Source organism: Podarcis tiliguerta, assembly GCF_965153285.1.
Source record: "Podarcis tiliguerta genome assembly, chromosome: 13".
NCBI lineage: Eukaryota > Metazoa > Chordata > Lepidosauria > Squamata > Lacertidae > Podarcis > Podarcis tiliguerta.
In genome coordinates, this window is record NC_139546.1 from 11,906,768 (window position 1) to 11,978,223 (window position 71,456).

The 71,456-nt window shown below is 47.2% G+C and overlaps 2 protein-coding genes across 2 annotated transcripts in view; both read right to left on the minus strand.

Moving 5' to 3' along the window:
* Positions 1–14,597: 14,597 nt before the first annotated feature.
* On the minus strand, positions 14,598–31,925 carry LOC310661625 (uncharacterized protein). Its single transcript, XM_083408031.1, has 6 exons — positions 31,636–31,925; positions 28,997–29,176; positions 23,723–23,900; positions 21,063–21,212; positions 19,171–19,270; positions 14,598–16,962 (listed from the first exon to the last, which is right to left on the minus strand). The coding sequence occupies exons 1-5, from the start codon at positions 31,679–31,681 to the stop codon at positions 19,183–19,185; spliced, it is 642 nt and encodes a 213-aa protein (XP_083264157.1). The 5' UTR covers positions 31,682–31,925; the 3' UTR covers positions 14,598–16,962; positions 19,171–19,182.
* Positions 31,926–55,934: 24,009 nt separating this feature from the next.
* Positions 55,935–71,456, minus strand: part of LOC310661612 (proepiregulin-like) — a 21,698-nt gene continuing 6,176 nt past the window's right edge. The window contains exons 2-5 of the mRNA XM_083408011.1: positions 62,897–62,983; positions 61,843–61,966; positions 60,585–60,734; positions 55,935–56,413 (exon numbers count right to left, since the gene is read on the minus strand). Of these exons, the coding sequence (XP_083264137.1) occupies positions 56,320–56,413; positions 60,585–60,734; positions 61,843–61,966; positions 62,897–62,983 (455 nt within the window). The 3' untranslated portion in view covers positions 55,935–56,319. The remainder of the gene's footprint in view (positions 56,414–60,584; positions 60,735–61,842; positions 61,967–62,896; positions 62,984–71,456) is intronic.

The window sequence follows — 71,456 nt, forward strand, 5'->3', positions numbered from 1 at the left end:
CTGTTATGGGATGCAGGGTGGAGAGGCAGGCAACCCCAATGTTCTCACCAGAAAGTGAAGTTGAACCCAGCAGGACTGAATCCTCTGATCACCAGATGATGATCAGAGCAGGAGCCAAACTTGGAGGAGCCAATCATTTTTTTAAAAAAATATATTTTTATTAATTTTTACAAAACAAAATTATAAAGAAGACATCCACTTTATCACCAATACAAACTTTTTGGACTTCCATCAGCTCCTCTGAGTGGAGGAGCCAATCTTGCAGGCTGGCAAACACTGCTTAATTTTTTTCTATTTGGAGTTCAGTATTTTGGAGAAGATGATAGGGTTTTTGTTTTGTTTTTTAAAGTGAAGGATTAATATTCTACAGGGAGAGAGAGAGAGAGAGAGAGAGAGAGAGAGAGAGAGAGAAGTTACTGGGCAGGTTCCTCAGGAATTCCTTATGGGACCCGACTTATAAATATTTTAATTAATAGCCTTGGCATCAAAGCCATGAGTGTGTTAATGAAATTTCCTGATGCCACAAAGTTGGCAGCTATCATCAAAACAGATGAAGATCCCAATACAGGAGGAACTGGATAACCTTGTTGCCTTGCCCGCAGGAAAGGAAGTGAAACTGAAGAAACATGAGATGACGATGCATTTCAGGACTAAAACTTCGAAAATTGCTACTAGTTGAAGGATCGTGGGAATGATGGAGGAGAGGGGAGAGGGAAGAAGACTGGAAGCAGGTTCGATTGGAGAGACTTAGTGTATGTAAAGGTAAAGGGACCCCTGACCATTAGGTCCAGTCGTGGCCGACTCTGGGGTTGCGGCGCTCATCTCGCTTTATTGGCCGAGGGAGCAGGCGTACAGCTTCTGGGTTATGTGGCCAGCATGACTAAGCCGCTTCTGGCGAACCAGAGCAGCGCACGGAAACGCTGTTTACCTTCCCGCCAGAGCGGTACCTATTTATCTACTTGCACTTTGACGTGCTTTTGAACTGCTAGGTTGGCAGGAGCAGGGACCGAACAACGGGAGCTCACCCCGTTGCGGGGATTCGAACCGCCAACCTTCTGATCGGCAAGTCCTAGGCTCTGTGGTTTAACCCACAGCGCCACCCGCGTCACTTAGTGTATGTACGCATTGCCAATTACTCTGTGCCAGGGCACTCCCACTGTTTGTTTTTGGAGCCCCCCACACATTTTGGGGAAATGGGATGGGAAGAAAAGATTGTTGTGTTCATCATTGCTCCTATTGATCTTCTGTAAGATATTCTGGAAGTCCTTTTGGCTGGAGGGTGGGGTAAAAAAATTACGCACACAAAGAGCTAGCTCCCTACAATGGAACAACAGGATTGTAAAATTCCAGCCTGCGTAAGCACCAAACATTTAAAGCAACCCCCTCCCCAAGAATATTGGGAACTGTTGTTTAACCCTCACAGAGCTGCAATTCCCAGTACCCTTAGCAAACTACAGTTCCCGTTGATGGGAAAATGTGCTGTACGCAACTATTTTCTCAATACAAAGAAAGCTGAGAAAACACACGCACACACACATTAGCAGGAGGAGAGAAAGGAAAGATGCATCAAATAGGAAAACAAACAAACCTGATGGCTGGTACCTTATCGAAAGAAGAGGCAGAGGGATCTTTTATTTTGTAACTTAGTGTAAAGCCCCACAGTCCTGAGATTAAAGATAAAGTTTCTTCCCTTTCCATAAGAGTTGTTGGCATCTGTCTGTCTCAAGAGACAATGGAGTGCACTTCCAAGGGTGAAGTGAAACGTTACAGAATCATAGCGACTGCTGTGGCTTCCAGGGCCTTGCAGAGCCAGGCAGAGGCCCGGGCCAGGTAGATAATTTGCCCCCCCTTTTTTTACCCTGGGGGATAACTGAAGTCTTATAAATAAGAACATTGGTACCTCTGGATGCGAATGGGATCCGTTCTGGAGCCCCATTCGCATCCTGAAGCGAAAGCAACCCGGGTCTGCGCGTGCACGGGTCACGATTTGCTGCTTCCACGCATGCGTGTGACGTCATTTTGAGCGTCTGCGCATGCATGAGCAGCAAAACCAGGAAGTAACGCGCTCTGTTACTTCTGGGTCGCCGCAGAGCACAACCCAAAAATATTCACCCGAAGCATATTTAACCCGAGGTATGTCTGCAAGTTCCTGCCAACCTAGCAGTTCGAAAGCACATCAAAGTGCAAGTAGATAAATAGGTACCGCTCCGGCGGGAAGGTAAATGGCATTTCCGTGTGCTGCTCTGATTCGCCAGAAGTGGCTTAGTCCTGCTGGCCACATGACCCGGAAGCTGTACGCCGGCTCCCTGGCCAATAAAGCGAGATGAGCGCCGCAACCCCAGAGTCGGCCACGACTGGACCTAATGGTCAGGGGTCCCTTTACCTTTACCTATGACTGTAAGTATATAAATATGCTGACTGAGGCCCCCTTTGGAATCGGAGGCCCTGGCCAAGTGGCCCATATGGCACCCCCTCTGTCTGGGCCTGGTGGCTTCAGAGACCCGTAACTCATAACTGCTGTATTCCCACATTGGTTTTGCTGCACTAGCAGTGCTGAAATGATCTTCCCAGAGTGTAAGCCTGGGCGGTGTGTATGGAGGTCCTGGGCTACCCAGACGACAAGACCCCACCTCTTGGCTTTGCCGGTGTGGTCCAAAGGAAAGCAGAGCAATACGTTTACCACCAGTAAGAGTAAGAGACCCCTTTAACTCTCCTATGCCTGACATCATATGATGCCATGGGATATCAAGGTGATTGGCCTGTGGGCATTTGCTGTTGTTTAGTCGTTTAGTCATGTCCGACTCTTCGTGACCCCCTGGACCAGAGCACGCCAGGCCCTCCTGTCTTCCACTGCCTCCTGCAGTCTGGTCAAACTCATGCTGGTAGCCCTGAGAACACTGTCCAACCACCTCGTCCTCTGTCGTCCCCTTCTCCTTGTGCCCTCCATCTTTCCCAACATCAGGGTCTTTTCCAGGGAGGGACGTGGGTGGCGCTGTGGGTAAAACCTCAGCGCCTAGGACTTGCCGATCGCATGGTCGGCGGTTCGAATCCCCGTGGCGGGGTGCGCTCCCGTCGTTCGGTCCCAGCGCCTGCCAACCTAGCAGTTTGAAAGCACCCCCGGGTGCAAGTAGATAAAAAGGGACCGCTTACCAGCGGGAAGGTAAAAGGCATTCCGTGTGCTGCGCTGGCTCGCCAGATGCAGCTTGTCACACTGGTCACGTGACCCGGAAGTGTCTGCGGACAGCGCTGGCTCCCCGGCCTATAGAGTGACATGAGCGCACAACCCTAGAGTCTGGCAAGACTGGCCCGTACGGGCAGGGGTACCTTTACCTTTACCTTTACCTTCTCTTCTCATGAGGTGGCCAAAGTATTGGAGCCTCAGCTTCACGATCTGTCCTGCCCGTGAGCACTCAGGGCTGATTTCCTTAAGAATGGATAGGTTTGATCTTCTTGCAGTCCATGGGACTCTCAAGAGTCTCCTCCAGCATGGTTTGCACCAAATGGCTTCCTGGGTCCAGCTGTGTAGCAAGTAGATCGGGTGCCTGGGGCAGTCCGCAGGCCCTGTGCCCAGGGCCAGGGCCAGCCGCCTGTGGGGCGGGGTGAGCCAGGGCAGGATTCTCCATGGGGCCTCTGAGGAGCCTGCCTGCCTCCTCCCACTCAGCTGCCCTACAGCAGTGGGCGGACTGTTTGGGTTGCCCAAGCCACCACGTCACTCCCAGGAGAGGCTCGTGGCTCGGGCGCGCTGCAGGCCCCGTGGTGAGTGCCACCCGGCATTTTGTCACCCCCCTCAGTGGTGAAATCCGGGGCTGACCGCCCCCCTGCCCCCTCTTCCTCTGCCCCTGCCTGGGTCAAATGGAGAGGCCTTAGGCCCCCAATTAGGGTCACAGGTTCCCCACCACTGCTGTAGGTTTTGTTGGGCTCCAGTTCCCATCAGCTCCATCCAGAGGTCTGTGATGATAGGATTTTGAGTCCATCAACATATGGCAGCTACAGGATCTACCTGAGGTTTAAATGCTCTATGGGAACACGGCCATACACAAAAAAGGTGGTTTTGGGTATTACAGTGGTACCTCGGGTTACATACGCTTCAGGTTACACTCCCCTAACCCAGAAATATTACCTCGGGTTAAGAACTTTGCTTCAGGATGAGAACAGAAATCATGCTCTGGCAGTGTGGCAGCAACAGGAGGCCCCATTAGCTAAAGTAGTGCTTCAAGTTAAGAACAGTTTCAGATTAAGAACGGACCTCCGGAACGAATTAAGTACTTAACCCGAGGTACCACTGTACTAGGAAGCAGCGTAAAAGTTTATGTAAGAAATGGACATGGTTTATTTGGGCTAGATGTTCACTTATACTAAGTCCCTAAATGAACTCACTCAGGCAATAAATATTGCACATGTAATCCAATACAATCTTTGTTCTTCTAGTTCTTTACATCAAGAGTTTATGAGCTATGATCTCACATATGTACAGTCTGTATACTCCAACTCAGGGCTTAAAGACAGCTGTGCTCACGAAGGTTCTTGCTGCTTGCAGACTGACCTGAGTTGAACTCAAATTATGAGTGGAGAAATCTTCTCTCACCTGCCTCAGGGAATGTGACCTCAGGACAGAGCAGCGAGTCCCACAGTAAAGCACATATGTACACACAGAGAGACACACACACAACACACACAAAAAGCATAGGACAAAATAGCCTCTGAAGAAAAAACACACTCTGGCATGACTTTTGTGAAAACAAAGGTTATTCAGAATGCTGTCTGATGAACTACCACCAACTAGGTTTAACATTCTCTAGAATGTAATTTTTTCAGCAATTCAATGCAAATTTCTTCTAATAAACACAGTTTCCATGCAGTTTTTATGTTGGGGGGGGGATAGAATTGCTGTGAGGTGAATAACAAAGGAATCGGTTTGTTGTCTGGATTAAAAAATGGGGCTAAAAACTCACTTTCCCGCAAGAGAGAGTCTCTGGTAGCAGAGTTTAAACTCATGAAGTCAAGCGTTAGGAATCCAGGCTGTTAAACCTTCTGTATATCCCGTTTAGTCAGCTTGCCAAACTCTCACCTCTTTCTACCCCTCTTGCAATGAACAGACCACACACAGTTAAGGCAGTTTAAAATGATTTACTTACAAAATGTTCCAAAGGTTAGGTTCATGCATTTATCCAAGCAGCAGCAAGGCAAACACAGTCAGAATATTCTTGGGTAGAAAATACAGAAAGATAGCTTCAAACATGGGCTGTCAGCTTACTTAGGCATCCCTTCCTTGGACAGTTACATGGCACAGAGAGAAAGAGAGAGAGAGGGAGAGGGAAAGTGAAAAGCTTCCCTTCCCGTCTCTCTGGAGCAGAGTGGGGTGACCTAGCTGAGTCTACAAACACAGCTCTATTGTTTTAACCCCTTCACGCACTGACTATGCCTGCTGGTTGTGTTTGATTGCAATCTCCCACAGTTTTGACTACGGTACCCTTTTTTGCAATTTATTCTAATATTTGTTGTTGTTGTTTAGTCATTTAGTCGTGTCCGACTCTTCGTGACCCCATGGACCAGAGCACGCCAGGCCCTCCTGTCTTCCACTGCCTCCTGCAGTTTGGTCAAACTCATGCTGGTAGCTTCGAGAATACTGTCCAACCATCTCGTCCTCTGTCGTCCCCTTCTCCTTGTGCCCTCCATCTTTCCCAACATGAGGGTCTTTTCCAGGGAGTCTTCTCTTCTCATGAGGTGGCCAAAGTACTGGAGTCTCAGCTTCAGGATCTGTCTTTCCAGTGAGCACTCAGGGCTGATTTCCTTCAGAATGGAGAGGTTTGATCTTCTTGCAGTCCATGGGACTCTCAAGAGTCTCCTCCAGCACCATAATTCAAAAGCATCAATTCTTTGGCGATCAGCCTTCTTTATGGTCCAGCTCTCACTTCCATACATCACTACTGCGAAAACCAGAGCTTTAACTATACGAACCTTATTCTAATATAAAGGTAAAGGTACCCCTGCCCGTACGGGCCAGTCTTGACAGACTCTAGGGTTGTGCGCCCATCTCACTCAAGAGGCCGGGGGCCAGCGCTGTCCGCAGACACTTCCGGGTCACGTGGCCAGTGTGACATCGCTGCTCTGGCGAGCCAGAGCCGCACACGGAAACGCCGTTTACCTTCCCACTAGTAAGCGGTCCCTATTTATCTACTTGCACCCGGGAGTGCTTTCGAACTGCTAGGTTGGCAGGCGCTGGGACCGAACAACGTGAGTGCACCCCGCCGCGGGGATTCGAACCTCCGACCTTTCGATCGGCAAGCCCTAGGCGCTGAGGCTTTTACCCACAGCGCCACCCGCGTCCCTATTCTAATATACTTCATATTTATTTATTTATCTTTGCATACATACATACTAATTATTACGCAGAATTTGCCTGAATTTTTGATTTTTTTTGTGGGAGAACTGCATCACAAAATTTGGCTAAGTGTGAATCAAAAGATGGCTGTGTTTCGGTTCTTGTGTTTCAGAATGCGTGGATTTGATCGATTCACCATCAAATGAGAACTGAATTGAATTCCCTCCCCCCTCCCCCACAACCATAGGCACAAGTATCCCATTGCTCACCTGGTAAGCTGAGCCTTTGCAACGTTCCATGCCAACACCTGTAAAGGCTCCAGCATTTATTCATTGCAAATGCTTGAGGGTGCTTGCGAGCAACTCTCACCACTTGCTCCTTCTTTTCCTGTACCAAGGCTCTAAAATATTAAATTTTGGGTAGAACAAGAAGGTGATGGAGACCTGGCAGAGTGTCTTTTCCTGCTATGGAGTCTGGGTTTTGCAATACAGTGATGGGGAACTTGTGGTACTCTAGATATGGACTGGACACCCAACTCCCATCAGTCCCAGCCAGCAGGGCCAAAGGCCAGTGATGACAGGAATAATTGTCTGGCAACATCTGGGCATCCTCCAGGTTTCCACCCAGAAATAGATCAAGGGTTTGAGTCTCCAGCCGTGCACAGGGATTAATAAGAAAAGAGGAATGACAGGATAAATTGTTTGGATATCTTGAATTAGCAAAGATGACAGAGACAATTAGGAAACAGCCAACTCAAAGGTATAAGAGAGCCAGTGTGGTGTAGTGGTTAAGAGCGGTAGTCTCATAATCTGGGGAACCGGGTTCGATTCCCCGCTCCTCCACATGCAGCTGCTGGGTGACCTTGGGCCAGTCACACTTCTCTGAAGTCTCTCAGCCCCACTCACCTCACAGAGTGTTTGTTGTGGGGGAAGAAGGGAAAGGAGAATGTTAGCCGCTTTGAGACTCCTTAAAGGGAGTGAAAGGCGGGATATCAAATCCAAACTTTTCTTATAAAAAAAGAAGGGGGAATTTATAAAGAATATTTAATTAAACATTGTCCACAAGAAAACCTGGACATGCTTTGACTAAACTCTGCAATCTGTAAGTTAGATAATGAATACATGAGATAGAATAAAGAAAGAAATGGAGATAAGGAAGATTGAAGCAGTGATAATAATAATAATAATAATAATAATAATAATAATAATAATAGAAAAAAAGAGATGATGTCTCCATGAGGAGGTTGGGTTATATGGAGAAATTAAGTACAGTGGTACCTTGGGTTAAGTACTTTGTTCCGGAGGCCTGTTCTTAACCTGAAACTGTTCTTAACCTGAAGCACCACTTTAGCTAATGGGGCCTCCCACTGCCGCCGCGCTGCTGCTACACGATTTCTGTTCTCATCCTGAAGCAAAGTTCTTAACCCAAGGTAATATTTCTGGGTTAGCGGAGTCTGTAACCTGAAGCGTCTGTAACCTGAAGCATCAGTAACCTGAGGTACTACTGTACTCCTGATGTCTCTGCGGGAATCTTCTGTTGGTTTGGCCTGCAGACCTCTGGAAGCCTTGGTCAACCTCTGGGATGTAGAAAATGGTCTATGGAGTGAGGAAACATGTGTCCATCTAGATGTTGCTGGACTCCAACATCCATCATCTCTCATGGCTATGCTACCTGGGGGCTAGTGAGAGTTGCCGTCCGACAACACCTAGAGGACCACAGACACTCTACCCAAAGCCTAGAGTCTGTTGACACAACAGAATGATTTCTCCTAGACATTCTCACCTGCTATTAAGAGTCTAACTAGAGTCCTTGGTTTATCAAAGGATTGGCATCGATGAAACAGCCCAGAAAGAAGGGCAGAGGCAGATTTAGGGTAGGGCAACTGGTTCAGCCACGCTGGGCAATGTGCTGCAGGGGGCGCCACAACAATGCTGTCGATTGGAGCGTGAGAAGCCAGGGTTGCCAAATGTTAGCATCGCACAGGGTGCTGCTGAAATTTGAGAGCCCAAAGTCCACCATTGTTAAGGGTGCTGCTGATGAAAGCTTCATGTTGAAATTGAATAAACGTTGCGTACACGAATAGTTTGTAATCTTCCTTTTTGAATTCATCCCCTGTTATCCCTAGCAAAAATGCTTCTGGTTTCTTTGGGAAAGTGTATTTAAATAGTTTTTTCATTTCGTTATATATCATGTCCCAATTTCTTTTCATTTTTTCACACGTCCACCACATGGAAGATTACAGGAAGATTACAAACTATTCATGTACGCAATGACCGCCGCTAGATTCTTAGTGGCTCAGAAATGGAAATCCCAAGAAATCCCAACTTTAATAGAGTGGCAGACAAAAATGTTTGAATACCTAGAACTGGCGAAATTGACTTATAAGATTCGGAACCAAAAAGAAGCAAAGTTCGAAAAGGATTGGAGTAAATTTGTTGAATATATACGGAGTAATTTAAAAACTGTAGCAGGATGAATGTAAATCTTGTGATGTGGATGGAGTGTAAATAAGAAACTGTAAGAAAAGATTTGAGATATGAAAACCGTTGAAGAGATTGAAGGAAGTCCGGGCGCAATAAGGCGCAGGGTAAATAAGAAGACATACAATTTTTTGAATGTAAGAGTATTTCTTTATTTGTTGTTGTTGCAAAAAAGCAATTAAAAGTATTTGAAAAAAAGAAGAAATTGAATAAACGTGGGCTACAAGCTCGTTTTGCTGCATGTGTAAACCTTGCCTCTCTTCCTGTAGTCGTCCCCCTTCTCAACCGGGTCTTAAACTTGAACATTACTGGCCTCCACAGTCATTTGCGGACTCACCGTTAAGACTGTGTTCATGAAAGACAATCTTTCTCGGCCATGGGTGCTCGCCAAAGAAGTAGAAAACCGTTGCCCATTTCCAACCAGGGATCTCCTCTTTTCTTCCCCCAATCTAATTTTATGCTCAAAAAACCAGAAGGATAGAGTGATAATATTGAGTTTACCTTGGGGGGCATTTCAGCAAAGTTGTCCCAGATTTGCTAGAAAGCATGTGAGCTTGTGGTACGTTGCACCTGTGCGGTCAAAATTATAGGCTTTAGCCAGAAAGACATTTCCGAGACCCTAATTTTTTTATTATTATTTTTCCAAATTTTTTTATTGGTTTTCCAAATTTATAGCAAACAAAACAAGAACATCAAAAACAAACTAACATACAAACAAATAAACATTTATCTTAACTATAATAATTCCACTTTTGTTAACATTGTTCAGTGACTTCCTCAAACCCCCCCTGGCTGAGTTTTCATAGAAATTATTGTAGCAGTTTTCCAAAACTATTTTCACACAAAATTTACTTAGTCAATTAACATCTTTCTTTCTTTTCATTTTAACTTTAAACTTAATATTCTACAACATCACATATTTAAATCCTAGGCCTATCTGTTATTCGCAAGTAATTCTATTTAGATTATCTTAACATATTTAACTACCGTATTTTTCTCTCTATAGGACGCACCAGAACATAAGACGTACCTAGTTTTTGGAGGAGGAAAACAAGAAAAAAAATATTCTGAATCTCAGAAGCCAGAACAGCAAGAGGGATCGCTGCGCAGCGAAAGCAGTGATCCCTCTTGCTGTACTGGCTTCTGGGATAGCTGCGCAGCCTGCATTCGCTCCATAAGACGCAAACACATTTCCCCTTATAGGAGGGGAAAAGTGAGTCTTATAGAGCAAAAAATACGGTAGATAGTCTTTGAATTTCTTCCAATCCTCTTGATACACCTCTTCCTTCTGGTCGCGGACTCTTCCGGTCAGGTTGGCTAATGTCAGGGAACTGCCATCGGCAGGACAGGAGGTGAAAAGGCTCTCTGAGGTAGAGAGAGACGTAACAGCTGAAGAGGGAACCAGTTGGGGGCGAACAGGAACGTCAAGGGAAGGAGAGTCGGAGGAATGGCTCAGAGACGCTTCCAGCGAAAACAGTGGGGAGGTCTCAGGACCTCCTATAGGGACACCCGTTCCTCGCCGGAAACTGTCACGCCGAGAGTCCAGAAGACGTGTTTCCGTTAAGGAGCTTTTATGTTGGAAACGTTTCCGAAAGCAACCACTTTCGGATTCTGCTAGCGATTGACGCAGCCATGCTGGAGGGGCTCCGTCACAGGCAGAGGTTTGAGAACTTGTTCAAACTCTGAGGGACTTGCAGTTTACGCACAAGCAGCTCTTCATCCCATCACAGCTAACTCCCAAAAATCCATCATCTTCATCTGCCATTCCTCCACTATTGAGACCCTAATTGTTTTTTAACTGACAAATTGAAACAGGTTTCCTGAACCATGAAACGAGAAACCTGCGTGTAAGGGTGTGTGTATTAAGATTCACCTCCCCCCACCCCAAGGCACATTAATTACAAAAGCAATTTGGGGTGCGACTGTTCAAAAACACAAAACAAGGCTGTGTGCACATTAACGTTTACCTCAAAGGCCATGCGCTCCCACGGATGGTGTTTGAAGCAACATGGCATTAGCCACAATCCACCTGTTTCCTTGGTTTCTTGAGAAATGCCTCAGCTTGATGGACTTTCCCTCAAACTGGTTTCTATCCAATTAGAAAACCGGAAGCCGCGGTTAAGCTGGGTGTATATTTGAAGAAAGGTGCCACAGAGTTTTGGTGCATTGGAGTTAGGCACAGGGAAACAAATAAGGCCGTGGGCATTGAGTGAAGACATCCCTGCCCTCTCTCTGGTGTGTGTAAGAAAGGGACTTGAAACACAGCGTTTGTGTAGGGGTATGTAACCTCGTTGCATTTCAAGCTGCTAATTTTTAGATTGCTGAAAAATCCCACCGCAGTATTAGTTACTGAATTTATATCCCACCTTTTTTTCCTTCAAGAAACTCAAGTTGGCATACATTTCTGTCCCCATTTTACCTCACAACCTGTGAGATAGTACAGTGGTAAAGGTAAAGGTAAAGGGACCCCTGACCATTAGGTCCAGTCGTGGCCGACTCTGGGGTTGCTGCACTCATCTCGCTTTATTGGCCGAGGGAGCCGGTGTACAGCTTCCGGGTCATGTGGCCAACATGACGAAGCCACTTCTGGCGAACCAGAGCAGCGCACGGAAACACCGTTTACCTTCCCGCCGGAGCGTTACTTATTTATTTACTTGCACTCTGACGTGCTTTCAAACTGCTAGGTTGGCAGGAGCAGGGACTGAGCAACAGGAGCTCACCCCGTCGTGGGGATTTGAACAGCTGACCTTTTGATCAGCAAGTCCTAGGCTCTGTGGTTTAACCCACAGCACCACCCGTGTCCTTTAGTACAGTGGTACCTCGGGTTAATTACTTAATTCATTCTGGAGGTCCGTTCTTAACCTGAAACTGTTCTTAACCTGAAGCACCACTTTAGCTAATGGGGCCTCCTGTTGCTGCTACACCGCCGGAGCATGATTTCTGTTCTCATCCTGAACCAAAATTCTTAACCCAAGGTACTATTTCTGGGTTAGCGGAGTCTGTAACCTGAAGCGTATGTAACCCGAGGTACCACTGTACTGCTTTTTTTCTTATGCTGCATACACACTGTACATTTAAAGCACCCTCCCTCATGAGGAATCCTGGGAATTGTAGTTCTGTGAGGGTTAAATCACAATGCCCACAATGCGTGGGGGGAGGGAAATAAGGTGCTTTAAATGTAGGTCTGTATGCCGTGTTACAAGAGCCCTATCGACCTGACTTTATGCTTGGACCCTGGTCAATATTTCTCTATGGTTCTTGCCTGTAGACTGTCATTAATGTGGAATGCTACCATTCCCCCCCCCCCCTTACAGAAAACTGTCATTTAGGGGCAGCTGAATAGTAAAATGCACACCACACAGAATTGTAGTTCAGTAGTGGGGTTGGTTTAGGAGGCAAACACACTGCCCCCCTCACCCTGCAATAAAGGTCAATGCAAACAACCCATTTTCCTCCCTAGGATAAGCTCTGGGAAACAGCAACAACACACACACCTGGTTCTACAAGTTTGCAATGTGGTTTAGTTTCGACCAGCAGAAAGGCAGCCTTGGAGGCTGAATGATGACTGGCTAGCGCCTAAAAGCATCACCAACAACCTTCTTCCCGCCCCCTTCCTAGGGGAGTTTTGATTTTTTTTTTATAACCTTTTTAAGAAAATAAGGTGAAGGGGAATATATGTGTCATAAAAACCGAACCACCAGGCAAACAGGCTGGAGAGGTGGAAGAATGATGGCTGATCTTGTGTTGGCTATACAGCAAAATGTACTGTATTTTTTTGCTCTATAAGATGCACCAGACCACAAGACGCACCTAGTTTTTGGAGGAGGAAAACAAGGAAAAAAAATATTCTGAATCTCAGAAGCCAGAACAGCAAGAGGGATCGCTGTGCAGTGAAAGCAGCAATCCCTCTTGCTGTTCTGGCTTCTGGGGTAGCTGCACAGCCTGCATTCGCTCCATAAGACACACACACATTTCCCCTTACTTTTTAGGAGGGAAAAAGTGAGTCTTATAGAGCAAAAAATACGGTATATTGCAAAGTGCATCTGTCAAGCGAGAGGTGAGAGCAGGTGGGCTTACACCATGGGAGAAGCAGTTGCTGTAATTGATCTTGAAAGGTTATGTCTACCTGGTTATCAAAACTGCATTGCTGGCTCAGACCAAGGTCCGTCAGGTGCTGTGTGCTTTATTGGACACTCGCTGCCTCTACCCCTGTGGCCTTTGAGATGTTGCTGGACTACAACTCCCATCAGCCTCAGCAGAAATAGCTAACAGTTGGGGGTGTTGGGAGTTGCAGTCCAGCAACATCTTGAAGACCACACATCCCCTTTGATGCTTTAGAAACAAAATGGCAGTGGGAACTTTGGTGCAATCCACTGTGGGTCAACTGACCAGTTTGGAAGATGCAACCAATGATGAATTTAAGAAAAAGCAAACACACATCTTCAGAGGGTCGCCATGAAGAATTCAGGCCACAATCCACAAGTATGAATCCATTCTATTAGAATAACTGAGTGTCATGGAGAGCAGCAACCTTAAAAGGTCGACTTCCCCACGAAGGCTACCACCCTCTATAAACAGGAGACGACCTCAAGCCAGTATGACCAAAACAGGCATAAGGATGACAACCATTAATTCTAGATGCTATTTGTGGCTTCCTTGAGACAACCCTGTTGACACACTATAATAGGCAGCCCACATTCTGCTTTTCCTGTTCTACTTGCTCTTTCAAGAGAGGGAGGGCTGGTGTACCATTGTACAGTGTCATTCTCATGAGATGCAGGGCGGGACTAGAAGCAGTGTCAGAATAATGGCTCTGGGGAAGTTTCGCTCCGCAACGATAAAACTCAAAATCGAGAGATGGGTTAGGTGCGATTCCTCCTCCCTAAATTGCTTCGCAACGGCGGACTGGCTGCCAGTCATGTTCTTGAGTTTATAGTGGACGTTCTCTCTCTTGCACAAAATGAACCTGGGCTTTGCAAGGGCACCAACAATGCTTCTGAAGACCCCCCACTCATTTCCTCTGGGGCTTGGAAATCAGAACCTCTCGGGTGAATTCTCCTTTGAGGCATCTTTACATGATTTGCAAACCTACAGCTCCTCCTCCTCCGGAGTGGATTCAGCCTGCTGATCAGGAAAGGCAATCAAATTGAACAGAAATTGGCAAACCGGTGGGATCTTTAAGGAAGCGGAAAGGTTATGGTGATTTGCTTGCGTCTGTTCAATAGCTTTAGTAAAAGGTAAAGGGACCCCTGGGGACACGGGTGGCGCTGTGGGTTAAACCACAGAGCCTAGGACTTGCCAATCAGAAGGTCGGCAGTTCGAATCCCCGTGACGGGTGAGCTCCCGTTGCTCGGTCCCTGCTCCTGCCAACCTAGCAGTTCGAAAGCACATCAAAGTGCAAGTAGATAAATAGGTACCGCTCCGGCAGGAAGGTAAATGGCGTTTCCGTGTGCTGCCCTGGTTTGCCAGAAGCAGCTTAGTCATGCTGGCCACATGACCCGGAAGATGTACGCCGGCTCCCTCGGCCAGTAAAGCGAGATGAGCGCCGCAACCCCAGAGTCGTCTGCGGTCAGGGGTCCCTTTCCCTTTAGGCATCTAGCACACTCACCAAATCAGAGTCTCTAAAATTCTCTGGGAAAAGCCATGAAGAAATGAACCGATATGAAACCAATGAAGATTTGTAGAGCATTATAATAACCTGATTGTTATTGTGCCAGCCAGTAATTTAGGCAATCGTAATCATTCAGAATCTAGTGCCAAGTAGTATGCAAATTTGTTATGACTCAACTCGCTTATTTTCCATTTATGTAAAAAAGTTTAATAAAATAAATAGGTCATGTCAAGTTGTGCGAACATATTAAATACAGGAACACATTATTTACAATATTAAAAAACAAAACTTCTCCACGTATACATATTTACACTAATGTAAAATCAAACTGTGTCGCTCAAGTTCTCCTTTTCGGTCACAACAATCTTATACACACAACCCAGTGTAACGTAAGGGTTCAGTCCCTTGTAGAAGCAAATCCCAGAATGTTCGGTGGGGCTTACAGGAAATAATATATAGGACTGTAGCTTGAGTTAATTAAGATGCAGCTTTGCAGGAAGTCCTACATAACTTTACAGGAAGCAAAAAGTAATAGCATGTGGTTGCAAGTTTACACACAATTAGACTGCTTAAGATATGCCATGCCACTGTTCGGTGCAGGAAGATTTACATTTCAAAAAGCAAAACAAAAAACTCCACTGAAGGTGGTGAGCGTCGATAAGTCTGTGTGCCAAAGCAATCCATTTCCCCCACGATTGTTGCATCAAAATATTGCAAGTTGTCTTATATGATTGCTCATCATTCACCTTTGCCATAAATGGCATATTCTAGCATGCATTTGCCCCCGTATTCCAAAGGGTACTGAGAAGGGGCCGCTGCTACTACATTGGCACAAGTATTTATTCTTTACTTGAGGTGGGAGAAGGATCTAGGTGGGGAACCTGTTTTCCTCCAGATGTTGAATATAACTCGCATCATTCCTGACCTTGGGACAAGTTGGCTAGAACTGATAAAGAGCTCCAGAAACATCGGGAGAGGCACAGGAACCCCAGACCTGATCCAGACTTCAAGGGAGAAGCAGAAAGACAACAGGACTGGCAAAACAGACTCATTTTATGACCTCTCTTATGGCAAGCTCTCCAAGGATTACGGGAACCACCAGACTGCTGATTTAGAATTCACTTCCCAACCTACTTAAATCCAGAACAATCTGTGCTTTGAGAAGAACTGCAGTAGGTGGCCTTTAGTGTTATTTCCACATCTCAGCCGTCTCGATTGTTACACAGCACAGGTTGCGAAAACAGCAGCCCTGGGCTTCTGAACGCTAAAGGGACAGTTCAGCGATACTCTAGTTTTGTCACACTGCAGTTGACTGGGATTTAGTGGCATAGCATGCGTTGCCAGAGCCCGGGGCAAAGCAAGTATCCTCAGTACCGCCCACCAATAGGCTGGAATGAAGGGGCAACTTACCCAAGTGGCAACAGTGGTGCCCTGCGAGTGTCAAGCATGGCAGAGGGTGGGACAGGGGATTGGTTAGGAATGGGTCTCTTTCTAAAGCCCGTGCAGAGGGCACCCTAGCGATTGGCCGTCGCCCAAATCCACCCTTTAGTCTGCCCACACAAACATTGGGAGATCTTCTGTGTGAGGGGGAGGGCACCCTCTTTTTTATTTATGATGACTACTTCATTTCCCCCCCTTTTGAAATTTTGTGCCCCAAAGAATTTTGACCCCCAGTTGCCCCGCCCATGCTATGCCACTGCTGGGATTAGACAAACCCCGAGACAGCAGCAACAAGCAACTCTTAGGTGAGAGTTTTGACGTGAGATGTCGGTCTTTAAAAACGTGCATTTATCAAAGAAAGAAAGAAAGAAAGAAAGAAAGAAAGAAAGAAAGAAAGAAAGAACCAAAGCAGCAGCAAACTTGGAAACAGCTCGTGCACCTCCACGGCAAGACTTCCAGAACAGAAAGCAGACAGCAGTGACATTTCTGGTCTGCCACCTTTTTAGGCAGCAAGCAGGAGCCCTCAAGATGACAACAGGTGGAGGTGGAGGAGAAGAAGAGAGGCACACCCTGTGCAGTTTATCCCAGGCTGGGAGTCACAGAGCTCTTTAAGCAACGTGAGATTTATTTCAAAGCCTGCTCTGTTTCCCCTCCTTTCACCTCGAGGGGTGTGTGTGTGGAAGTCAGCAACAACACAAAGAAGAAGAAGAAGAAACCCATCTCTTTATGCAGGCATGAACACCTCCCTAAATTCTCCCCCTTGCACACAGACGTCTCTGTAAACTACCTGCCGATAGTTCTCCGGTGACAGATTAACGCACACAGGGTCTTTGGGTCGTCTTCCGGTACTAAGCAGGGTGGGGCAGCTCTCCAGCGGCTGTGGAAATGACAGATGTTGACTCCTGCAAGTGTGGCGGCCTGTTTGACATCCTCTGGCAGCTGCAGAGAGGCCAAGGGCGTGCAAAACCCCTCCTTGCGGCATCTTCCATGTTGGGCAGACAAGGTCTCAGGCTCTCAACGTGCTCCTCTGAGGTTCTGAGTTTGACCTTCTCCGACGTGCCTCCACGGAAGGGCGTGTGCTTCAGCGACAGCCTTTCCAGCTGCATCTCCTAGAAGAGGCAAGAATTGGGTAACAACTTCAACAGGGAACATCATCGTGCCAAGCTGGGAGCTACCAGAAGTGTTTCCAAAAAGTTAAAAAGCAGGATTCAGTGGGCCATCTGGACATAAGAAGAGCCTGCTGAATCATGCCAACGGCCCATTTAGTCTAGCACACTGTTCTCACAGTGTTGGAAATAATAATAATAATAATAATAATAATAATAATAATAATAATAATTTATATTTATACCCCGCCCTCCCCAGCCAAGACCGGGCTCAGGGCAGCTAACACCAAATATAAAAACAATGGATTGAAATACAGTTTGAAAAACAAGATTAAAATACAGCATTAAAACATTAAAAGGCAGCCTCATTTCGGTGGAAACTCAATCAAAAACTTTTTTGGGGATAAAAACGTCAAGTCTTCACCAAGGCTTCATCCAGACTGGTCCTACACGTGCCAGAAAAAAGCCGGGGAAGTCCCCAGATAGGAGTTCCAACACAGAAGGAGAAAGGAAAAAAGAAAGAGAAAGAGGGGGAGGGAATCAAATTGGCTCCAAGCCAAAGGCCAGGTGGAACAACTCTGTCTTACAGGCCCTGCGGAAAGAAATCAGATCCTGCAGGGCCCTGGTCTCATGAGACAGAGCGTTCCACCAGGCCGGAGCCAGTGTTGAAAAGGCCCTGGCCCTGGTTGAGGCTAATCTGACTTCCTTAGGGCCCGGGACCACTAGGGTGTTGCTATTTATGGACCTTAAGGTCTTCTGTGGGGCATACCGGGAGAGGCGGTCCCGTAGGTACGAGGGACCTAGGCCATGAAGGAAGCCTGCAAACGACATGAGCACAACCACACCCTGCCCCAGAAACTGGTATTCAGAGGGGTGCTGCGGCTCAGTGATGGAGCCCGTGCTTTGGGTTGAAAAAGGTCCCAGAATCAATCTCCAATCAAGAGAGGACTATGTCCAATGCCAGCCAGTGTAAGACAAGAAAAAAGCACACCAAGAATTCAGGCCAATGTAAGTTTCAGTAGTGGGAGTGGTCCCTACTCACAAGTCAATAGTCAATAATAACAAAAACTAATCCATTCAAAAGTATGTATTCTGACAAGAATTACAAACTCAAATAGAGATTACAAATTCTAACAGAGATTACAAACTCTAACTCATAAAGATATGTATAACACAATAATTCGTTACAAAGATTTTCAGTAGTGGACCACTCCCACTACTGAAACTTACATTAGCCTGAGTTCTTGGTATATTTAATAACAAGAACTCCAACTTATTTAAAGCCAGTGTAAGACAGCTCCTGGATGGATTGTGTAATTAGACAGAGCCTTCATATTGACCTGACCATAACAGCTCTGCATCTGATGGTTCCCTAGAGAATGCCTGCAACTGTAGAGCCCGATTCTGATCTCTTGCAGGGTCCATACTTTCAAGGAAACGCTACCCACTGCATTTAACTCTGGAATGACAGACAGTGGAACTGGAAAATAGTCTGTCTCTACTCACTTCCCCCAAACCAAACAGGGCAACCTCATACATTTTGCATTGGAAGAGAGTCCCACTGTGTTTACTGTGGGCTACTCCCCGGTAGATGTGAACAGGATGGCAGCCAAAGAGGGGGAACAAGATGGCTCGAAATGGAAGCACCATCGGTTCACACCTACAGAGCCAATTAATGCACCATGCACAATTTAGCACTTGCCCGAAGCTTGAAAACAGACAAAACGCTACCCCTGTGATCATTTCGGAAATACAGAATTTCAGAATTTTCTTGGCATACTATACTTTGTTGTTATTCTTATAACAGCCGCCCTGTGAGGTTGGTAATAGGGTATGGGTGGAAATGGGCGAAGATGTAGTGTTTTCCTTTAATCCACCTAGTGAACATATAGATGCAGCAAGATGGTGCTTCGTCACTACGCCGTAGAAGTTCTGATACAGATGATAGGGATATATAGAAAGCCATTGGCCCACCTGGTTCAGGGGACATACTGGGCAAATGCTCTACTACCAAGCTAGGGCCCTTTTCCAAATATGATGCATAGCCAGATTTCCAATATATTTGGGGTGTGGTCCTCTTCTCCTGAAAGGCACTATTATCTCAAAGCGATGCTATCCCTAGTCAGTTCTACGAAGAGGGATTTTTCTCTGTTTGTTTCTTGGAGAATTAAAACCTTTGGAGAAGAATGCATATTGAGAGGCAATGCTTACCTTCAGTTCCCTTTAAACATCATTGCTGGAACTTCCGTTTTCTTGCCGGAGCCTCCTCCTTTCTTCCTTTTCATCGCACACAGAACACTTTTTCCTTACCCTGTGAAGCAACAACATTGGAATCCGTCATGAAAACCGAGATTGCCCCCTCCAAAAGTATACAAAACACCCCTTTCACAAACTCTGGTGATCTGAAATCCAAGCGTAGCATTGCCTATTATATCTGGAGACAAAGCAACTTGCCTCGTGCATGGTCTAATTTTGAGAAGGCCATCAGGAAACAGAGTGTGTACTTTCAGTTTACTGTGCATTAAAATACAGTGGTACCTTGGTTTGCGAACAGTCTGGTTTGCATACGTTTTGGATTACAAACACGTCAAACCCGGAAGTGCGTGTCACGGTTTGCGAACTTTTTTTGAATTACAACCCATTTTTTTTTTATTACAAACAGTATTTTTATTTTTGGGAGGGCCCATTGGTGAAAGTGCGCCTTGGGTTACAACCTGTTTTGGTTTATGAACGGACCTCCGGGATGGATTATGGTTGTAAACTAAGGTACCACTGTATACAAACCCTTTTAAGGAACTCAGGGTAGGGGGTAGAGAAGGGACTAACAGAGTCCAAGCATTAATTCCTGCGAAATGTCCTACTGCGTTGGCCAAATCTGCTGCAAGGGGTGGGAAAAGAATGAGAAGGCCCTTCATAGTAGGTGTACTGAGGTTTGTGCAACTCTCCCCATTGGGATAGGGTAAGGAAGGATTCTTCTAGAAGCCTCCATCTAGATAACATCATGTTCTATATGAGCACCAAGGATCCTCAATCATGGAATCAGCAGAAGGTGGACTGGGCCTCTGAGGTTTCACTTCGTGTCAACGATGAGTTCCTGATCCATTTAACTCAGCTAACCACCATCCAGGCTGACACTTCAAGGCCCCTCCACAAACAGGTGTAGCTTCCGGCAGCCCGACCAGCTGTTCTCAGTTTACCCTCACGAGGCCCTCGTGAAGGTAAAATGGGGGGCAGAGAATCATGTCGGCCATCTTGAGTCCTTTGGAGAAATGTGATATATACAGAAGCGAGACTTCGGGAGGCAGTGAATTGGCTTTGCATTTCTGTTCTTAGTTCAAGAACATTCGGCTAGTTTGCAACATCGCTGCCAGCAACAGATACCATGGACAGATCCCTTTGTGCATGCTTTGTTTGCCTAGTAAAAAAGCATTGACGGGTACCTGCAAATGGTATCATTTGCTGGCCTCTATGGAAACTAGCTATAAACTGTTGATTTAGCACTGAGCTGTGCATTTTTAGGGTTTAGAATGAGCCGGAATGCCCTGCCTTACTATTTGTAGATTAAACTGGGTGAGGCAGCATCTAAGGTGAATTCTTACTATGAACGATACAAAAGGCAGCAGCGCGATTGCCACTAAACCCTTTCCTCCCCATGAGTGGGACATTGCTTTATGCTATCGCATGCAGTAAACCTATGCAGATGGCACACTTAGCTAGGCATTGGCTGGCATGGTGTGATTGAGTGATATTGCCTGAATACCATCTGTCCTCCTACCGGGGGCCCCTCAGATTGTGTGGCACAGGAGTGTGGGCCGCTCCTCATGATATCACCAAAACACAAGGGAGACCTGAAGGAATTCAAAAGTTTCTGAAATGTTGAACTTACAAGAGTGTTCACCAGGTGGTTTGCTTAGGCAGTTGATTCGGATTCATATGGGATACTTTAGGACAAACTTGTAGTGCAAACCAACACCCTATTCCTATAACACACTCAAAAAAGGACTACAGGAGAATGTGTACGTAGGTGAAATATTGTGTGTGCTTCTGCCGCCAATTTACTAGGTTTCTTCAACAAACCGGAGGACCGAAATTGTACTACTTACAGCAATGTTACAACGATCGCAATGGCAGCTAAGGTGAGCAAACCAGCCGTCGACGCAAGTATTGTGGATGTGAAACTTTCGTTGCCAGCGGTAATGTGCGTCTTCAAAAACTGCTCAACGCAACGTTCGCCAAAGTAATCCGAGTGGCACCTGAAAATTGACCACACACAAAAGTTAGCCGCACAGTTTTTCAAGCGCTCGCTTCAAAGTTTACACCAAGGCAAGCCATTCGGATAAGACCTCCTGCAGCTCATCAGCACCACATTGTAAGATGCTGGTGCCCGGAGACCAGGATCTCACCATGTAATGTTGTCCGATCCAACAGCGCCAGTGAGGAGTTTGCCAGCTGTAGGCTAAGCTGCAATCACCATATTTTTCACTCTATAGGACGCACCTGACCATAGGACGCACTTTATTTTAGAGGGGGAGAACAAGGGAAAAAAATGCTCCCCCCCTCTGCTCAGCGCCCGTTCAGCGAAGTGGCAGGAGAAATGGAGCCCCTTCCATTTCTCCTCCCACTTCACTGAAGGGGCGCTGCGCAGCTCTCCCTCTCTGCTGAAGCCAGGAGAGTCTTGCTCTCCTGGCTTCAGCAAAAGGAACCCGAAGCCTTTGGAACACAGCGCGAGGTCCCGCTACACTCCAAAGGCTTCAGGCAGCTATCCCTGAAGCCTGGAGAGCAAGAGGGGTCGGTGCGCACCCACCCCTCTCACTCTCTAGGCTTCAGCGAAAGCAACGCGTAGCCTCTGGAGCGCAGAGGGAGCGCTCCCTCTGCGCTTTGAAGGCTTTGCGTTGCTTTCACTGAAGCCAAGGAGCCTGCATTTGCTCCATAGGATGCACAAACATTTCCCCTTCATTTTTGGAGCGGAAAAAGTGTGTCCTATAGAGCGAAAAATACAGTAGTTTGGCTGGGACATTCCAGGAAAAGCGTACTTCATTCTTTCTTTTAACACACGAGCAAATTAAAATGTACATGGCAAGGAGGACTTGCGGGCGACACAGTGAATCAATCAGAAGTGCTAACAAGACAGTCAGCAAAACCCACCAACGTTTGGGTACCTTTGTCCCCGGGAACCCTCTCCTGCCATTGGGCAGCTTACATAACTCATTATTGTTCTAGATGTTCTGGAATTTTCCCAAGGACACACCCCTCAACGGCCTGACTCTGCACCCCAGACGTATTTGCTTCGGCTAGTTATGTGCTCTCAAATTCCAGCAATACCTTTCATCTGCCTGAATGGAAGATACGAGAGGCAGCTGTTACCGTATGCAGAAACTAGACTTCTGTACAATTTTTGCCCCACCCATTTTGGCTATTGGTCCTGCCTCTCCCCCCCCCCCAACCTTTGGCCCACAAAAGGTTGCTCAGAAAGAAACCCATCCGTTACTATTCTTCTTTAGAATACATGTATAAAAACCACAGTTATTCTAACAATGGCCTTGGGCTCGTTCCAATCAATGCAGAGACCAGGCAGCAGCACCCATATCCAGGTTTCTGTGACACCTTTGTCCAGGAAGGTAAGGTCGGATTAAGACCTTTCAAAGCCCCGAGCACTTAAATTATTTCGGTGCCCACATATCTATCCAATTCAAAATATAAACAATGATAAACCGTGAAATACCATTTTATTTTTTGAAACGAAACAAAACCTGCAGTAAGATGGGAAATAATGTTTATTTTTGTATAAAGGTAAAGGGACCCCTGACCATTAGGACCAGTCATGACAGACTCTGGGGTTGCGGAGCTCATCTCGTTTTACAGGCCGAGGGAGCCGGTGTACAGCTTCCAGGTCATGTGGCCAGCATGACTAAGCCACTTCTGGCGAACCAGAGCAGTGCACAGAAACGCCGTTTACCTTCCCACTGGAGCGGTACCTATTTATCTACTTGCACTTTGATGTGCTTTTGAACTGCTAGGTTGGCAGGGGCAGGGACTGAGCAACGGGAGCTCACTCCATTGCAGGGATTCGAACCGCCGACCTTCTGATTGGCAAGTCCTAGGCTCTGTGGTTTAACCCACAGCGCCACCCACATCACTATTTTCTCCTGCTTTCTTCTAATTGCAAAGCCTCTGATCAGATCCTCAAAACTCACCTTAACGCAACACATCTGCTTCTATGCTTAGCAGAGATAAGGCATCCAGCCTGCCTTGTGGCATGGTTTTCTGTTGGGATTTTTAATATACTTCAGCTGAGAAAACAAATGCTCAGCTGAGAAATTTGTGACCATTAATGTTAAAAAAACCAACAATGGGAAATTTATGTGATGCACCCCCTTCCCTTGATGGGCTTATTTTGCTTCATGGTTAATCCAGCCTGGCAGGTTGACTGTGGGTTGATAAGAGCTTTGTTCCCAAAATTTCTCAATAATTCTCCCACCCACTTAAAAAAAACAAAAAACAAAAAAACGTGGTAAACTATTTATCAACAGATCTGTGTTTTCTATGTTTTGCTGCCCATATAATAGCTCTGTGCTCAGGGCTGTGGCTTTAAACACCTTTTGTTTTTGTTTTGATCCTGTATTTTATTCTGCAAACCGCCCTGAGATCTTATGATGGTGGGCAGTATATAAATCAATCAATCAATCAATCAATCAATCAATCAATTCTGTGCAAAAGTCCAGGATTCAGAAGGACAGCCCTCCAAGGCAGTAGGTCAACTTACTTGCATGTGGCTTTTCGAAGGTGTTCATAATATTTGCAGTCCCCATGTACACAGAAGTTTTTAAACTCTGCTTCACACGGAGTTTTCTTCTTGTTTTTCTTCCCCTTGTTGTTTCCCTTTCTTTTGGGCTTCTTTTTCCCGCTCTCTGGTTTTGCTGGCTTTTTAAGTTCAAATGGAACTGGAAAGGGGAAAGGGGAAAAAAAAGTGTTCATTTGCATTGACGAGTTATCTGCCCTTGCTTCAATGAGCTCAGGGTGGTATTTTAACTGCAGATTAGATCATACTGAGAGGGAAATGGGGGAAGAGGGAGGGAGATGTAGCCAAGGACAGTAGCATTTCAATCTCAGTTTCCCATTCAAACTAGTACACCACTTTGGCTGCAAGTCCAAAGATCAACAAAGGGCCTTCATGCTAGAGACCTGCCTAGAATACACATTATTCTAACAAGATAGCAATTGGGCATCCTGCTTTAAATTGAAGATGGCCCTGAAAATATTCTTGTGTGGAAGAGGTTTTAGGTGCATTTTTTAAAAACAGCAGCAGCAGCAACAACAACAACAACAGAAGATGAACAAAAGATGCTTATGTCTTCAGAGGAGACAACTTTGTGCCAGCAGAAACTCAAGGAACAGAGTCTAGGAAACCAGGATTTATTTATTTTTGTACACTAAGGCCAAGGTGCCTGATCCAGATATTTAACTCTTGGTGTTCAGGAAGTGCTTCCCTTTCTATTTTTAGACCTAGTACATACCTCACACTCCAGAAGTAACATATGACCAGGAAAGAAGCTGACACAGATGTGAAACAATTTTCCCCTCTGCTTTTTATGTTGATGTGACACACATTTTAGAAAGTCAATGTGCAAAAGCCCTTTTAATATAGCTTCGAGTTTGATTCCCAAATGCAATAAAGTCCCAGCTAGTAATAACTGTTGTTGACTAATTTTATCATAAACATTTACTGCTCAGCATGAAGGGCAAATTAAGTAGTGTCGACTAATTATGCTTAGCAAGTCTAATGAAGTGTGGTAATATGGTTAACCCCAAAGATATTTGCATTTCAGAGGGGTTCAAAGGCCTGAGCAGACAGCCCAGGAGGAATTGTTAAAGAGGATTTCACAGCCATCTCCCAGTTTAAAAATGCATGCTTGTGGGATTCTGCTGCGGTGTGCTAATGAACATGTGCCATTAATGGACGGAAAGACATTCTTAAATCATTCCCACCCAACCCTCCGATACATGCCTGTGCAAAAACATCAACTGAGTTTCAGGATCACCTCCTGAATTTTCCATTTTGCTGGTACAGTGGTACCTCGGGTTAAGGACTTAATTCGTTCTTGAGGTCCATTCTTAACCTGAAACTGTTCTTAACCTGAGGTACCACTTTAGCTAATGGGGCCTCCCACTGCCGTCGCGCAATTTCTGTTCTCATCCTGAAGCAAAGTTCTTAACCTGAGGTACTATTTCTGGGCTAGCAGAGTCTGTAACCTGAAGCGTCTGTAACCCGAGGTACCACTGTACTAAGAACACAAAACATAACTAGATGGCCTTTTTTGTTTTTTTAGGTCATGATCAGCAAGACTTGCTAGACTTCATGTTGTAGGTGTGTTTATTGCATTTTAATCATGCTGTTCCTCCAAGAAACTTAAGCAATGCGCATAGCTCTCCCCTCCCCCCCCACAGCAACTCTGAAGTACGTTGGGTCAGTCATTTTCTCTCAGCCTGAGGTAAAAAAAACACACAACCACCTAGGTGTACCTCTAAAAACCTACCATACGAATGACAAACTTGTTTAGAAGACATCATACAGAGACACTCATCAGAGAAACAGGACGGAGTACAACTCCCTGTCAGGCACACAAACTGACACCGTAGCATCCTTTCGGCGCACATTGCTCAGCACATGACGGCTACATTGCAATTAGCATTACGAATGACACTTTGAGCCATGGCAGGTGGCTGTCAAAAGACTTCTGCCAGCTAGGCTCCATGATCACCAAACCTTGTATGTTCTACCTTGGTGGTTCTTCACCCCCCAACCTGGATTACTGTATTTTTTGCTGTATAAGACTCACTTTCCCCCTCCTAAAAAGTAAGGGGAAATGTGTGTGCGTCTTATGGAGCGAATGCAGGCTGCGCAGCTATCCCAGAAGCCAGAACAGCAAGAGGGATTGCTGCTTTCACTGCGCAGCGATCCCTCTTGCTGTTCTGGCTTCTGAGATTCAGAATATATTTTTTCTTGTTTTCCTCCTCCAAAAACTAGGTGCGTCTTGTGGTCTGGTGCGTCTTATAGAGCGAAAAATACGGATACTTGAGAATTGCTGAGAGCGTTGATGGCCCACTTTATGGTTTCCTTTGGAGACTGTGGAAATTTGTAGTCTGTATCCTCCTCAAGCTGCTATTCATGGACACATCCCAGAGTAAGTACTTAGTTTGTTGACTGTACCTTTCAGGGGTGCCAACTTCAATAAGGTATTTTTTGTAGGGGGAGGTAAGCCCCACCCCACATAATCGATCATGTGATGCTGTGTGTGCACACCATTCGGGCTTGGCCCCCTCAAATATTTTTGAGGGATGGCCAAGAGACTGAGCCCTGAGGACTGGCTCCTATGGTACCTTTATTCTGCCACGAAGAGGCCAAAGGCTTTCAGGTTGGTCAACAAACTAAGCTAGATGGGCCAATGGACTGATTCAGTACTAGGCAGCTTCAGATGTTCCTACGATGGCTTGGAAAATGCTCAACAGCCCTCCAAGTGTCTCTTGCTTAAATGGTTTTATCCTGCCCCTTGACTCTACAATGGAGCCAGCAATTCCCAGGATTCTTTGGAGGCAGCCAAGACTTGTGCAACCACTATAAGTTTGCAGCGTAGCTATGCTCCTTTATTTTCTGGAACCAACAACAGTCCATTTCGAAAAAGTGCCAACAGAGTTACCTCAAGAGTCTTAGAAATGTCATGAGTGTTAGGAAGGCAAAATATTTCTCCTAAACCAACGTTTCCTTAAAACTCAAACGCGACAACGCTGTCAGCTCTCAGGGTTAAAGGCTCAACTGTGAACCAAAAAATGAGACTGCTTCTGAACCAAAGGCTGAAGGGTTTAAATCAGGCACCCCCAAACTCGGCCTTCCAGCTGTTTTGGGACTACAACTCCCATCATCCCTAGCTAACAGGACCAGTGGTCAGGGATGATGGGAATTGTAGTCCTAAAACCTCTGGAGGGCTGAGTTTGGGGGTGCCTGGTTTAAATGTATTGGCTCAGCAGCAGAATGCGAACACGTTGGGGGCAGTGTACTGCAGAAAAATTCACTCTTGGTGAATTCCAGTTCAACCATCTACAGAATAATGTACAGATGGGAATTTTGTTATCTACTATCTGCTGAAGTTATTGAGTGTTACAGCCCAGATCTTGGCTCAAAAAGGAATAAAAATACATTTGAAGAGTATGTACTTGGCTAGGAAATGTGTTTTGAAATGTATATTTAAATACAAGTTTCAGAGATTATTATTTTAATGGACTTAGGGCCAAGCAGATGCAAAAGGAGTATGAACCAGAAGCAGCCCAGATCACCTACTATATAGCAGAATAAATAGCTTATGCTTTAGGTTTTCCAGAAATTTAAAGCTCTATTTACAAACAACACATTCTGCTGCCATCCCAAAACTTAATTGCAACTATGCACTGGGAAAGCTTATCAGATTGATACCAAGGTTTCACTAATTAAATAATATTCCAAATAACTCTCACCCACAGCGGTTGCAGGAGAACTGCAACCCAAGATATGATCACATTGTTCAGATTTTGAAAACCCCAAATTTAAAAGGTTTAGTAATGTTAAAGGAACGAAATCCTACTGGGCTGCGGGAGTGCAGGGCAAGTTTCTACTTAGCCTCATACTCACTTGGTGTGACTTATGGGAAGATATGTCTAAGGCCCATTGCTGCTACGTTATAGGGTAATTAACTCACAGCAGTGAAAATTAATGCCAACTGGTGAGTGAAAAGCAGAATTATTGAGTTTGACAGTGCTTTTTTTCTGGGGGGGTGCAGGGGTACGGATACCCCTAAACGTTTTGTGAATATTTGTACTTTTGTCCGTTTACTTTATTTTCCCCGATTTGAACTATAAAATGGTGATTTTCTTGAGTCAAAATGAAGTACCCCTAAACACTTTTTTTAAAAAAAGCACTGGAATTTGAGTATTATATGATTCCGTGGACACAATGAAAAACGTGAATTTGAAGGAGGGAGAAATTGAAATCCATTCATTTCTTCCTGTCCTGGAACTTTGGGTTAATAATAAAAATATTTCTCTCTTTTCTTTTACACGATGGGATACCTGACAAAATGTAGGAACCCCTTGCAATTAAGGTAAAGGACCCCTGGATGGTTAGGTCCAGTCAAAGGCAACTATGGGGTTGCAGCGCTCATCTTGCTTTCAGGCCGAAGGAGCCGGCGTTTGTCCACAGACAGTTTTCCAGGTCATGTGGCCAGCAGGACTAAATCTATTTTGGCTCAACAGGACACCGTGATGGAAACCACAATGCACGGAAACGCTGTTTACCTTCCCACCAGAGTGGTACCTATTTATCTACTTGCACTTTGATGTGCTTTTGAACTGCTAGGTTGGCAGGAGCAGGGACCGAGCAACAGGAGCCCACCCCGTCACGGGGATTCGAACCGCCGACCTTCTGATTGGCAAGCCCAAGAGGTTCAGTGGTTTAGACCCCAGCACCACCTGCGTCCCTAGGACCTCTCCTAACATCTTGCTAATATATAGTTGAGCCCAGCTGCAAGTGCTTGGATCATAGGAAGAAGAACCAACAAAGCTGCAGAGCATTTGTGGGACCCTAAAGCTTGCATGCAGGGATGCGGGTGGCGCTGTGGGTGATACCGCAACGGTGGAAAGGTAAACAGCGTTTCCGTGTGCTGCTCTGGTTCGCCAGAAGCGGCTTAGTCATGCTGGCCACATAATCCGGAAGCTGTCTGCGGACAAACGCTGGCTCCCTCGGCCTATAGAGCGAGATGAGCGCGCAATCCCAGAGTCGGTCATGACTGGACCTAATGGTCAGGGGTCCCCTTTACCCTTTAAAGCTTGCATGCTGTTGTAATCAAAGCTGGCCAACTAAAAACTCTCTCCTATATTTCCTTGCAGAAGACACACGGCAGCAACCTTTTTGCACAAAACCCACCACATCCCGGCAGCAGGCTCGTCTCCACGTGGCCCACAGCCAAGGACGAAAGAGCTCTCCACAGGCAAAAGCTCAACTTTGACATACCTGTAGCTGAATCACCTACAAGGAATTGAGGTGCCATCGCCACCTCTTCCTCTTCAGTCTCTTCGTAGTCAACTCCCGAGGAAAACACCCCAGTTGCAGGTGTATTAAGCGTCCTCAGGACGGGCATGTTTTGCTCTTGTTCCGTCACATTTAGCCCTGATCCAGCGGCATGCTGGCACACTGCAAGAGAGAAATGAGACAAATCAGGATGCCATTCCTACTAGTCAGCCAAAACCAGCAGAGAGGTGTTTACCTGAAAGTTACATTAGGCAGCTATTACTTATGTAGTCTTATGCAGCAGTGAGTCACCCGAGAAGCAGCTCTCGGCTTTTCTAATGAGCAAATGCGTTTATACTTCCCCGGTATTTTAAAAATGCCTCTCAAGTTTTGGGTTGCTATGCTCTGTTTGACAAAATCAGTGCGCCGCTTAAGAGAAACAGATTCTCCACTATAGGCTACAATGACTCTGAATTGGGAGGGAAAACCCACTCCTATTAAAAGGACTTACTCAATTCAAAACGACTTACTTCTGAGAATATCTGGTTCGGGGGATGGAGCAGAAACATGATTGCGGATGTATCTAAGCCATAGATTTCCCCCATCATTCTAAGGATGGCACATTGGGTGTTAATGTCCAAGAATCATGGAGTTGGAAAGGATCCTGAGGAGTCCCACCCCCTGCAATGCAGGAATTTGCAGGTGTCCCATATAGGGAATCAAACCTGCAACCTCAGCCCTATCAGTACCATGCTCTAAGCAACTGAGCTATCCAGTGCGTCCCGAGATGAAGATTCTCGGGGATCCGGCGACCAAGACAAACAAGCCGCCATTGCGCAGAGCAGTGAGAGTTGCTGACATTAGCCACATCTTAGAGTAACACAGTGGGTTTGGACCAAAACGCCTGCGCAGGCAATTACTATAGGAGGAACTCCCAATCAGCCTAATCCCATATTGCCTACTCATTATCCCTTTCAGTGATAACCAACACGGGACCCTCCATATTTTGCTGGACTGCAACCCCATCATTCCTGACTTCGTCATTGGGGCTGATGGAAGCTGTAGTCCACAACATCTGGAGTATACAAAGTTGGCTGCCCCTTGCTTCCAGGTCAGACAGAAATTACAGTTGAGAGGGAATGCACCTTTCTAGAAGAGGGGTAACTGTGCATTGTGGCTGCAAGCCTATAAGTACTTTCCTCAAAGGAAGCCCAGCCTAACATAGCGGTACATACTCAGTTGTAAGTATGTTATAAAGACCATAAGCCACACAATTCTTTAACCTCTTTGTTATTTGAACCACCCCCATCTACAATGCAGAAACAGGAATACTGGTCTATCTTGCAGAGTTGTTGATATAAGAGGTGCTATATGAATTCTAAGCTCAAGGTGCAATGGTTAGCCCCTGACTCGGACTGGAAAGAGCTGGGTTCAAATTCCCCACTCAGAGCTTCTTCAGACAACCGGTTCAATTCAGCATTCATCCTGATCTGCTTGCACAGAGTTCACACAGGTGTTACGACTATGCCCAATCTTTTCGGAGCATTCATTCCAAATTGTTTATGGGGTGCTTATATGACAATAAGCGTTCGCCCAGATTCACTTGCGGGGAGATACACGTCTTTCCATTAATTGTTCCTTCATTCCACACTTTTTAGTGTACCTCCCCATCACTTTCCTAAGAGGGCTTTTACAAAGTGCATTGTAGCACTAGGGCAACAGAGCACCTCAATCCACCTGAATTACAGAAACCTAAATTTCCGGTGAATGTGTTCCAGTTTCTGCCGACAAAACAGTGGCAGTCTGGAGGCAGCTTCTGCCAAGAAGGTCAGTAGACTGGGTGACCTTTGGACCAACTGTCCCACTTGTGGGTTAGGTGGGCAACCTGCGGTCTTCCAGACATTGTCAGGCCCCAACCCCTGCCATCCCTGACCACCAAACCACCCTGGTTGGGCCTGATGGGAGCTGGCGTCCAACAACATTTGGAGACCAACAGGTGAGCTCATCCTAGTCATCCTCCGAATGGTGCAACAATAAAACTGCCATCACATTTGCAAAGCTAAGCAGGGTCTGGTCTGGTTTCAAATTGGATGGGGGACCTTGTGTGTTGAGAGGTTGGACTTAAATGACCCTGGGTGGTACCTTCTTCCAGCATTACCTTTCTATGATCTATGAAGCACAGAAGGAAGGACACAGAAATGCACGAGAGATGCATGGAGGGAACAGCAGTTTAAAAATAAAATTAAAAATAAAGGAAGCTTTAATTAAGATGTCACAAACACAGGGAAGAACAAGTATCTAGTAGGGTTAGCGAGGCCAGATCAAAAGTGTAGGGCGTGGGAAAAGGAGAGGAACCCCCCCCCCCCTTGCAGCCTTTCAGGTGCCTCCTATTTCAAAACAATGGTGCTGTTCCAACCCAACCTCCTGGAATCAGGAAGCCGTCGGGTATTGGAGCCAAGCCGTGAGAAGCGAGAGAAAATGTAGCAAGTTCCCATCGCTGTACCAGAAACGCCTCTCTCTGTGCGTCTCTCTCCAAAGCGCACCGTCTTGGGTCTGTCACCCGAAGTTAACCCCGACACCCCCCAGCCCAGGGTCTCATTGCCCGCCCACCCACCTGCCCCTCTTCCCGCCCCGCCGCTCACCTAAGCTCCAGAGCAGCAGCCGGAGGAGGGCGAGCGTGGCGCGCATGGAGGGCACGGGCGCGTCGTCGGGGGGCGGACGGCTAGGCAGGCGCGCAAAGGCGGCTCCGGCTCAGAGGGACTCGACGGGCGCCTGGCGAGCTGCGAGCGCCGTACGGCAACCCTTCTCCATCCCTGCCGAGAGATATATATGCGGTGGAGGCAGGCAGGCAGGCCGGTCGGACGCAGCTCGACGTCAGCCGGGTGGGGAAAAGGTACAGGAGCGCCTCCGGAGACGCCACCCAGGTGCGCGCGGCGCAAAGAGCGAGCAGGGCGCGGAGGCGGAGCGGGCGCGGAGAGGCGGCGAGGCGGGCCAAGAGGTGATTCAGCCGCGGCTCACGAGCTGCTACCGGCTTCCCCACGAGCCCGGAGAGAGGGAGCTCCGGCCGGATCCCCGGGGGGGCAGAATGAAGGGCGCGGGGTTCCCCCGGGGACACTCTCCTGCGCGCCTGCTCTGGCATTCAGAAACTCCATGTTGCGCTCAGGCCCAGGCGCCACCGAAAGTGCTATACACCTGCTCAGCTTCTCCTCAGTCCTTCCCAAGACTTTGGGGGCATGTCGAGGGTGTGTAAGCCACACTTAAATAATGCACGGGGTGGGCCGCTTACACATTGCCAAAGGAAAAAAGTGAGAATCTCCCAGCGCTTCCCCAAAATGAGATGCATCCCCAAACTGTTCAATATTTCGACGTCCCAAAGTGGCATACGAAAATATTAGGTACCATCGCTAATTTTGAAAAATAATAATAACAGAAAATATATTCTGTTGTTGGCAGATGCAGTTGCCACAGGGTGTTGCAACTATGACGTAGTGCACAGGCAGGACAGAAGGTAGCAAATTTTGGCAAGGGTGCTAAATTTTGGCCTTGCATGGGGTGCCACTGGAATTTGAAAGACCCAAGTCTGTCCCTGGTTGTTGGCGTCTGTCTGTCTTGAGACGTAATGGAAGAGTGTGCCATTGGAGACGTCAGACTGCTGGAGAGTTACAGCGCCTGCTGCGGCTGTAGAGACCGATACGGGAGAGATATGTTTTATTGCAGGTGGGGCATCTGGTTGTGCTGCTGCAAGTGCGCAGTTGTGTTCCTTCTCTCTGCTTTTGTCCCAGCGGCCATTCCCCCACTGGTCACTACTGTGGACACACGACCTGACAGTCTCCAGGCACTGTGGTCATCCACTAGGGAGTTCCACAGGGTGTGGTTAATGTTGCCAGCCTTCATGTCCCGTCCGCAGGCATCTTTGCAATGCGGAGTTGGTCTGCCAACTGGCCTGGTGCCTGAAGCCAGCTCCATTGGGGATGCTACCACCTTCCATTCTGTGGAGACGACCAAGGAAGCGTAGACCGTCACTGAGACAGGAGTGCAAGCATGCTGAGAATGTAGGCTTGGGAGAGCACGTCTTTGGAATTGTGTCCTGCCATGTGATGCCCAAAATCTTTCTGACACAGCACATATGGCGTTGCTCCTGGTGGGTGTAAATTGCCCATGACTTGCTACCATAAGGCAGCATCCTCGACACGCAAGCATGGTAGACCTTCGTCTTGATAATGGTTGTTTGTTGTTGTTGTTTAGTCATCTAGTCGTGTCCGCCTCTTCGTGACCCCATGGACCAGAGCACGCCAGGCACTCCTGTCTTCCACTGCCTCCCGCAGTTTGGTCAAACTCAAGCTGGTAGCTTCGAGAACACTGTCCAACCATCTCGTCCTCTGTCGTCCCCTTCTCCTTGTGCCCTCCATCTTTCCCAACATCAGGGTCTTTTCCAGGGAGTCTTCTCTTCTCATGAGGTGGCCAAAGTATTAGAGCCTCAGCTTCATGATCTGTCCTTCCAGGGAGCACTCAGGGCTGATTTCCTTCAGAATGGAGACTTAAATTTACATTTGTTTACTTACATTTGTTTATGAATGTGCTAGAAACCTGAAAAATACATATTAAGCTCACAAAACAATACATATTAAGCTCACAAAAAAGAATGATGATACCAAAGGCTTGATTATCCATAGGAAGGTTCAAGGAAATCTCCCGTGTAACCAATTAACCAGTGCCTGTGAAAATTGTGTACAACTTAAGGAGTTTGTTGGTTGGCCAGATAGAGGAAAATATGTCCTGAAATATTTTTCTTCACAGCTAAAGGGGTTGTATATAATAATGTGCATGATTTTGGATTTGTTGCCTCAAGGTGGATCCAAAACTTTTCAGTGCACGCATTAGCTCTCAAAGGGTCATGCTTGGGTAAGTGACATAAAGCACCACATTATGTAAAGTAAACATGTAGTTTACTTCATTTTAGTATCTCCAGCACGGAGTCCTTTGATGACAGCGTTATTTCCAGGCGCTATCGTCAAAGGCAGTTGCCAGGGCAAACAAGAAGAATGGACTGGCAGCACGCTGGAACATGACTTGGGATAGGGGGCAGTGGTTTGTGGGGACCTATGGCAGCCAGGAGGCAAGAATCGGAGGCAGGGTAAGCTTCAGAGCTGGAGGGTGGAGCACAGGATGGGTCGGAAGAGGAGGAGGAAGAGGCAGGTCAGGCAGGGGAAGGGCCAGGGGTTTCCACTCTCTCCTGCATCACTTTCTTGTAGTACCAGGAGGGGAGTGAAAAGGGAGGAGCAGAAGACATTGCCACGCAGGCAGGACACAGGTGGCACTGTGGTCTAAACCACTGAGCCCCTTGGACTTGCCGATCGGAAGGTTGGCAGTTCGAATCCCCGCGACAGGGTGAAATCCTGTTTCTCTGTCCCAGCTCCTGCCAACCTAGCAGTTCGAAAACACACTAGTGCAAGTAGATAAATAGGTACCGCTCTGGTGGGAAGGTAAACAGCATTTCTGTGCAGTCTGGTTTTCATCACAGTGTTCTGTTGCCCCAGAAGTGGTTTAGTCCTGCTGGCCACATGAACCGGAAAGCTGTCTGTGGACAAACGGCGGCTCCCTCAGACTGAAAGCGAGATGAGCGCTGCACCCCATAGTCGCCTTTGACTGGACTTAACCGTCCTGGGGTCCTTTACCTTTACCTTTACCTTTACCTTTTACCTAGTCTTTGGCTGCATGCACGCAGCCCGGCATAAGAAGGTACATAAACTGGTGGAAGGGGAGTGGTTCCCTGTTGCTTCAACTGCTCCATAGAGTGCAGACTTGGGAACAGCTGCCTAGGTGTTATATTGGTGTGGAGAAGCAATTGTAAGCATTATCTTTGACAATAAAGCATTAACTCTCTGCCATGTTCATTCCTTTGGCTGAGAAGTGACTCCCTGCCTCATTCCCCTTTAGAAATTGAACAGTAGAAACTGCTGATTATTAACCATCACCATAAAGCATAGAGCAGGGGTCAGCAAACTTTTTCTTTTTTTTAAAAAAAATAAAATTTTATTGTTTTCTTTAGGTGATCTTTTCCCAACAATCCGTACAATCACAGTATATCCCCTTTGACTCTGCCGAGTCCTGATTTCCCTCCCTCCTTTCAGTTGGTATATTTATCACATTTTTATCGCATATTTTACTCTCATATCTCTACTATTTTACATTGAAGGTGTGTTATTCTAGTCCTGCTTGTGTCTTTAAGCTTTTACAGTTCTCCTTTAAATATTCAATAAATTTACTACAATTATTCTTGTATCTCTGGTCCTCTTGGTCAGCAAACTTTTTCAGCAGGGGGCCGGTCCACTGTCCCTCAGACCTTGTGGGGGACCGGATTATATTTTTTTTGGGAAACGAATTCCTATGTCCCACAAATAACTGAGAGGTGCATTTTAAATAAAAGCACACATTCTACTCATGTAAAAACACGCTGATTCCCGGACCGTCCGCGGGCCGGATTTAGAAGGTGATTGGGTCAGATCCAGCCCTAGGCCTTAGTTTGCCTACTTAGTTTGCCATGGCATAGAGTAACTTGCTCCGAAGTGAGGGGAAATGGCCCAAGCTCATCTTTAGCAATAGCACCATTCCATATTGTTAACCTACATCCTTGTTCACACAAGCTCCCATACATGGAAGTGTACCATCAACAGAAATGAGAATTCCAAGATTATGGCCCTAGAGTGTGTGCTACAGGGATATCACCTAGCTCATTGACTCCGGGGGGAAAATGGAGATGGAATGCTGGCTCCGGTTTAGATGTAAAATAAAGATTTGTATTTTTACATAACCTAGGCATTTATTATGGGACACTGGTGGTGCTGTGGATTAAACCACAGAGCCTAGGGGTTGCCGATCAGAAGGTTGGCGGTTCGAATCCCCGTGACGGGTTGAGCTTCCGTTGTTCAGTCCCTGCTCCCGCCAACCTAGCAGTTCGAAAGCACGTCAAAGTGCAAGTAGATAAATAGGTACCGCTCCAGCGGGAAGGTAAATGGCGTTTCCGTGCGCTGTTCTGGTTCGCCACAAGTGGCTTAGTCATGCTGGCCACATGACCCGGAAGCTGTACGCCGACTCCCTCGGCCAATAAAGCGAGATAAGCACCACAACCCCAGAGTCGGTCACGACTGGACCTAATGGTCAGGGGTCCCTTTACCTTTACCTTTACTAGGCATTTATTATTGTTGTTTCAATTCATTGCCCACCCTTCACTATAAGGACCCCAAGGCAGGCTGCAACAATTTAAAACACAATTTTAAAAGCAGCTTAGAACAAATTATTCACAAGAATAAGGTTGGTCATAAAAACGAGGCTGCTTAGTGCAATGTGCAGGCAAGGGCTTGGATTCACAAACCTGCTTGGATTAGGTTGCAGCTGAACCAACCACAGCACCTCCAGACTGTCGCTATTTTGCAGCAGGGATCCAGATGGACACCATAACTTTAGGCTCGTGCAGTTAAGGTGCATTAAAGCAGTCTTGGCAACCTTAGTGCCACAAATCCGGACGAAATGCGGAAGCACGAAGCAAGCACAAAGATGTATGAAAAGACTTTTGCAACAGAGAGTAGCAAGTCAGGCAAACTGATTGTCACAGCTTACAGAGACGTCCACAAGAGGCAACAGGAAGAATGGATGAAAGATGCTCAGGTGAACTCAGACCAGTGGACAGCAGGGATGACAGACATGAAGGCTGGAGACATGAAAACGATTGTCGAAAATACAGTTAATTTTTAAGGATGGGGGAATGGAATCGGTGAGGTTTGTGTTAGCTACGGGTGCTCAGGATTTGTTGTTGTTGTTTAGTCGTTTAGTCGTGTCCGACTCTTCATGACCCCATGGACCAGAGCACGCCAGGCACTCCTGTCTTCCACTGCCTCCCGCAGTTTGGTCAAACTCATGCTGGTAGCTTCGAGAACACTGTCCAACCATCTCGCCCTCTGTCGTCCCCTTCTCCTTCTGCCCTCCATCTTTCCCAACATCAAGGTCTTTTCCAGGGAGTCTTCTCTTCTCATGAGGTGGCCAGAGTATTGGAGCCTCAGCTTCACAATCTGTCCTTCCAGTGAGCACTCAGGGCTGATTTCCTTAAGAATGGATGCGTTTGATCTTCTTGCAGTCCATGGGACTCTCAAGAGTCTCCTCCAACACCATAATTCAAAAGCATCCATTCTTCGGCGATCAGCCTTTATGGTCCAGCTCTCACTTCCATACATCACTACTGGGAAAGCCATAGCTTTAACTGTATGGACCTTTGTTGGCAAGGTGATGTCTCTGCTTTTTACGATGCTGTCTAGGTTTGTCGTTGCTTTTCTCCCAAGAAGCAGGCGACTTTTAATTTTGTGGCTGCTGTCACCACCTGCAGTGATCATGGAGCCCAAGAAAGTAAAATCTTTCACTGTCACCATTTCTTCCCCTTCTATCTGCCAGGAGGTGATGGGCCCAGTGGCCATGATCTTAGTTTTTTTGATGTTGAGCTTCAGACCATTTTTTGCGCTCTCCCCTTTCATTTTTCAGGAGCAGAAATGATTATATATGTATGCGGCGACAGCAGTGTGGATACTACTGGACCAGAGATGGGCAGAAGATAAAGTCCCAACCAGAGACAAATGCTTGATGAAGATGACGGACTACGCCAAAATGGCGAAAATGACTGGGGAAATCAGAAACCAGGAAGATAGAAACTTTAATAAGGTATGGATAAAATTACAATTTACTTAAGAGAACACTGTAAACAACTAAAAACTTTTTGCAGGATTTGAATAACGCTTGTAATAAAAACTAAGGTAAAAATGGATTATTTTAAGAAAATAGAGAAAATATATGTCGCGGTAGAAAAAGTTTGATAATGGAAACCATGGAGGGGGGAGTCTAAGGATTCAGGAAATCCTAAATATTGATGATTGTGATTAATGTTTGAATTCAAATATATGGTGTAAAACTGATTAAAAAAGATTGTAAAAAATACATTTCATTTTTCTGTTTTTATAGATAATCTGTGCTATGATATTAGCGTTTTCAGGCTGGTATAGCTTTGCTGTCAAAGCTTTCTAATGTTCTGCATCGAAAATTAAAATCTTGTTAATCACTCAGTTTCCTCTTGGAATGCAAAAAATGTACGAGCTGAAAGGAGGTGAAACAAGGGCATACGGATAAATTACTCTAGCCGTAGAAATGAAAGCTGGAGTTCCTGAGGGTGTGTCTGCCACACACCACACCACTGACCTGGGTATTCAAACATGAGTTATCCTTCCTCTCTATTCCAGTTACGGGCACATGACACAGAAGAAACCAGCTAGAATGGGTGACTCAGAGTTACAGCTTGTCTGGGTGTCTCTGAAACTTTCACTTCATTTTCCAGTGCTTTCATCACAACTTAGGGAAAAGCAGCTGGTGCTCCTGGTTTTCACCTACACAGAATTTCAGACAGGGGAGGTCATGACTTCCTGAACCTAAAACGCATCCTTCATCGTGAAGACTCGATTGTGGAAGCCCCACCTCCTACACTTGTTGCGGTTGCAATTCTTAGCAGCGTGCAAATTGTCACTGTGCTAAGTTTTAGGCACTATGCTATACACGCTCATAATATTGATGGTAAATACGATGTTGTGCGTCTCCTAATTTCTAAAGCTAGTTTATTTAGCAGTACAGTGGTACCTCGGGTTAAGAACTTAATTCGTTCTGGAACTCCATTCTTAACCTGAAACTGTTCTTAACCTGAAGCATCACTTTAGCTAATGGGGCCTCCCGCTGCCGCCGTGCCGCCGGAGCACGATTTCTGTTCTCATCCTGAAGCAAAGTTCTTAGCCTGAAGCACTATTTCTGGGTTAGCGGAGTCTGTAACCTGAAGCGTCTGTAACCTGAAGTACCACTGTACTCATACAGGTGAAACTTGGAAAATTAGAATATTGTGGAAAAGTTCATTTATTTCAGTAATTCAACTTAAAAAGTGAAACTAATATATGAGATAGACTCATGACCTGCAAAGCGAGATATGGCAAGCCTTTATTTGTTATAATTGTGGTGAACATGGCGTACAGCCGATGAAAACCCCAAATTAACAATCTCAGAAAATTAGAATATTAAATGAAATCAGCAAAACAAGGACTGCAAATAGAGCAATATTGGACCTCTGAGAAGTAGAAGCATGCACATGTACTCAGTACTTGGTTTGGGCCCCTTTGGCATCAATTACTGCCTCAATGCGGCGTGGCATGGATGCTATCAGCCTGTGGCACTGATGAGGTGTTATGGAAGACCAGGAAGCTTCAATAGCAGCCTTCAGCTCTTCTGCATTGCTCGGTCTCATGTCTCTCATCTTTGTCTTGGCAATGCCCCATAGATTCTCTATGGGGTTCAGGTCAGGCAATTTTGCTGGCCAATCAAGCACAGTAATCCCATGGGCATTGAACCAGGTTTTGATACTTTGGGCAGTGTGGGCAGGTGCCAAAGTCCTGCTGGAAAATGAAGTCAGCATCCCCATAAAGCTCGTCTGCGGAAGGAAGCATGAAGTGCTCTAAAATGTCCTGGTATACGGCTACGTTGACCCTGGACTTAATGAAGCACAGTGGACCAACACCAGCTGATGACATGGCTCCCCAAATCTCTTTTCTGATGAGAGCAGCTTTTGCATCTCATTTGGAAACCAAGGACCCAGAGTCTGGGGGAAGAATGGGGAGGCACACAATGCCAGATGCTTGAAGTCCAATGTGAAGTTTCCACAGTTTGTGTTGACTTGGGGAGCCATGTCATCAGCTGGTGTTGGTCCACTGTGCTTCATTGGGGCTGGGGTGTGGAGACTGAGAGGGAAGAAGAGAGAGAGAGAGAGAGAGAGAGAGAGAGAGAGAGAGGTCAACACCAACACTTTGAATTGTGCTCGGAAACATACTGGGAGCCAATGAGTAACCAGAGTAACTAGAAATCTAGTGGCCCAATGAGTCCACTGGGTCTAAACACAAACCTATCTGAAGCAAGCCACTGTCAACACCATTTACTGAGCTGTGGAACAGTAGGACTCTCCTTAAACATGCTTGACTGTGCAGATAAAGGCAAGAACATGGGGCGAGACTCATTACCCTGGAAGCCCAGCAGACCTGAGTGCAGCAATTATTTGAACCAACTGTCATACTTCCTCAAGGAACATAGCTGTCAACCGCCCCTTATTTGGCGGGAAAGTCCCTTATCCCAGCGCTGTGTCCTGATGCTGTCCCTTACTGATGATGTTGTGGGCGAACATAGCAGACGACACAGCCATTTCTCCAAAGCAGCTCTTTATTTGTAAGCTGGACAGAACTGAACAGCAAACAGCTCAGCCGGCCTGCTTTTATAGGCAGCCTGCTGTCGACAATGTAGCAACAACAACCCAGGGTTTCCCGCCTAAAATAACTGACGTGGACCTGAGTGAAAACTACATACACAATACTCCTGGTGGCCAGGGCGAGAACTTCAGTACATAACTGATGATGTCCCTTAAATTTCCCGGGTTTCAAAGGAAGCAGCTCCTCTCCCTCCCTCCCTGCCGGCCAACTGTGTTGCTTGGCTGCGTTGCTCACCCAATAAGGAGTCTAAGAACAACTGGGGGGTGGAGCTTGCATGCCTTGTGCCGATCAAATCGGCCGCGTTGCCTGCGGACTCGCCTTTGCTCAGCGCTTCCCAGCGGAGAGGTGACGGTGGTTTTCCTTGCTGCATCCCCTTTGCCGGGTTGCTGCGCTGTGGGAACCACCGCTTGAGGCTTCGCTTGGCTGTTGGCTGGGCTTTCTGCCTTTGGCTGGGGGGGGGCCTCAGCATAGCTGTGCTCTGAAAATCCCTTATTTTGGCTGCTGGTCCCTTATTTTCAAATCTGTAAGTTGACAGCTATGTCAAGGAACATAACAACCAGGGACACACAGACATTCAATAAAGAGTAATCAATGTCTCCAGCTAATGAACAGACTCTCCTTTCCGGGAAATATATTGGTCCACAGCCCTTTCGCTAGTCATTGGAACATAGTAAGCTTATTACTGAAGATCAGGTGTCTAGATTGGCATTGACTACAATGACTCACATCAGCTCTCCAGAGTTCCAGGAATGGGACATTCTCGGTCCAGCAACTGAACCAACTTGTCAGGAGTGCTTGCAGGAGCCAGGCCCTGTGACCGGTAGGGCTTCGCAGGACTGGGACTTTCCTAAGTTTATTCTGAAGAGGCAAGGCACAGCTGCACAGGTGAGGCCGATTGGTAACTCACAGCACCTGGAAGCACCCTGGGGGTGGACATGTTAGCTCCCGGGGCTCAATCCTGCTCTCCGCTGAAGGGTGCAACTGCAGGGACTGGTTCTGAATAGGACAAATATTGAGGATTAATATAGAAATTTAGTACCCATGCCATTGTAGTGGACGAGAAAATCAGACTGCTGCATATTAATCGATGGCTTACAAATACAGATGAAATTACAGTGGTACCTCGGGTTAAGTACTTAATTTGTTCTGGAGGTCCGTACTTAACCTGAAACTGTTCTTAACCTGAAGCACCACTTAAGCTAATGGGGCCTCCTGCTGCTGCCGTGCCGCCGGAGCACAATTTCTGTTCTCATCCTGAAGCAAAGTTTTTAACCTGAAGCACTATATCTGGGTTAGCGGAGTCTGTAACCTGAAGCGTATGTAACCTGAAGCATATGTAACCCGAGGTACCACTGTATATTGATGCCCCCCTTTTAATAAAACATTTTTGGAAAATGATTTCCTAATTGCTGGAAAATCAATCCAGTAATTTTTCACACACCCAGCATGTTCCCTTCGTTTCATTCTTTTTCTCCAGATAAATTGTTAAAGTATGTGCAGTGGCGTAGCGTGGGGGGTGCAGGGGGGGCCGGCCGCACCGGGCGCAACATCTGGGGGTTAGGTTAGGGGGCGCAAATCCACGGGTTAGGGGGCTCAAATTACTTGCCTTGCCCCGGGTGCTGACATCCCACGCTACGCCACTGAGTATGTGCATCTTAAAAAAAAAAGTCTCAGTCTCAGTTTCTGTTTGTTTGTTTAAAGCCTGTGTGTCGGCTTGTATTTTTTAATGAAAACTCAAACAAGCTGACTGGAATGAAACTGGTTTTGACATTTTAGGGTAAAATGAAAGCATTCGATTAGATTTTTTAAAAAATTGGCTAAATTGAATCGTTGAACTGAAAGCTGGTCGAGTTTAAGTTCTGCTGTTGGGCAGGCATACCTAAAATAGAAACCTTTTACAACTTTGTTCAGCATCAAGGCTGCTTTCGGGGGGGTGCAATTTCCTGTATTGACTCAGCTGCATAACTGAGTTCAAGATCTGACCTGCATTAGCCTTCCACCCATATACCATAGATGGTCTCTCTTGGAATGCATGAGAACAATTGCGAACCGTGCCCTTTCCTCTATTTCTTAGCAGGTGCAGGATAGATAAGGTATTGCACAGAATTCGCACTAGAAGCCTGCTATGACAGCCCTACCCAGAGAGCAAAGTCTATGAGTTGCCTTCCATGTGACCCAGTCCTGGATTTACATATACAGTGGTACCTCGGGATAAGTACTTAATTCGTTCTGGAGGTCCGTTCTTAACCTGAAACTGTTCTTAACCTGAAGCACCACTTTAGCTAATGGGGCCTCCTGCTGCCGCCACACCACCGGAGCCCAATTTCTGTTCTTATCCTGAAGCAATGTTCTTAACCTGAAGCACTATTTCTCGGTTAGCGGAATCTGTAACCTGAAGCATATGTAACCGGAGGTACCACTGTACAGTCACACCTCATGTTACGGACGCTTCAGGTTACATGTTTTTGGGTTGTAGACTGTGGGAAACCTGGAAGTACCGGAATGAGTTACTTCTGGGTTTCGCTGCTCGCGCATGCGCAGAAGCGCTAAATCGCGCCAGTGCAGACGCTGTGCTTCAGGTTGCGAACGCTGCGGGTTGCGGTCGTGCCTCTGTCACAGATTACGTTCGCAACCCAAGGTTTCACGGTAAGCTAAACAAGCTATAGCTTAGGGCCCCACTCTCTTGGGGGCCCCAAAAAATTCAAAGGGAAAGAAAACCTGGATGTACCTTCCCAAACTATAAGATAAAAAGCAAATAAAATAAAACCTACATACAGCAACAGTGTTTAGTGTTGTGTATGGACCTATTTGGTCCATAAATTACCATACAGCATATATTCAACACAAAAAACAGAGACAATTTGTTGTTGGCAAAGGGCAGCTGGACATATAAATTACCTTCATCAAACCTAAATCCGGCCCTGCGTGTGACCCCTGGGTGCATGCATGGCAACCACTGGGTGGAAAGGATAAACCCCCAAGGAAACACAGAAATATAACCTTTATGAAAAATTCACAATTCCCTGCTTCAATTTATTGGGGGGAGGGGGGTGAGACTTAAAATGTCAACACCATTGCAACTATTTTGTCTTTCCCCAACAGGACAAAACAGTAACTTTGAGTTTGTGCGACTGTTTAGGCACCTTGCCTGCTATTTGTGAGAACTAGGTCTAAGTGTCTTATCTTTTCTTTGCTGCCATTGATCGGGTTATAATTTTATTCTGTTGCCACAATAGCTTTTGTGCAGAACAGCATAAATTCATAGCCCTGGTATATACACAGAAGCTGCACCCAAATAAGGTTCGGTCCTGAAAATCAGACATTTCTCTTCTTTAGTTCAGAAAAGGGCCTCCTACCTTTCAAGAAATGAGTTTTCTACATTTTGTAAAGCTTCCAAAGGGTTAACTTTGCAGCTACCTCTGCGCTAACCTGCCATTCCTAAGATATTAATCATGAAATGGTGTGCCAGTCATCTCCCACTCCTTCCTGATGATAATTTAATCTGTCATTTTCATCCAAGGCTTTCTGCTGGCATTTGGAGAACGGCTGTCAATGTCTTTTTCTGGGCACCAAAACCATAATCCAGAACCACACCGTTGCATGCGCTTCAGATCTGCTGAGCTCAGTGAAACCCTAACATTTATATAACAGTGAGATAGACTGTAGCAGAGGAGTAAAATGTTCAGAAATGTCTGTGGCTTGGGGAGGGTGGGGCCCTTCCAGATGTTGCTGAACTACAACTCCCATCATTCCTGGTGAGTGGCCATGCTTGCTGGGGCTGATGGGAAATGTAGTACTACAGCAATATCTGGCGAGCCAATGGTTCCCCAAACCTGCCTTGAAAGACTGGATCTGCACCAAATGGAGGCAAGTTTATTGAACGGTGGATCGATTGACAGCTGTTATTTATATCCTTCCAATTCTTCCAAGGCAGCTTAAAGGTAAAGGGACCCCTGACCATTAGGTCCAGTCGTGGCCAACTCTGGGGTTGCGGCGCTCATCTTGCTTTATTGGCCGAGGGAGCCGGCGTACAGCTTCCGGGTCATGTGGCCAGCATGACTAAGCCGCTTCTGGTGAAACGCCGTTCACCTTCCCGGTGGAGTGGTACCTATTTATCTACTTGCACTTTGATGTGCTTTTGACCTGCTAGGTTGGCAGGAGCAGGGACCGAGCAACAGGAGCTCACCCCGTCGCGGGGATTCGAACCGCTGACCTTTTGATCGGCAGGTCCTAGGCTCTGTGGTTTAACCCACAGTGCCACCTACTTTTTTTAAAAAAGTATTTTAAGAGTGCAATAAACATTATAAACAAAGTAATCAGGAAGGGAAACAGTCCATCTGGAACAGGCTCCAAGGTGACCTTTACCTGCCTCACTCCCTTTGGTTTCCCCCTAGAAAGTTGGAAGAAGGTTTCAGACTTTCTGAAATCAGGGACGGCATGTAAGCAGAACCCAGTTTGGGAACTCGGCATTCATTCGTGGTGAGATCATGCTGCTTACAACACAACCCTAAATACAGTGGTACCTCGGGTTAAGAACTTAATTCGTTCTGAGGGCCATTCTTAACTTGAAACCGTTCTTAACCTGAGGTACCACTTTAGCTAATGGGGCCTCCAGCTGCCTCCATGCGATTTCTGTTCTCATCCTGAAGTAAACTTCTTCTTTTTTTAATTAATTTTTTTATTAAATTTTCCAACATACATTTATAGTATCCACTATAAATTTATCACATATTTTCTCTTTTAGACTTCCTTCAACCTCTCTGACAATTATCCATTATTCAAATTTTTAAATACGCATTTCCTAATTTTATATTGCATTTTATAAACCTTCACACACTTAGTTTTCATCAATACAATGGTCCTCTATCATTTACAGAACTTCTTGAAATCCCACTAGCGTTATTTGCTCATCACATACACATTTCAGATAGTCTGAAAATTTTCCCCAGTCTTCAATGAACTTTTGATCTCGTATATATCTGATCTTTCCTGTTAGTTTGTCCAGTTCAGCATACTCCATCAGTTTCATTCTCCATTCTTAGAGCGTCGGCAGTTGTTCCTGTTTCCATTTTTGGGCCAATAATATTCTCGCTGCTGTTACTGCATATTGGAAAAGTTTACAGTCCATTCTATTTATTTCATTTCCTGCTATTCCTAGAAGAAAAGCCTCTGGTTTCTTAACAAACGTATATTTCAACATCTTTTTCATCTCATTATATATCCTTTCCCAGAAGCCCTTCACCTTCTTCCAGTCCCACCACGTATGGTAAAATGTTCCTTCTTTTTCTTTACATTCATCCTGAAGTAAAGTTCTTAACCCGAGGTACTATTTCTGGGTTAGTGGAGTCTGTAACATGAAGCATCTGTAACCTGAAGCGTCTGTAACCCGAGGTACCACTGTATGTCTGATTGAATTCAATGGGGCTTGCTGTCACGTAAATGGAGGGTGGTGGTGGTTTTGACTGCAGCCTTAGATGTGAATCAGTCAATGTGATATAATGTTAGTGCAGGGCAGGTTTCAAGAGATTTATGCTAGGATGGTGATAGCAGCTTGAGGCTCCCAAGTGAGTTAAATTATGTTCAATGATGTCTGTGTTGGCGAGATTTGCCCCCTTTGCTGTTGCGCCTGTCAGTCTCCATTTTTGCTACCACGGAGGGGGAGAGGTGTTTGTGGGACGTTCTACCTCTGTGCCAAAATAACTTGGCCGGCCTTGGGTGCAATGCAGGCAGCAAATGTCTTGGGCCAGCCCTCCAAAACTCAGATTACACCTGGCTGTGCCCAGCGTGAGGGCTACCTGCGGTGGTGCGCCTCTTAGATATTTTTGCTGCTTTGTAAGCCTTTCTCAAGGGACGCCGATCAGACTTGCCGATCAGAAGGTCGGTGGTTCGAATCCCCGTGACGGGGTGAGCTCTCTTTGCTCGGTCCCTGCTCCTGCCAACACACGGAAACGCTGTTTACCTTCCCACTGGAGCGGTACCTATTTATCTACTTGTATTGGTGTGCTTTCGAACTGCTAGGTTGGCAGGAGATGGGACTGAGGAATGGGAGCTCACCCCGTCGCGGGGATTCAAACCGCCGACCTTCTGATCGGCTAGCCCTAGGCTCTGTGGTTTAAACCACAGCACCACCTGCGTCCCCATATATATACAGTGGTACCTCTGGATGCGAATGGGATCCGTTCTGGAGCCCTGTTCGCATCCTAAGCAGAACACAACCCGCGTCTGTGCATCTGCGCGTGGGCGGGTTGCGATTCGCCGCTTCTGCGCATGCGCGTGATGTCATTTTGAGTGCGCATGCGCGAGCGGCGAAACCTGGAAGTAACCCATTCCGTTACTTCCAGGTCCCTGCGGAGCACAACCTGAAAACGCTCAACCTGAAGCAACTTTAACCTGAGGTAAACTGTGTCATAAGAAAGATTGTGAAGATAAGAAATGTTTAGGGTGGGTGCCAAATTTGTTTCTTGCTCTGGGCTCAACATTACCAAAGACCACTCTTGCACATACAATGGTACCTCGGGTTAAGTACTTAATTCTTTCCGGAGGTCCGTTCTTAACCTGAAACTGTTCTTAACCTGAAGCACCACTTTAGCTAATGGGGCCTCCTGCTGCCGCCATGGCATGATTTCTGTTGTCATCCTGAAGCAAAGTTCTTAACCTGAAGCACTATTACTGGGTTAGTGGAGTGTGTAACCTGAAGCATATGTAACCTGAAGCGTATGTAACCTGAGGTACCACTGTATAGGGCAAAACTGCATACAATCTTGTGCACAAACAGGCAAAATTAGCACGCAAAAACCCTAGTGCATTTTCACGAGGGATTTAAAAATACAGTGGTACCTCGGGTTACATACGCTTCAGGTTACAGACTCCACTAACAAAGAAATATTACCTCAGGTTAAGAACTTTGCTTCAGGATTAGAACAGAAATCGTGCAGTGGCGGCACAGCAGCAGCAGCAGCGGGAGGCCCCATTAGCTAAAGTGGTGCTTCAGGTTAAGAACAGACCTCCAGAACGAATTAAGTTCTTAACCCGAGGTACCACTGTAAAGATATAAACACGATGTGCAAATGTGGCGAACTCAACTGACAACTGGGCAAATGAGAAAGGGAGAGAAAGCCAAAAACGACATATTTTCCCAACTTGAGTGATGAGCAGGCAGTTCTGCCTTACATCATTGGCTAGTGGGGGCGGGGAAGCGTACGGCATGATGTCACGTTGATCAGCACAGGGAAGACGGAGCCAAGAGACATGGAATGTGCCTTGTGTACTGTCTAGCATGCAAATCTACGGTATGCAGAGACAAGCCAGCTTATGCAACTGGGATAGCTCAGTCGGTAGAGCACGAGACTCTTAATTTCAGGGTCGTGGGTTTGACCCCCACGAGGTAGGGGGCTGGACTAGATGACCCTTGTGGTCCCTTCAAACTCCAAAATTCTATGATTCTATGTGATTGGAAAGGTGTTTCTGCATGGCAGCTTTTCCTCAAGGAGCTGCAAATACTAATACTACTCCTTTATTATTTATACCCCACCCATCTGGCTGGGTTTCCCCACCACTCTGAGCAGCTCCCAACACAATATTAAAAACACAAAACATTAAAAACTTCCCTAAACGGGGCTGCCTTCAGATGTCTTCTAAAAGTCAGATAGTTGTTTATTTCCTTGACATCTGATGGGACGGCGTTCCACAGTGCCACTACCGAGAAGGCCCTCTGCCTGGTTCCCTGTCACCTCACTTCTCGTAGTGAGGGAACCGCCAGAAGGCCCTCGGTGCTGGACCACAGTGTCCGGGTTGAACGATGGGGGTGGAGACGCTCCTTCAGGTATACTGGGCCGAGGCCATTTAGGGCTTCAAAGGTCACCGCCAACACTTTGAATTGTGCTCGGAAATGTACTGGGAGCCAATGTAGGTCTTTCAGGACTGGTGTTATATGGTCCCGGTGGCCACTCCCAGTCACCAATCTAGCTGCTGCATTCTGGATTAGTTGTAGTTTCTGGGTCACCTTCAAAGGTAGCCCCACGTAGAGCGCATTGTGGTAGTCCAAGCAGGAGATAACTTGAGCCTGCACCACTCTGGCGAGAGAGTCTGCCTTTGCGCTGATGTGTTGCCAGCTGAAATATACTCGGAGTCGAGAGTGGATTTCATGCTCTTTATTCAGCTCATAGTGGTGAGGAGGAATGGAAGTTTCCCCACAATATCTGCTTTATGTACATTTATGTACATTTACACAATGGGCTGCACGTGATTGGCTAATTCCGGGATTCTCCTGTAGGCCAATCAGGTTGTGGATTCACTTCCACCTGGAGCTGGATTGGGTGGCTCCTGTGGACCAATCATACTGCTGCATTGTTCTAGGACCAATCAGACTGCTGCATTTTGGATCCTATTCAACTCAGTACATAACACCAACTTAGAGTCTCCTGGCAGAACGCAGTGCCACTAGGCAGCAGTCTGGACAGCTGGTTGGTTAGAGCATGGTGCTGATAGTGGCAAGGTTGCAGGTTCGATCCCCCTATGGGAGGGCTGCATCTTCCTGCATTGGCAGGGGGTTGGACTAGATGATCGCCAGGGTCCCTTCCAACTCTATGATTCTAGCTGCAATGCTTCTGCTAAAGGTAGGCGTGCCTGGAAGCAGACAGCCCCGGGTTCCCCCTTCACCACCCGTTCTTCTTTCCGGAGACCTGTGCTATCTTGCTGCCCCGCCTTCCACATCCTGCTGAGTCAGAAATGCCATAATGGAAAATGAAGGCATGACCCTACATCTGGGGTGGAGAATCTGCATCCCTTCAGGAGCTGATGGGCTACAACTCCCAACTGCGGCTGCGGCTGCGGCTGGTGGGAGTTGTAGCCCCTAAACAGGTTCCCTGGCACCCTTGTGAATGTAGCCTGCTGCAGGCTTGTAAATGGTCGTTCCGATGTTCATCTTCTCTCCTGATTATTCTGGTTTATAAGAACTGGCTTTCAGACAAGGAGGAAGAACCAGTGGCGTAGCGTGGGGGGTGCAGGGGGGACCAGCCGCACTGGGCGCAACATCGGGGGGGGGGGCACTCGCACTCGCAGCTCTCTGCCCCTACCTGGCTCACTCACTCTCACTGCAGTGCTGGCTGTGTGAATCCGATCCGAGCCGCCGGGTCGCCGCCCACTGTGGAGGGGAGGGTGCCAGGCGTGCGGTGCGGTGCGGAGAGAGAGCGAGGGACTATCTGGGGGAGGGACAGTGCAGCGGGGGGGGGGGGCGCAAATTACTTGCCTTGCCCCGGGTGCTGACAACCCACGCTATGCCACTGGGAAGAACGCCTTTACAAAGTTACCCAACTCCTTAATGATTGCCACAAATGATTACAGTGGGCAATGGGCTGCTAAAATAATATTTTTAAATGTTTTCGGGCCATTATTTCCAAGGCTGGCTGAATGCCACTAGAGGCCAAGGAACCAACCCATGTAAACCAGTCTGCTAAGCTCACTGAGGGACAAATAAGAACAGCTTTGCATTGAGAAACTGATTTGGGCCAGTTGTGCCAGTACTGTTTGTTCTCCCACTTCAGGGAAATTACTCTAACGAAATCACACCGCTATGTGCGAGAGAGTCAAAGGAGGTTTAGTCCTGCAGAACCATTTTATCGCCACCTGGATTATAGGCTTGCAAGATGTTAAGGCGTCCTTTTTTATTTTTATTTTTTAAAAAAGTAATACCTAAACAAACTTAATCTTCTGAATTTAACGTGCTTAGAAACCACCTATCGCTTAAGGAAGCCTTGAACAAATGCAAATACCTTTCTGCCCTGTCGTTTGCCAGAACTAGATTTTTGTACCAGTTCCTGAAATCTGTAAACCGCACTGGAACAAAGCTTGAAGACACACATAATGACCGCACAAATCCCAGAGGTGGTTCCTTTCCTTCCGTCCTGCAAGAACTGCATCAGCAAAGAAACCCGTTAATAATTTTTTGTTTGGTCTTGCCGCTGTCGTTGGCATGTTTGCTCTGCCTCCTTGGAAATCCTATTCTTTGCTGGGGAAACCTGATATTGCTGTTGTTCTGATGATGTCAGCAAGCTCGAAAGAATTTTGCTGCGGCGCTAGGAATTGTTCCCCAGTGGGGGTTCCTTGTCCCTTTTGAGTTTCTGCCCAGAACAAAAACTATTGTATTCATTTTCTTTAAAATATTTAATCCCCCCTGCACACATCGCATCTATTTTGTACCCGAGATACATTCCTTCGAGAGCTGAAATATGCATGCTGTTTCAATGCAAACAAAGCAAAGGTTATAGATTTCTTCTTACTAAATATGATGATTCACAGAATGGGAATGTCGAAGGGGGAAGCGTGATGAAATATTCGTTGTCTGGCTAGGTTGCAAACCAGATGATGCATATTGATCTGTACGAGCGAGAGCTTGAATTCTTTCATCCAGACTGCGCTAGATTGCTCCAGCTCATGTTCGTCTTCTCTGTTCTTGCTCTGATGTCACAGCAGCCTCTAGTGGAAGGACTGCGGGCCGGTTTCTCTTTCCAGTTTCTTTTCTGGTATGATCTGATAACAGGAAATGTCTTGAGCTGCCAAGATATAGCACCATTTCCCAGAACTGTCCTTAATTCGCACACGTTTGTACAGTCGTACCTTGGCTCCAGAATGCCTTGGTACTCAGATGCTTTGGCTCCTGAATGCCGCAAACCCAGAAATGAGTGTTCCGGTTTGCAAACGTTCCTTGGAACTCGAACGTCCGACGGGGCTTCCGTGGCTTCTGATTGGCTGCAGGAGCTTCCTGCAGCCAATCAGAAGCCACTCTTTGGTTTCCGAACATTTTGGAAGTTGAAGGGACTTCCAGAACGGATTCTGTTCGACTTCCAAGGTACGACTGTATTGAGAGCCATTGGTTGTCGAGAATAACTTGCATACAGTGGTACCCCGCAAGACGAATGCCTCGGAAGACGAAAAACTCGCTAGACGAAAGGGTTTTTCGTTTTCTGAGGTGCTTCGCAAGACGGATTTTCCTAAGGGCTTGCTTCGCTAGACGAAACAGCCCTGCTTCTCCTGTCATGGCGACGGTCACTGCACACACGCACGCTCGCTTCCACGCTCCTCCGGCTCCCTCCCACCTTCTGGCTGCCGACTCCTCTGGCTCCCTCCCACCTTCCGGCTGATGGCCGACCTTCCGGCTGCCTCGCGCCGCTGCCCACCGCCCTCGCGCGCTCCTCTCAGAGAGCCGTTGCCGCCAGCAGCCAGCGTTGCAGCCAGAGTCGCGCTCCTGAGCCCCGCCGCCCTCCAGCAGCCGCGGGTGAGACCGAGGTACCGGCTGCGGCAGCTGCCCTGCTTCTCCCCACCGCTCCCCGCCGTTCTTAGTGTTTAACTGCAGTGGTGCTTCGCAAGACGAAAAAACTCTCTCAACGAAAAAACTCGCGGAACGAATTAATTTCGTCTTGCGAGGCACCACTGTAGATGTAAGTTGGAGTTCTATATAACATTTCCTTAGGAATTCCCCTACAACACAAATTAAATGTCAGTGCAATCTGCCAAGGACGGGCAGGGCGCTGACGGTGTGCACTGGGGAAAGTAGGTCTGGAGTTTGACTTGGGAGAGAGAATCAGAGATTTGTGGGGGGCTGTTTTGGCCAGGAGACAAGAGTTCGAGGCAAGGGAAGCTGCAGAGCTGGAGGGTGGAGGAAAAGGTAGGTCAGGCAAGGGAAGGGCCAGGTGCTTCCCCACCCTCTCCTGCACCAGTGTCTCACAGTACCAGGAGGGGAGTGAAAAGGGAGGAGCAGAGGACGTCGCCACACAGGCATAGTCTCCGGCTGCATGCACCCAGTCCGGTAGCGGAAGCTACATAAACTAGTGGAGGGGGAGTGGTCCCCTGTTGCTGCAGCTGCTCCATAGAGCTCAGACCTGGGACTAGCTGCCTAGATGCTAGATTGGTGCACGTAGGTCTCCAGAGCTGCGGAAGCGACCAAGTGTTACCTTTGACGATAAGTACTTAGCTATGTGCTGTATGCATTCCTCTGGCAGGAAATCACTCGACACAATCCTTTACATGCCTGCTCAGAACAGAAGTAAGAGTGTGAGCCTAAAGCCACTTCTGACCTCGGGAGGAAGTGGTGTTGCGGGCTTCCCGCCCTCAACACTCGCGCAGAGGCTAGCTCCCAGCCCCGCGCGAACAGGGGAATCCTCTGCCGCCTCATCCCCTGGCCAGCCAATCGGCTGTCTCAGGGGGTGTGGCTTGCCGCATTTAAGGCAAGTGCGGCAGAGGAGCTTCCTCTTTGCCGCCGATCAGGTGGGGAATTTCCTACCCACCCACCCTTTAAGGTTCCTCCTTTGACCTTGCTATGGACTTCGCCGTTAAGGGGCCTGGTAGGATTTTTTCCACTTGGCACATTGGCACCAGCCATTTGGGTTTTTTGCCTACCTCGTAGCAAATCGTCACAACTTCCACGGTTTGGTGGTTAGGCATTGGTCGGGGTATTGTTATGTAGATGAATGGGGGGGAGGAGCGCCATCACCTCCCCCGGTTGCGAAGGGTAGTCCGGTAAAGGACTCCAGGGGGGCGTGGCCCCGTCCGAAGCCTATGGAGGCCAGGGCCCAAGGCACGCCCCCGAGTGGTGACCCCTGGGGGAGTGCCAAGTTGATGTGCATCAGCAGGGCTCCCCCTGCTCCTGTTAACCCTTCCCGGCCTCTCAGTCTGAAGTCGGATTGTTGATTAGGACCAATGCCTAAGCCAATACCACTCATCACCTGTAACCAATAAAGTTGTGGCCAATTTTAGCCCATTAACCTTAATTATCGTGTCTCGTGTCTTTATTTCCAATGGTGGGAGGTGGGAACTCGCCACGCAACCCTGCCTGCTCAGTCCTATTGAGTGAAGAGCTGCCTATTCCCAGGTTAAATGGGTTTAGGATTTGGAGATTTATGCCTGACTCAGTTCAATGGGGCTTATCTCAGATACACAGGGCAAAAGATTGCAGGCCATGTCACGTGTAAGAATATAAGGGGTCGTATGATAGGGAACAGTCTCTCTTGTTTGACTCCCTTAATGCCCAGGCCTCCATAATTTAGTTCTCTCCCTACCCACCCAGTCACTATTTCAATGTTTCCTTAGGGAGGAAACTTTTCTACTGTATCATCTCTCCCCACTCTCCCCATGGAGCCTCATCGATTCCCATGACTTTCAGCACCAGCAATATACACATGCAGTTCAACCTCTTTGCCCCAGAACTTCCTCCCTCTGGTCTTTCTGCTTGGATGCTCCAACATCTCCATCACCATATCCCAGTACATCTCCACTTTCACACCTCCAACTCCATCACTCTCTGATGTCCAGAGGTCTTCTGAGATTCCCCTTCCCATATGAACCTACCAGGACCCTTAGATCTTCTGAGGCCCTTCTCCGTGTCCCCCGGCCCACACGAGGGGGACTTGGAGGGTCTGTGGAATCTTCTCATAGTGTGGTGTGCCTGGCACCGTACCTAGTAAAGGTAAAGGGACCCCTGACCATTAGGTCCAGTTGTGGCCGACTCTGGGGTTGCTGCGCTCATCTCGCTTTATTGGCCGAGGGATCCGGTGTAGAGCTTCCGGGTCATGTGGCCAGCAGGACTAAGCTGCTTCTGGCAAACCAGAGCAGCACACGGAAACGCTGTTTACCTTCCCGCCGGAGCGGTACCTATTTATCTACTTGCACTTTGATGTGCTTTTGAACTGCTAGGTTGGCAGGAGCAGGGACCGAGCAACAGGAGCTCACCCCGTCACGGAGATTCGAACCACCGACCTTCTGATCATCAAGCCCTAGGCTCTGTGGTTTAACCCACAGTGCTACGTGTGTCCCTGGAACCGTACCTACAAACCTAATAATGTTGAATGGCAGATTTCTGGTACTGGCCTTCTGAATTTTTGTGCTGCAAGCCTTTTTGTAACAGGTGACAAATCAGTTGGACGCATATTTTTATTCATTATGGTGATGATTATTCCTGGGAACTGCTGCCCAGAATACCTGTGCAATGCCATCTCTCTCTTACTTCCTTCAGATTCAGAGTGCTATGGTATATTTGATCGCTGTATTCGGGGCCAGGAAGGATTTCTTTTCCTGCAGGAAAAACTGACTGGTCTGCAAGATTTCGCCTACCTCGTAGCAATTGTCACAGCTTTTGGCAGACAAGGCACTGGGTGGGATCCTGAGCTGACTGGGTACCCCGTTAAAGCAGTCCAGAAAGGGGTGTCTCTGTCTGTGTGTCCACATGGCAGCTGATGGGTCATAACAAACTTCTGAGTGGCGCCCCTGGTGGGATTGTAAACCTGGTGCATGTCAGGGTCGCCCCCCCCCCCGCACCCTACTTTGGATTTGATATCCGGCTTTATCACTACCCTAAGGAGTCTCAAGACGGGACGCGGGTGGCACTGTGGGTTAAACCACAGAGCCTAGGACTTGCCGATCAGAAGGTCGGCAATTCGAATCCCTGCATAACTGAGTTCAAGATCTGACCTGCGCTGGCCTTCCACCCATATAATGTAGTTGGTCTCTCTTGCAATGCATGAGAACAATTATAAACCGTGCCCTTTCCTCTATTTCCTAGTTGGTGCAGGATAGACAAGGTATTGCACAGAATTCGCACTAGAAGCCTGCTGTGACAGCCCTACCCAGAGAGCAAAGTCTATGAGTTGCATTCCAAGACTGAGCCTGCATGTGACCCAGTCCTGGATTTACGTATAAGCTAAACAAGCTATGGGGACGCGGGTGGCGCTGTGGGTTAAACCACAGAGCCTAGGACTTGCCGATCAGAAGGTCGGTGGTTCAAATCCCTGCGACAGGGTGAGCTCCCGTTGCTCGGTCCCTGCTCCTGCCAACCTAGCAGTTCGAAAGCACGTCAAAGTGCAAGTAGATAAATAGGTAAGGTACCTTCTGGCGGGAAGGTAAACGGCGTTTCCGTGCGCTGCTCTAGTTTGCCAGAAGCGGCTCAGTCATGCTGGCCACATGACCCGGAAGTTGTACGCGGGCTCCCTCAGCCAATAAAGCGAGCGCCGCAACCCCAGAGTCGGTCACGACTGGACCTAACAGTCAGGGGTCCCTTTACCTTTTAAGGAGTCTCAAAGCGGCTAACATTCTCCTTTCCCTTCCTCCCCCATAACAAACGCAATGTGAGGTGAGTGGAGCTGGGAGACTACAAAGAAGTGTGACTAGCCCAAGGTCACCCAGCAGCTGCATGTGGAGGAGCGGGGACGCGAACCCGGTTCCCCAGATTACAAGACTATCACTCTTAACCACTACACCACACTGGCTCTCAACCAGCTGTCAGACATACTCAGGGCCTTGGCCAAAGCCTAAACACATCAGTAAGCAATATAAGTCGTGGCCTATCTCAGCCCTATACCAATGTCCCAAGTCTTATTCCTGACTGGCCCCTCACCAGGCTGCAAGCATCATGCGCCTGGGAATGCAAACGCATGCTCTAACATCGAGCTCTGGGCCTTCCTCCTCCCTCTTGCAGTTGTGCATTGAAGAGGAAGCTTGGCCGTAGGGAGCAAGATGTCTTCTAAGGAAACTTCTCTGCCATTACTGGCTGAGAAAACCAGGCCTGCTTTCAAAGAAGCCCAGAGTTCCCTGAACCAGAGTGTAAGAACCACGGCACGAGTCAGTTAGGATGAATGGAAAGATTTAATCCTCAAACGAGTGTAGAGTTTCTTCAAGCGAACAGGATAGACATGAAAAAAATAATGTCTTTCCAAAGTGGGTCACATACAAGCAGTGAGAAGATTACATTCTTTTATATATTATATATAAGTATTTACACACAAAGGAACGCAAGACATCGTCGCGTTACATTATCAAACATTGCACAGAAATAAGATAAAAAAATACAATACCAATAAAAACATTATTCATATATATAAAAAACGGAGTTTTTGACCTGCGCGTGTATTTTGATCCGCATCATTTTGAAATTTTGCTTTGGAACATAAATATTATTAATAAAATATTTAATAATAATATTAAATAAATGCCTTCTGGGATTCCCCGGTTTCAGACATGAAGCAGCTTATTGTCTTTTTCAGTCTCTGTAGAAACTTCTTTATAGTTACTGCTTGCAGCAAGTCTCCTGCTTTTGTTCTGGTACCTGCGGAGATTAACAGGGAAAGGAGCATTTTTAGAAAGTCAAAATACACTACAGGCAACCAGCTCCACCATGAAGTCCACTGAAATTATTGTTCTTCCAAAGCATCTTCCTTCAAGGTGGATCTGCCCAGTGTCCCAGTCTACTGGCCTTCTGACTTACCGTATTTTTCGCTCTATAGGACGCACCTTTTCCCCTCCAAAAATTAAGGGGAAATGTGTGTGCGTCCTATGGAGCGAATGCAGGCTCCTTGGCTTCAGCGAAAGCAATGCGAAGCCTCCGAAGCGCAGAGGGAGCGCTCCCTCCACGCTCCGGAGGCTACGCGTTGCTTTCGCTGAAGCCTGGAGAGCAAGAGGGGTTGATGCACACCGACCCCTCTTGCTCTCCAGGCTTCAGGGATAGCTGCCTGAAGCCTTTGGAGCGCAGCGGGACCTCACGCTGTGCTCCAAAGGCTTCGGGTTCCTTTTGCTGAAGCCGGGAGAGCAAGACTCTCCTAGCTTCAGCAGAGAGGGAGAGCTGTGCAGCGCCCCTTCAGCGAAGTGGGAGGAGAAATGGAAGGGGGTCCGTTTCTCCTGCCGCTTCGCTGAAGGGGCGCTGAGCAGAGAGGGAGAGATTTTTTTTTCTTGTTCTCCCCCTCTAAAACAAGGTGCGTCCTATGGTCGGGTGCGTCTTATAGAGCAAAAAATACGGTAATTTGGAGACACTGGAGCACGCAATATCTGCTGCTATTTTTAACACAGATACATACAAACACGGGCTTGTCCACACTTCTGCTTGTTCTGTACGTAGAAAGGAAGGGTTGGAGAGGTTTTCTGTTTGCCTCACGCTTCTGAGGCATGGCGTTGAGAGTTATTTTGTTTGCCCCACTGCTTTCCCCAGGGAAAACCACCTGCTTACTGCTGAATTGGAACAAACGTCAACCCTCCGAAAAACTGATCGACTTTGTTCTAATCCAGCAGAAAACAGAGGGTTTTCCTGAGGGAAAGTGGCAGGAAGTGTAGATTAGTGTGCTCCCCCCGAGGCAGATTTCCCAGTAGTGATGTATGGAAGTGAGAGCTGGACCATCAAGAAGGCTGATCACCGAAGAATCGATGCTTTTGAGTTATGGTGCTGGAGGAGACTCTTGAGAGTCCCATGGACTGCAAGAAGATCAGACCTATCCATTCTGAAGGAAGTCAGCCCTGAGTGCTCACTGGAAGGACAGATCGTGAAGCTGAGGCTCCAATACTTTGGCCACCTCATGAGAAGAGAAGACTCCCTGGAAAAGACCCTGGTGTTGGGAAAGATGGAGGGCACAAGGGGACGACAGAGGACGAGATGGTGGGACAGTGTTCTCGAAGCTACCAGCATGTGTTTGACCAAACTGCGGGAGGCAGTGGAAGACAGAAGTGCCTGGTGTGCTCTGGTCCATGGGGTCACGAAGAGTCGGACAGGTCTAAACGACTAAACAACAACCCAAGGCAGAGTGGCGCACCTGGGGGCGGGGCTAGCCACCCATGGGAGCAGGAAGAGCGTCCCAGGGGGGCAGCAATGTCACCCCTCCTCAGGGATGACACCTGGGGCGGGCCACACTTACGGCACCCCCTTCCCCTGCCAGTGCTCCCCACTTCTGCATTGCTAGTGTGCAAGGTTTCCTTGGGTGCAATGTTTATATATATATATATATATATGCGCATTCTTCTTAATGGCACCTTTCAAAAGTAGAGAGGTGCCAGAAACCAGCAGCCCGCACCACACAAAAAATCCAGAAGTCATCTATTAAGTAATGGGCAGCCACAAACCTAAGAGCCCCATTCAGCTTGCGAGATAAGATCATTTGGACTCCCAAAATCGGGTGGGGAATTCAAATGGAGGAAATGTCATAAACATCCTCAGGGGAATTTTTACTACGGCCGAGTGCTGTTGAAACTCTAGGTACAGAAGTGCCAACTTGTAATTGGTTCCCCGCCCCCTCTTGTTATTTAAACCGACTTTGCTCCAGTGCCTTTAAGGGCCTCTTGACATGCAGAGACTGAGCAGCTGAACTTTTCCCCATAATCTTATCTGCATAACAGGAAAGGTTTCGCCTCTTTAGTTTCTGCAGGTTGAGCTGTTGTTAAAGAGGCAGGACTGACTGTCAGGACTGAGACGAAAACATGAGTTGAAGTGCTCAGCTGGTTATGTTTCAAAAGGGCAGAGATGGGCACATGCCTATCGGTTGTTTTCCCACTAAGAAGAAGAAGAATTTGGATTTGATAACCCGCTTTATCACTACCCTAAGGAGTCTCAAAGCGACCAACAATCTCCTTTCCTTTCCTCCCCCACAACAAACACTCTGCGAGGTGAGTGGGGCTGAGAGACTTCAGAGAAGTGTGACTAGCCCAAGGTCACCCAGCAGCTGCATGTGGAGGAGCGGGGAAGCGAACCTGGTTCACCAGATTACGAGTCCACTGCTCTTAACCACTACACCACACTGGGTAACGGCACATATTACAGAGCAACGAACCCAGGTTTGTCGTGATTTATACACTCCACACAAAGCTACTGTAACTCCCAGCTCCCGAACAAGGGTTGTCGGCATCCGTCTGTCTTGAGAGATGCTGGCTCCGGGGCTGAAGTCAAACGGCTGTGTTAGCAGCACCAAAGTGATCTTCCCGAGGCGTAAGCCTGGGCAGTGTGTCTAGAGGTCCTGGGCTGCCCAGACAACAAGACCTCCCCTCTCAGCCTCACTGATGTGCTCCAAAGGAAAGCAGAGCAATACGTTTGGCACCAGCTTGGCTGCAGGAGTTGCTGGAAGGAGGTGTATAAGACGCCATCCAAGGGTTTTAGAGACTCCTCTCTGGAATTGTTTAGGGTTTACTCCTTTTCCCAAAGATATCCCACAAGGCAGTGGAGGTTTAGGATCAGAGTTTTCCTTCTCCTAGATGGGCTGCCTTCCCAGCCCCATCTGCCCCTCCTAACAAGTGTGCCCATTACAATATACATGTTTGCTGCCTTCACATTAAAGATATACAATTCAAAGTGTTGGTGCTGACCTTTAAAGCCCTAAATGGTGTCAGTCCAGTATTTCTGAAGGAGCGTCTCTGCCCCCATTGTTCTGCCCGAACACTGAGGTCCATCTCCAAGGGCCTTCTGGTGGTTCCCTCACTGCGAGAAGCCAAGTTACAGGGAACTAGGCAGAGGGCCTTCTCAGTAGTGGCACCCACCCTGTGGAACGCCCTCCCACCAGATGTCAAAGAGAACAACAACTACCAGACTTTTAGACGACATCTGAAGGCAGCCCTGTTTAGGGAAGCTTTTAATGTTTGATGCATTACTGTATTTTAATATTGTGTTGGAAGCCGCCCGGAGTGGCTGGGGAAACCCAGCCAGATCGGCGGGGTATAAATAAATTATTATTATTATTATTATTATTATTATTATTACTATTATTATTATTATTATTATTATTAGGTGTTTACCAACGTAGTGTTCCCCTGATACAGTGGTACCTCGGGTTTTCGGATGTCTCTATTGCTGAACGTTTCGGTTTTTGAATGCCGGAAATCCAGAAGTAAATGCTTCTGTTTTCAAACGTGCCTCAGAAGTCGAATGGCTTCCACTGCGTGTATCTGTAGTTTTTCCCAATTTCCTCTATTTGCAGACCGCCTTTTGTGCCTCGGTTTTCGAATGTTTCAGAAGTCAAACGGTCTTACGGAACATATTACATTTGAAAAGCGAGGTACCACTGTACAGTGGTGCCTCGGGTTAAGTACTTAAATCGTTCCGGAGGTCTGTTCTTAACCTGAAACTGTTCTTAACCTGAAGCACCACTTTCGCTAATGGGGCCTCCTGCTGCTGCTGTGCTGCTGGAGCACGATTTCTGTTCTCATCCTGAAGCAAAGTTCTTAACCCGAGGTACTATTTCTGGGTTAGTGGAGCGTATGTGACCTGAAGCGTATGTAACCTGAAGCATATGTAACCCGAGGTACCGCTGTATTGTGAACCACAACTCTCAGCAGCCCCTCCCCAGCCCAGCCAATGGTCAGGAATGATGGGTAGCGCAGCCACAATTGTATCCTCGAAAGATCTCCTGCGAAATGTCCCAAAGGCCTAGCAATTGCAACACAGCCTAGCTCCGAGTACTTTTGTACTCACAGCTCCGGAATGCCTACAACCGAGAAAAACAGAGCAGGCGAAGCAGAGGGTGGCTTACCATCTGTAGAAGTAGTAGATAACAACTGCGGCGGTGATGACGAAAAACAGAACCAGAAGAATAGTGAGCGCCAGGTATTCATTGCTCAGGGGCTGCTGGCTTGTCAAAGTGGAATGACCACACCGGTCGCCATAATAACCATCTTCACAGCTGTGGGGCGCAGGGAAGAGAAGGAGAGAGACCATATCAGACCTGTTGTGTACAGTGGTGCCTCGCAAGACGAAAAGAATCCGTTCCGTGAGTCTCTTCGTCTAGCGGTTTTTTCGTCTTGCGAAGCAAGCCCATTAGCGGATTAGCGCTATTAGCGGTTTAGCGGCTATTAGCGGCTATTAAAGGCTTAAGGGATTAGCGGATTAGCTGCTAAAAGGCTATTAGCAGCTTAGTGCCTTAGAAAAAGGGGGTGGGGAGTGAAAAAAACCCCCAGGAATCGCAAGGCATTTTCGTCTTGCGAAGCAAGCCCATAGAGAAATTCGTCCTGCGAAGCACCTCCAAAACGGAAAACCCTTTTGTCTAGCGGGTTTTCCGTCTTGCGAGGCATTTGTCTTGCGGGGCACCACTGTATTTGGGTTCTCAAACACAGATTGCAAGCTGGAGAAGCCCCAGAACAGAAGACGCTACCCTGGTTGCTCCACCGGAACTCCGGTTCCTTAAATTGTCACCCAGGTGCATGTTTACACCTGCTTGCGCCAAATCCAGTTGAAGCTGGTTTGTGGGTGAAAGGGTGTTAGGGAATCTGATATGCCTTAGAGCATGTTGCGTTTTGTTTAGCAAGAAACGGTAGTCCTAACTGGGACGTTGTGGTCAGTGCTATTTTTCTGGAAAGAGAGGTGCCAGAACTCGCTGGAACTTGCCTTGTTTTCTTAGACAGTGGTACCTCGGGTTAAGAACTTAATTCATTCTGGAGGTCCACCTGAGGTACCACTTTAGCTAATGGGGCCTTCCACTGCCGCCACGCGATTTCTGTTCTCATCCTGAAGCAAAGTTCTTAACCCGAGGTACTATTTCTGGGTGAGCGGAGTCTGTAACCTGAAGCATCTGTAACCTGAAGCGTCTGTAACCTGACGTACCACTGTAATGGCAATGGTGTTTTCCAGGTACCACAGAACTACAACTCCCAGCATGGCCAGTCGGTCAGGGATGATGGGAATTATAGTGCCACCACCTGGAGAGTACCAGCTTTCTCAGCCCTGCTCTGAATCAAGCGCTATGCAAAAATCATGTGTTGATTTATTATCTTATCCTGCAGCATTCTACTTACGTGCACGAAGGTGTACTCAAAGCCACGAGGTACTTGCAGTGCCCATTAATGCAGTAGTTTTTCAAGTCAGAGCCGCAGTCTGTGGTCTTAACTTCAGCGACACGGGGACTGTGCACTGTTCGAACTATCAGAAAGAAAGAAAGAAAGAAAGAAAGAAAGAAAGAAAGAAAGGTGTCATTTTATTTGACAAAGGGGGGTCACTAGTAGCACATCTGCCTTGCAAAGACCCTCCAAGTGTCTCTATTATCAAGGGACAGTCCCAGATTTACAGAAGCCATCCCGGTTCCTGACTTGATTCCAGAATCTCCCACTTTTCCTTAAAAGGTAAAGATATAGGGACCCCTGACCATTAGGTCCAGTCGTGGCCGACTCTGGGGTTGCGGCGCTCAACTCGCTTTATTGGCCGAGGAAGCCGGCGTACAGCTTCCGGGTCAGGTGGCCAGCATGACCAAGCCGCTTCTGGCGAACCAGAGCAGCGCACGGAAACGCTGTTTACCTTTCTGCCGGAGTGGTACCTATTTATCTACTTGCACTTTGACGTGCTTTCGAACTGCTAGGTTGGCAGGAGCAGGGATGGAGCAATGGGAGCTCACCCTGTTGCGGGGATTCGAACCAGCAACCTTCTGATCGGCAAGCACTAGGCTCAGTGGTTTAGACCACAGAGCCACCCGCTTCCCACTATCCCTTTCCAGTCAATGTAAAGGGACCCCTGACCATTAGGTCCAGTCGTGGCCGACTCTGGGGTTGCGGTGCTCATCTTTATTGGCCGAGGGAGCCAGCAGGGACTGAACAATGGGAGCTCACCCCGTCGCGGGGATTCGAACCGCTGACCTTCTGATCGGCAAGCCCTAGGCTCTGTGGATTAGACCACAGCGCCACCCGCGTCCCTCGCTTTCCCTAGGACGTTCCTATTTCCATCAGGAAAATGTTGGAAGGTATGGAATAGGACGTCCCTATTACAAACATTCATTTTAGCCAACCCAGTGGAGACAGAAGCCGGTAGGCATTCTGAAAAAGTTTGATATTTCATTAAGTGTCAAAGAATCCAACTCACTCAGAACTGTCGTGCAGTTGCCTGTTTCATTCCTCCCGCATAACGGTGTCACAGTTGTCCCAAGAACGGCTTGAAATAGGTGGAAGCCTGAAGAGAAAGAATGGGTCGGGTTGAAACAAAGACACTAGGAGAGGGGTTTCTTGAATTCCCCCCTGCATTAAAACAACAACAACAGCCATCATTTTACCTTGCAAGTGCTTATGCCATCATGTTCCAGCTGAAAAAGGTGGCATAACTAGATCTTCCTTCAACCTGCCTTTAAAATGCCACCGCTACATCCAACCCTGACTGAGAGCCGATTCACTCCTTATGTTGCTTGCAGGGCGTGCGTGTAGTGAAAGTGCAAAACAGAAACATCCCCCAGCCCGTTCCGAGTCCATCTGAAAACATTTTGCTGCCCGAGGCAGCACGGCAAATGCTCTCCACAACCCACGGTGCATAATACTCAAGGCTGGCCCAGTTAAAATGCCACAAGCGCTTAAAGATGAGAGTAAAAATAGCATAAAACTAAATTCAAAAGTAGCTATTTGCTGCCCAATCAGCTGCCCGAGGTGACTGTTTCAGCCTAATGGTAGGGCCGGCTCCATCTTTTTTGAGTCAGCACTCAGGAACCCAGAAAGCTATTGGTCCATCTAGCTCAGTGGTGGTGAAGAAGAAGAAGAAGAAGAAGAAGAAGAAGAAGAAGAAGAAGAAGAAGAAGAAGAAGAAGAGGAGGAGTTTGGATTTGATATCCCGCTTTATCACTACCCAAAGGAGTCTCAAAGTGGCTAACATTCTCCTTTCCCTTCCTCCCCCACAACAAACACTCTGTGAGGTGAGTGGGGCTGAGAGATTTCAAAGAAGTGTGACTGGCCCAAGGTCACCCAGCAGCTGCATGTGGAGGAGCGGAGACGCGAACCCAGTTCACCAGATTACGAGTCTATCGCTCTTAACCACTATACCACACTGGCTCTCAAACTTTTTTCAAAGGGGGCCAGATTTGATGAAGTGAAGAAGGCCCGTGAGGGCTGACCAAAGGGCCGACCAAAGTTGCTAACTTTTTTTAGGGTTGAAGTTGTTGAGGTTTTTTTTTAGGATTTTACCCCAGCAAATAAACTGACAGAGGCGCCGGATTAAACCGACTGGCAGGCCAGATTAGGCCCCCGAAATGGACTTTGGACATGCCTGATCTAGTTCATTATCGTCCCTACTGACTGACAACATCTCTCCAACGTTTTAGGCAGGGGCATAGCTGTCAACTTACAGATTTGAAATTAAGGGACCAGCAGCCTCGAAAATAAGGGATTTCAGTCAACCAGCAGCCAAACAAAGCCTCAAGCGGTGGTTCCCACAGCGCAGCAAACCGGCAAAGGGGATGCAGCAAGGAAAACCACCGTCACCTCTCCGCTGGGAAGCGCTGAGCAAAGGAGAGTCCCCAGGCAATGCGGCCGATTTGATCAGCACAAGGCATGCAAGCTCCACCCCCCAGTTCTTAGACTCCTTATTGGGTGAGCAACGCAGCCAAGCAACACAGCTGGAGCCTCCCTCCTCCCTGGCTGGCAGGCAGGGAGGGAGAGGAGCTGCTTCCTTTGAACCCCGGGAAATTTAAGGGACATAATCAATCCGGGACAGCAGCGGGAAACGGCACTGGGATAAGGGAGTTTCCCGCCAAATAAGGGACGGTTGACAGCTATGGGCAGGGGACCATTTCCAACCCGAGGATGCCTGGGACCTTCTGTGTGGAAGGTGCAAGTGCTACTACCGAGCTATCACCCTGCCATCAGGATTACCTGGCATGTGTCTGTTACACCTCCCCAGTGGCTTGCAAACATGCATTTCCATCTCACACTTGTTTGCTGCACAAGTGCATAGTTGCTTGGGTCTCCCTGTCACGTAAAGTGGGACCCACCATTGAAAAACATACTTGACATGTATCATCATTAATGCTGATTATATATAATGGGACTTTGTGTAGCAGGATATTTTTGATCGCCATCATTCGAATCAAGAAGTGGGAATACACTTCTTCTTTTTCACATAATTCATATTGATAACTGGATGGGTGGATAGATAGATAGATGATAGATAGATAGATAGATAGATAGATAGATAGATAGATATAGATGGTGGATGGACGGATAGATGGATAGATGATATTAATAATAATAATAATAATAATAATAATAATAATAATAATAATTTTTATTTATACCCCACCCTCCCCAGCCAAGGCCGGGCTCAGGGCGGCTAACAAGCAATAATAAAAACAAATTGAATGAATACAACTTAAAAACAAGATTAAAATACAACATTAAAATATTGAAACATTAAAATGCAGCCTCATCACAGGAGGAGAAAGGAAAAAGAAAAAAGAAAGAGGGGGAGGGGGAAGGAATCAAATTGGCTCCAAGCCAAAGGCCAGGTGGAACAAGTCTGTCTTACAGGCCCTGCGGAAAGAAATCAGATCTTGCAGGGCCCTGGTCTCATGAGGCAGAGCGTTCCACCAGGCCGGAGCCAGTGTTGAAAAGGCCCTGGCTCTGGTTGAAGCTAATCTAACTTCCTTAGGGCCCAGGACCTCTAGGGTGTTGCTATTTATGGACCTTGAGGCTCTCCATGGGGCATACCGCGAGGTGGTCCCATAGGTACGAGGGACCTAGGGACCTAGATAGATGATAGATAGATAGATAGATAGATAGATAGACAGATAGATAGATGGATAGATAGATGTCCTATGGGATACTTCAGCCATGTGAAAGAAAACCTGCCAATTTGCTTTTATGAAAGAAAAGTTTTGTTTGCATTCTTAAAGATTATATGAGCTGCACAGTAATTATTATTTTAAACTGTGAGTCAACGCTGGCATGGTTCAAAAACCATGCAAGACGTAGCAGGGAGATTACACGGAGGCTGAAAAGCGAAGCAGAGGCAGCTGTTAAATGGACAGGGATCTTCCGAGGGAATCCGTGTAATCGCTGGAAACAGTGACTCAGCAGCTGGAATGCTTTTTTGCTGACTCAATGCGAGCCGCCACCCTGCAATTGAATGAGATACAGACACCACACAATACCAACAGTGGCTTGTGTGGGAGGCAATTCATTACAGGCACAAGTGAGCGCAGCATGGAGTAATCCTTAGGGGACATAAGGGACGTTCAGGGACGCTGGTGTTGCAGACAGATGTGCTGGTGGAAAAGTTTTAGGGTAGAGGGGAAATCCAGGGCACTGCTGGATACCGTATGTGGAAGACAGGCCCCTGGGGCAGATTAGCATATGCTAATTTCCAAATAATAAATTAATTAATAATGATAAATAAAGAACTTTTCCTCCCCACTCGAGCGTTGGGTTACTCTGTGAGAAAAGCAACTAACAAATATGATAAATAATTGTAATAAACAATAATTTATATGTTTCTTTTTTAAAAAATGCAAGTTTTTTTAGGCTGGTGTTCAGAGGTGGGAAAACAAATTCTGGTTCTTGCCGTCAGGGCTTAAATTTGTTCTTCGGCCTTAATCTGCTCTTCTAATGCATAGGATAAAACTATACATTTTCATAATTTGCCTCAGGGTAGGTGGCTGGAGTATCACCATTACCACACCTTGTAGTACCTCAGAGAAAAGAAAGAAAGAAAGAAAGAAAGAAAGAAAGAAAGAAAGAAAGAAAGAAAGAAAGAAAGAATTGAGGCCTAATAATGCTTCTGACAGTGGAAGACAGGAGTGCCTGGTGTGCTCTGGTCCATGGGGTCACGAAGAGTCGGACACGTCTAAACGACTAAACAACAACAACAACAATGCTTCTGAGAGAAATCAGGCCAAGGAGTCATACATTTAAGAGTGCTTAAATTTCAAGGGTTCCTATTCCCCTCACATTGCTACAATTCTCAGAGTAGTTTAACAATCAATTCCTCTCCATAGGGAACTCTGGGAATTGTAGTTTTCAGAGGGGAATAGGGGCCTTTGACCAAACTGCGGGAGGCAGTGGAAGACAGGAATGCCTGGCGTGCTCTGGTCCATGGGGTCACGAAGAGTCGGACACGACTAAACAACTAAACAACAACAACAAAACAACTCTCAGCATCCTTGACAAACTAGAACTCCCAGAATTCTTTGGGGGAAGCCATGACGGCCTAAAGTGGTGTCATAGTGCCTTAAATGCACAGCATGGTGCGAATGTGGCCACAGAAACTGAACCTCATCCTGCTCGAAGGACAAGTTCCTTCCTTGGGCAATTGCAACCAGGCAAGCAAGCAGTAAATAAAAACGCCCAACTCCAAGACTTTGCCGTAGCCTCCATAACAGAGCCATCTTCCTAATCGCCAACTCCTTCCCCACATAAAGTTATGTGCGTTGCAGAGCAGAAGCAAAAAACTGTTCCTTTAATCAATTACCATACCCATTGGGGAGTTTCATATGCTCTTTGAGTGCCTCTCAAACAGATTAGCCCAAGAACCGAAGAAGGTGGGGCGATGTTTGCATTAATACGGCTGCCCGGGTCATTAAACAAATACTGTTATCTTCTCCTTCACAGGCGAGATGCTGCCTATTTCATATTGCCTTAATGGAATGCTATGGTTATTGTCATTGCCGGGCTGGTGGAATGTTAGTGCGCAATGCACATTCCTGCTTTACAGGAAAGTTAGCATTGCTCTGCGTCGCAAGCCGCCTGCCGACCTGCCCCAGAATGCAAGCCCGGTTCCTCACAGGTGGAAAATATGCACCTCAAAAGGGATGGATTTTCCACTCTTGTCAAGATCCAATGACACTCAAAGCCACGAAAGGGCCAATGTTCTGGCTGGCTTAGTTCAAACCAGTGTGAGACATAGCTGTCCACTTACAGATTTGAAAATAAGGGACCAGCAGCCTCGAAAATAAGGGATCAGCAGCCAAAATAAGGGATTTTGGTTAACCAGCAGCCGAACGAAGCCTCAAGCGGTGGTTCCCACAGCACAGCAACCCGGCAAAGGGGATGCAGCAAGGAAAACCACCGTCACCTCTACACTGGGAAGCGCTGAGCAAAGGCGAGTCCCCAGGCAATGCGGCTGATTTGATCGACACAAGGCATGCACGCTCCACCCCCCCCCAGTCGTTCTTAGACTCCTTATTGGGTGAGCAACGCAGCCAAGCAACACAGTTGGAGCCTCCCTCCTCCCTGGCCGGCAGGGAGGGAGGGAGAGGAGCTGCTTCCTTTGAAACCTGGGAAATTTAAGGAACATCAGCTGTGGGACAGGGCGCTGGGATAAGGGACTTTCCCACCAAATAAGGGACGGTTGACAGCTATGGTGTGAGATTGGGCCTCATCCCATTCACACTGCCTGCTTTCTTCAGGATCGCTAGATGAAAGCAATCTCCTCTCTACGCTACTCTTAAATCAGAGATGGGGAAACATATGGCTCTCCATTTGTTGTTGGACTGTTGAATTCCCATCAGCCCTAGCCAGCATCCCCAATAGTCAGGGATTATGGGAGTCCAGCAACATTGGTTCCCTCCCCCTGTCTTAAAGGCACTGGAGCTTTCACAATATCTAGACCTGGCGTGCAATGTCACTCTGTTGCCTTTGTTCATAGTCCCCCCAATCTTTTTCTTGGGACTCTATCTCTTCGTCTGCTGCATCTTACCCCATTGCTTTCTCTGTCCCTTTCGTTCAGCCCTCATCTCTCCATTTTTTATTCCTTTATATCTGAAGGAGCGTCTTCATCCCCATCGTTCTGCTGGGATGCTGAGGTCCAGCGCCGAGGGTCTTCTGGCGGTTCCCTCACTGCGAGAAGCCAAGTTACAGGGAACCAGGCAGAGGGCCTTCTCGGTGGTGGCACCCGCCCTGTGGAACGCCCTCCCACCAGATGTCAAAGAGAACAATAACTACCAGACTTTTAGAAGAGATCTGAAGGCAGCCCTGTTTAGGGAAGCTTTTAATGTTTGATGTATTACAGTATTTTAATATTTTGTTGGAATATTATTATTATTATTATTATTATAGCTTTTGAGAGCTCATCTCAACCAGATTTCCCTCCTTAACCTGCCACAAAAAGTTCCTCCTTCTAAGGGACCTGGGTCAGGTTTTAATCTCAGTGTATGACTTTTCCTTCCCTCAATGAAGTTGCACGAAGATGATGGCTCTCTGATCGCTTTTGTTGGTTGAGAAGTTGGGGTGTTTGCGGACAACACACCAGCTCAAATACTCAGCAAACAAGGCTGCAGTGTATCACAAGGCTAATGAAAGAACAGAGACTCTTATGCTAACAGCCTCCCATACACAACTTTCTTTGGACAGCGTGAGAGAGTGTTCCCTTGTGACTAAGCACCAGGTACGTTTTCAAACAGTAATTGTGACCACAGAAGCCCATAATGGGTTGGATCCATGACCGGTTTCATTTTAACAACATTTATATACTGCTTGATCATAAGAAAACCTTTCGGAGGTTTACAAGGGGTGATGACCAAGCCTGATTACCTACCAGTGGGGATAGGTGAATTGGAGAGTTTCATGTATTGAGTGCCAATGGAACTGTAGACAAATAGAGTCAGATAGAAGCATAAGGGAAGACTTGGCATGCTTTGAGGAACCCCAAAGCTTGCAGAAAAATAAAAATAAAACCGTTTTGGGGGGAAGTCCCTAAGGGGGCACTCACCACTCCTCCTATTTTGACTCAAGAAAATCACTATTTTGACTCAAGAAAATTTATAGTTCAAATTGGGGGAAATAAATGCAGTAAATGGACAAAAGTACAAAGATTCACAAAATGCTTAGGGGTATGAGTACCCCTGCGCACCCCCAGAAAAAAGCACTGCGTATTACTATTTACTCATGTTTGTGTGCGCACACACATGCTCACAAGCAATATTTGTAAATGTAAATTTAAATTTTACTCAAACACATTTGAACCATGTCAGTAAAACTACTCTGGAGCAAGTGGCTGCCGAACTGTTGCCTCCATCACATAATCGTTCCATTTATTTGTTCCACCCACATCCTTACCCTCCTCCTAAAGCAGCCCAGTTCAGGAAGCAATAAAACAGTAAAAAAACACCTGAAAAACAGTTCCAATACGGGTGCAGACTGGGAAAGATTATCTACCCAAAAGGCTTGTTGAAAGAGGACATTCTTCAAACTACGGAGACGGTGCTTGAGGCTGAGCACGCAGGACATTAGCCATGATCCTTAGGTAGCCTATAACTTCTTGAGAAATACTGCTGTTCATTGCATATCCACGCCGAAACCAATTTCCATCCAATTCGAAAATGGAAGCTGAGGTGTGGCCATTTCAGAGAGCCATTGCACGCATGGCAGCCTTGTTGAATTTGAGTTTGACGCAGGGGAACGTGCATTGGGTGAAGACACCTGTGGCCTTCTGTGGTGTGACGATGCACCGCAGGGGAAACGGACCTTGCCGCATTTCAACCCACAAATGTGTACATAGCCTTAGAAAAGGACGTAAGCGGGTACATTGCTCCTTCTTTCCTTTCTGCTCCCAACATAGCTGTCAACCGTCCCTTATTTGGTGGGAAAGTCCCTTATCCCAGCGCTGTGTCCCGCTGCTGTCCCTTATTGATGATGTCCCTTAAATTTCCCGGGTTTCAAAGGAAGCAGCTCCTCTCCCTCCCTCCCTGCCGGCCAGGGAGAAGGGAGGCTCCAATTGTGTTGCTTGGCTGCGTTGCTCACCCAATAAGGAGTCTAAGAACGACTGGGGGGTGGAGCTTGCATGCCTTGTGCCCGGCCGCGTTACCTGGGGCCTCGCCTTTGCTCAGCGCTTCCCAGCGGAGAGGTGACGGTGGTTTTCCTTGCTGCATCCCTTTTGCCAGGTTGCTGCGCTGTGGGAACCACCGCTTGAGGCTTCGTTTGGCTTCTGGCTGGGCTTTCTGCCTTTGGCTCAGAAGTTGACATACCTGTGCTCTGAAAATCCCTTATTTTGGCTGCTGATCCCTTATTTTCAAATCTGTAAGTTGACAGCTATGGCTCCCAACAACTGACGCTGTCATGTTTACACTTGCAAAGAATTGGTCCAGGGTTGGCCAATGTGGTGCCCATGGGCACACAGGTGCCCGCAGAGGACTTACACTGGATCCACATCCCCACCACTTCTTTAGGTTTTAGGCTTGAAGAAAGCATTCTCTCATAACCAATCGAATAGACTGTGGTGCGTGATTGTGGGGTGTGTTAGCGAGTTTCTCTAGTTTGCAAAGGTTGGCGACCCTCGCGTTTCTCTCCTTGGCTGAAGCTTCTGAATGGGTTAAGAAAAAGCATGGCAGCTGAAGTTGTTTGGCAACAGAGGCCAGGAAATAGGATTTAATAGGCTAGAAGCTCACCCACTCTTTGCCAAGAGAGCTTGTTGCATGAGGAGAATGATAACCAAGCGTGGCAGCCCACATTTTATTTATTTACCGTATTTTCCGCTCTATAAGACGCACCAGACATAAGACGCACCAGACATAAGACGCACCAGACATAAGATGCACCTAGTTTTTGGAGGAGGAAAACAAGAAAAAAAATATTCTGAATCCCAGAAACCAGAACAGCAAGAGGGATCGCTGCGCAGTGAAAGCAGCAATCCCTCTTGCTGTTCTGGCTCCTGGGATAGCTGCGCAGCCTGC

Excerpts from the sequence above, each read along its gene's own strand:
- LOC310661625 (XM_083408031.1), bottom strand. The coding sequence starts at position 31,681 with ATGCGCGCCACGCTCGCCCTCCTCCGGCTGCTGCTCTGGAGCTTAG. Across the intron at positions 23,901-28,996 it reads TGTAGGTGATTCAGCTACAG|TTCCATTTGAACTTAAAAAG; the intron begins GTATGTCAAAGT and ends TCCCCTTTCCAG. Across the intron at positions 19,271-21,062 it reads GCGATCGTTGTAACATTGCT|GGTAAGGAAAAAGTGTTCTG; the intron begins GTAAGTAGTACA and ends GTTGCTTCACAG.